General features: G+C 50.5%; 1 protein-coding gene across 1 annotated transcript; it reads left to right on the forward strand.

The window, feature by feature from the left end:
* The first annotated feature begins 18747 nt into the window (after positions 1 to 18747).
* On the forward strand, positions 18748 to 45676 carry LOC140738226 (zinc-binding protein A33-like). Its single transcript, XM_073065349.1, has 6 exons — positions 18748 to 19383; positions 19462 to 19557; positions 25756 to 25989; positions 27049 to 27071; positions 27168 to 27286; positions 45061 to 45676. The coding sequence occupies exons 1-6, from the start codon at positions 18970 to 18972 to the stop codon at positions 45591 to 45593; spliced, it is 1419 nt and encodes a 472-aa protein (XP_072921450.1). The 5' UTR covers positions 18748 to 18969; the 3' UTR covers positions 45594 to 45676.
* The last annotated feature ends 26074 nt before the right edge of the window (positions 45677 to 71750 follow it).

The following is a 71750-nucleotide window of genomic DNA, read 5'->3' on the forward strand; positions in this document are numbered from 1 at the left end:
AAATCCATGCTGACTATTCCTAATCAGACCCTGTCTATCCAGATAATATTGACTAGATTAAAAATTGTGCAAAAGCAATTCTATTAAAAAGTTGAGGTAGTGTTCACAGGGTCAGTGTCCATTTAGGAATCGAATGGGAGAGGGGCAGAAACTGTTCCTGAATCACTGAGTGTGTGCCCTCATGCTTCCGTACCTCCCTCCTGATGGTAACGAGGAGAAGAGGACATGTCCTGGGTGATGGGGGTCCATAATGATGGACGCTGCCTTTCTGAGGCACCGCTCCTTGAAAATGTTTTGAATACCATGGAGGCTAGTAGCCAAGATGGAGCTGACTAATTCTACAACTTTATGTTGCTGCTTTTGATCCCGTGCAGTCACACCGTCCCCAAACCAGACAGTGATGCAGCCCGTCAAAATGCTCTCCATGGTACATCGATAGAAGTTTTCAACTGGTTTAGGTGACAAACCAAATCTCCTCAAAATCCCAATGAAAAATAGCTCCTGTTCTGGTTAGACCAGATTAGATCTTCAGAGATCTCGACACCCAGGAGCCAATTGCTCACTCTCTCCACTTCTGATCCCTCTATGAGGATTGGTTCATGTTCCCTCGTCCTACCCTTCCTGAAGTCCACAATCAGTTCTTTGGTCTTACTGACGTTGAGTGCAAGGTTGTTGCTATAACTCCACTCAACTAGCTGGAATATCTCTCTCCTGTACTCCCTCTCGTCACCACCTGAGATCCTACCAACAATGGTTCTATCATCAGCAAATTCACAGATGGCATTTGAGCTTTACCCAGCCACACAGAGAAAGAAGAGCTGTGGGTGAGCACACGTCCCTGTTGTGTGCCAGCGTTGATCGTCAGCGAGGTGGAGATATTATTACCAATCTGCACATATTGTGGTCTTCCAGTTTGGAAGTCAATGATCCAGATGCAGAGGGAGATACAGAGACTCAGGTTCCATAGCTTATTGATCAGGACCGTAGGAATGATAGTGTTAAACGCTGAGCTACAGTGAATGAACAGCATCCTGACGGAGGTATTTGTATTGTCTGGGTGATCCAAGGCCATGTGGAGAGCCATTGAGATTGTGTCTGCTGTAGACCTATTGTGGCGACAGGCAAATTACAGCAGGTCCAGGTCCTTGCTGAGGCAGGAGTTGAATCTAGCCACGACCAACCACTCAGTCACTGTCGATGTGAGTGCTACTGGACGATAGTCATTAAGGCAGCTCACACTACTCTTCTTGGGCACTGGTATAATTGTTGCCCTTTTGAAGCAGGTGGAAACTTCGCACCATAGCAACGAGAGGTTGAAAATGTACCTGCCAGTTGGTTGGCACAAGTTTTCAGAGCATGACCAGGTAGTCCAACAGGGCCTGCTGCCTGGCGAGGGTCCTCCCTCCGGAAAGCCAGCCTGACATCGGCCTCCGAGACAGAGATCACAGAGTCACCAGGTGCACCATTCAAAGCGGGCATAGAAGGCGTTGAGCTCATCTGGTAGTGAAGCATCGGTGCCAGTCATACTATGGGGTTTCGCTTTGTAGGAAGTAATGTTCTGCGAACCCTGCCAGATTTGCCATGCATCCGATGTTGCCTACAGCTTTGCTCGGAATTGTTTCGTCACTCTTGAAACAGCCCTCCACAAGTCTGACTGGCTTTCTGGTTCAGACCTGGGTTGCCAAGACTCATACCACAGATCTAGCCCTCAGCAGATGACATACATCCTGGTTCATCCACGGCTTTTGGTTTGGAAATGTACGGCAAATTTTAATAGGCACACACTCATCCACACAGGTTTTAATGAAGCCGGCATTAAACAACTGCGGCAGACTCATCTGGATTCGAAGATGGATCCCTGAATACAGTCCAGTCCACCGATTCAAAGCAGTCCTGTAGGCGCTCCTGTGCTTCCCTTGTCCAAACCTTCTTGGTCCTCACTGCTGGTGCTGCAGTCTTCAGTCTCTGCCTGTACTCCGGGAGTAGAAGTACAGACAGGTGATCAGACTTCCCGAAGTGAGGTTCTGCTGTTTCGTGTTTAGCACAGAATTCATTTCCTTCACTTCCACCATTCCCCCCACCCCCCATTAAACTGTTTACTGCCTGGTCTTCTGTTAACTATCCTCTGTAAACCGTTCATGATGGGAAACTCCTCCGTTCACTCTCCCCTCGTCCTTTCTAGCTCACTTCCTTCACTGCTTTGTAAACCTGATGCAGAATTTAGGTTTTCTGCCATTGTCTGTGCCTGTATTGCTGCTGAAAGTGTTTCATTGCAACACATGAGCTGCTGGAGATGGTGGGGTGTCTGATTCCTCAGCGGGGTTAGGGGTCAGGCAGCATCTATGAAGGGAGATGGACAATCAACATTTCCCCTCAAAACCCTTCCTCTGAACAGAACTGGACTGCCTGTTTCCCTCCACAGATACCGCCTGGCCCACTGACACTCCTCCAGCATTTTGTGCGTTGCTCTGGATTCCAGCATCTGCAGCCTGTCGTGCCTCCAGACTGTAACGATGCCTTGTACACAACACAATAAATTCGGCAGGACTTCACCTGATCTCTCTTTGCTTGGAGAACAGCCCTCTTCCCTCCTCCCCAGTCTTTTCGCACAATCAAAATCCCTCACTCAACACATGTCCTGTAGGGAGCATTCATTCCAGTCACATACCGACAGTGTGAGGTACCATTGCACGGGATCGGAAACCATCACAGAGGTTTGAAAACTCAGCCGGCTCCATCGTGGCACTAGCCTCCCCACCATTATGGATATCTTCAAATGAGGCTGCCTCCAGAGTGTGGAGTCCATCATTAAAATCCTCGCCATCCAGGACAGGTTCTCCGATGCCATCAGGGGAAGGTACAGGAGCCTGAAGACACATTTGATGTTTTCGGGACACTTTGTTCTTTCCGCCATCACATTTCTGAATGGACCATCAGCAGTCTCACTACTCTGCACCACGGATTTATTTCTTATTGTAACGTACTGTTAAATTATTTACTGCGCTCTCCTGCTGCCGCGGACCAATAAATTTCACAACATATGTCAGCGATAATAAATCTGATTCTGATTCTAGTTCTTGACCCACACTGGGAAATCCTGTCTTCCTAAAGTGCGGTGAGCAGAATTGGAACCAAGTCTCTATCGCTCAGCTGCGGAGACGTTCCCATTGTTTGTCATTTCCCTGCCAGAGTTTCTGTTCACAGCTTTTGCTCTCAGCTTTCCTGCCTTGCTCACCTGTCATCTCTTTCAGAAGAGATATGACTCACCAGTCTCCCCCACCCCCACGCATAGTGCTGATATATTTTTCTCTTGTCCCCTGTCTCACCCAATAACCTGACATTCCATTTGTTAATCATTACAGCGCCTTGTGTGGGTTAAGTCTGGTAACACACGACTGTAATTCTATCCCGTTGCCTTCTCATTCTGAAACTTGACTTCCTTCAAAACCTGTTGACCTAAATTTGCTCTTCACTCTTTGACAGCCAGTTTCAAGTCAGCTGCTGTTCAAAGTGTCTTACTGTTGTACTCCAGGGACGATCGGTTCCCTTCCCTGGCCCATTTTGTCCCTCATCCTTCACTCCTGGGTCGGGTGGCTTGACGATCAGCGTAGCGGGGGAAACTCTGGGACGGTGATATTGCCAAGAATCTGAAGTCTCGTCCAGTCCAGAGGGGGTAAGGAAGGCAGCTGTCCTCCCTGAACAGCATTTGTGAATTTAAATTGGCTTTGCCTGTCACACTGAAACATACAGTGAAATGGGTCGTTTGTGTCGGTCACCAACACATTCTGAGGCTGTGCTCCGGGCGAGAGTCACCACTCTTCTGGCCCCAACACAGCACGTCCACAACTTACTGACCCCAACCTATAGATCGTTGGAATGTGGGAGGAAACCGGAGCATCCGGAGGAAACACACACGGTCACAGGAAGAATCTACAAACTCCTTACAGACAGCAGCGGGAATTGACCCCGGGCACAGGCTCTGAAATAGTGTTACGTTAACGACTGGGCTACCGTGACACCCGAATTGGGTGGATTTTTACAACAATCCTGTAAAAATGTCACTGTCACCGATGCTAGTGTTTACTTAAGGCAAGATTTAGTTGATATTACATCCTTAGTCAATAGTGATAAGGTTTGAACTCTTGTGAGATGCGTAAGAGTTAACAGGAATCTGAGGGACAGTGTTTTCACCTGGAGGGCAGTCAGCATAAACCATAGGAAGTATTTCCCAGGTCAGCAATGGCTAATACGAGGGGGCATAATTTTAAGAAGAATGGAGGAAGGTCTGGGGGGTTGTCAGCGGTAGATTTTTACACAGAGATTGGTGGGTGCGTGGAACGCTCTGCAAGGGTGGTGGGGGAGGCAGATACATTCGGGGCATTTAAGATACTCAGACAAGCACGAGGATGAAGGAAAAGTGGAGAGCTATGTGGAAGGAAGGGTTATGTTTATGGTAGAGCAGGCTAAAATGTCAGCACTCCATCATTAGCCGAAGCGCCTGTACTGCGTTGTATTTATGGAGAGAAATAAATAGTCGATATTTTGTGCCGAGACCCTTTATCAGTATCTCAAATCATCGCACACTGATGAATGGTCTCGACCTGAAAAGCCGAGTCTTAATTTGTCTCCAAAGACGCTGCGCGACCTGCTGAGTTCCTCCTGTTACGTACCCCGTCACTGGGCTAACAAACCTGCAGAAATGGAATGGTATGTTGGAGTCTGGTGGTACTGTAACTAAAGGTGTTTATTAGTAAACTAAGTAATACAGTATCAAAAATGCAAATGTACATATAAAACAGGTTAGCAATAATAAAAACAGAAGTGTAGGAATAAGAATCAAAACCAAGCTCTATCGTAGTCTAGGGGTAAATGAATAGTCTTAAGCTAATGCGGAGTTCAGTTCAGTTCAGTTTGGGTTGAGGTAGTTGCTGTTGTGACGTGAGCGAGAGAGAGAGAGAGATAGAGAGAGAGAGAGAGAGAGAGAGAGAGAGAGAGAGAGAGAGAGAGAGAGACAGAGCGAGAGAGAGAGAGATAGAGAGAGCGAGAGAGAGAGAGAGGGAGAGAGGGAGAGAGAGAGAGAAAGAGAGAGAGAGAGAGATGTGAGCAGCTGCAGCAGACAAACCTTCCGTTGTCTTCTTGTTCCGTTGTATCGTTGTGGTCATTCGGTTATGACCCCTGCGTTCCAAGCTAGACCGTTCTTCTGTGGTGGACTCGTCACTCTGGCATGAGTGGACACACACACACGTCCCCACCGGTCCTGCCGTCACACTGTGAGCTTTGTGACTGATCTTCCGATTCGGTCCTCCAAGCCCCCACCTTCCTGTGGGTGCACAACACTCTTGCAGGGTCTCGTGGCGTGTCTGCCGGTGTCTCAGCAGACCCATCTTTTTTCTCCCCTGATGGGGTACCAGCCATCCATCAACTCCATGACCATCCAACTGGCCAGTCCCTGCTGTCTTTGCAGGGATGTTAACGAGCAAAGCAGTGTCCTTGCAGCAAAAGGTAAATAATCAGTGAAGAAGCCATAATACTAAATCATGTCTCTGTCTCTCTCTCTCTTATCTGTATCAGATGCCTCTCCCTCTGTTCTTCATCTCTCTCTCTCTTTAACAGCATAGTTCACAGGGGGGTCAACTCTGGACCCTATCTCCATCTGGTTTCCTCATCACACAGAACACTCCATTTTGTGAGTGTTACTCTGGATTTCCAGTATCTGCAGAATCTTGTGTGTTCATACGTAACAAGCTGAAAACATCCAGAATGGCTCTTTAGTTTGGTGTTGTTTGTGTGATTAACACTGGCCAGGGTGTTGGGGTTGGCTCTGTGTTGCCCTCAGTACCAGCACTCAAAGATCAGTAAAATTCATTGTCAAAGTACCTGTATGTTACCGTATACCACCTTGAAATTCATTTTCATGCCGTCATTTACAGAAAAATAAAGAAAACAATAAAATTTCTGTTGTAGTATTTTGTGTGTGAGATGTTCTGAATTCCCAGTGTCTCCAGAATCTCTTGTGTCACTGATTGCCCAAGACCTCTTGGAGAAGAGGTACAGAACCCCGAGGATCCACACTCAATGATTCAGAAACAGCTTCTTCCCCTCCTCCATCAGATCTTTGAACGGTCCTATATGAACACAATGTCCGTGAGCCCATGAACGATTCAGATTCCGATTCTTTTTATCACACCTACATCAAAACGTACAGAGATGTGTGTCCTTTGTTTAAAGACCAACACAGGCCGAGGATTTGCTGAGACAGCTCGAAACTATCACCACACATTCTGCCATAGGGTGCCCAGAACGGTCAGAACAACAACACAACAAAAACAAGACCACAACAGCAAAACAAACCTCTTTCCCACCCTCTCTCACACACACACTTCCAACCACAGGACAGGGCACCTCTAGGCCTTCAGTCCTTGGCTCTGTCAGGCTCCCTCTAGGCCTTCAGTCCTTGGCGTTGGACAGGCTGCCTCTGAGCCAACCACAGGACAGGCCGCCTCTAGGCCTTCAGTCCTTGGCGTTGGACAGGCTGCCTCTGGGCCTGCCACAGGACAGGCCGCCTCTAGGCCTTCAGTCCTTGGCGTTGGACAGGCTGCCTCTGGGCCAAACACAGGACAGGCCGCCTCTAGGCCTTCAGTCCTTGACTACAAACTCACATCCTGGCTCAGACTCGCAGACAACAGACCTCTGACTCCGGACAATCTAACCCATCGGAACTCTGTATTTTCTTCTTTATTCCTTTTTATTACACTGTATTTACTTTTGTAATTTATAGTGTTTCTATGTCATCTCATTTTACCCTTTTCTCGCTGTTGCCATCAGGCAGAAGGTACAAGTGTCACGACTGGCCACTCCACCACATTCAAAACAGCTCCTACTCCTCAACCATCAGTTTCTTTCACAAAAGGGGATAAATACACTCATTCTGCTTCTGGTGTTCCCACAGCCAATTGTCTCACTTTACAAACTCTTTATGTTGTTATTTCATGATCATTATTTATTGCTAGTTATTTATATTTGCGTTGGCACGGTTTGTTGTCCGTTGATCCTGTTTACATACTGTTCTATAGATTTGCTCAGTATGCCCACAGAAGAAGAATCTCGAGGTTGTGTGTGGAGACGTGTCTGTACTCTGATCATAAAGTTTACTTTCACTTTGAACTTTGCTGCTGCAAAACCACACATGCAAGCGGTGATGATGAGTCTGTGACCCTGAGGATTGGATTCAGTCCTGGAGGAGGGCCAGGCTTCAGGGAAAACGTGCAGGATGTAGAGAGAGTGCAGAAATGTTTGACTGGAATTAGTCCGGGGATGAGAGATGGTCGTTCCATGCATAGTCTGGAGACCCTGGGGTTATTCCACATGGAGCAGAAGAGGATCTGATAGGTAAGCCCATGAGGGATCGCGGGAAGGGTTCGGAGAGGATGCGGAAGAGGTTTACCAGGGAACTGCCTGGATTACACAACACGATAACAGGAGGCTGGGTTGTTTTCCCAGGAGCGACGGAGTCTGAAGGGAGATCTGATAGAGATTATGAGAGGAACAGATAGAGTAGACAGACAGTATCTGTTGTCTAGGGTTGAAATCTCTAATACCAGAGGGCATGCAGTTAAGATGAGGGGGGTGTTTTCAAAGGAGATGTGAGGGGCAAGTTTTTTCTTACACAGAGAGTGCTGGGTGCCTGGGGTGGTGTGGGTACATATGGAGCTTTTATAATATGTTCAGATAGGCTAATTTCATTTCATTTCAAGATGGCCGGGGTCCTGTCAGTGATCTACAGTTGCAGTTCAGACTATGGTTCTCCACGGGCAGTGGGTTCTCATCGTGTGGTCCCGCGTTTCAGTATCTCCAGGTGTGGCCTGGAAGACGCGCGCCATTGGACGCGGCCCTGTGGACCACGCGGTTCCTCGCTGATGTCACCGACTGCAGCATTGCAGGAGACTGAAATAGTGGGACGGTGGGCAGTGTGCACTGCTGTCGGAATGAAGAAAAATTACTTGTAAAGAGTTGTTGAAGGTGAGTCTAGGGTGTGGGATCGGTTCAGAGTTGTGGTGAGTGAGTTGTCCGAGCTGGTTCAAGAGCCTGATGGTTGTAGGGTAACAGCTGTCCACGAACTTGGCAGTGTGGGACCTAAGGGTTCTGAACGTCCCGTTCGATGGGAGCGGAGAGAAGAGAGCATGGTGTGGATGGTTGGAGTCCTTGATGACGGTTGCTGCTTTCTTGTGGCAGGGCTCCGTGTAAATGGTCTCATTGCTGAAGATTAGAAAATTTGCAGATAATACCAAGAGTGGGGGTGTAGTGGACAGCAAGGAGGACTAACAGAGCTTGCAGTGGGATCTGGTCCAGCTGGAAATCGGACTGGAAAATGGCAGATGGAATTTAGTGTGGACAACTGCAAAATGTTGCACTTTGGTAGGGCCTACCTGAGTGAGGAGTGCAGCAGAACCAAGAGATCTGGGAATACAGGTCAAGTATTTTCAGTTTATTTTGAGTTATTTGAGCATCTGATTCAAATAAACAAACAAGCAAACAACAACAAATGGATCTGACAGACGAGAGTCTGCAGATGCTGGAAATCCCGAGCAACACAAAATGCTGGAGGAACTCAGCGGGAACGGCTGCATTTATGGAAGGAATAAACAGACGATGTTTCCCTTCATCGGGACTGGGAAGGAGGGGGTTAAAGTCGGAATAAGGCGGAGGAGGGTAAGGAGTACAAATGACATGTGATAGATATACCAGGTGAGTCTGGGGTGGGAAGAGGTGAAGAAGGGCTGAAGAGAATCTGACTTTCTTTTCCCTGCACCCCTTGCAGTACCGGTTCCCAGCAGCAGGTGGGGATGTTCACCGTCAAACTGCTCCTTGGACAGCTCACTATCCCCATCTCCTGGCTGAAAGCGGTACCGCCATGAACTGAACGTCCAAACGTTTATCAGCTGGATTGGCGGAATCCTGAGTTCAGAGCATTAACACGATGTCTGAGTGTGGGTTTCTTTCTGCCCCTCCTTCACTCACTGTTCCATTGCCCCTTTCGGCCCATCCATCACTCAGCCTCGCTCACATGATCATTTGTCACCCAAGCAAGGATTGTGTCACCCACCCGAGTGGGAAGGTTAAACGGTGGGGGGAGGGAGGGAGAAACACAGAGTGAGAGGTCAAACCGGGAACGGGGAGGGGTGAAGTGAAGAGCTGGGAAGTTGATTGGTGAAAGAGATACAGGGCTGGAGAAGGGGAAATCCAATAGGAGAGGACAGAGGGCCGTGGGAAAAAGGAAAGGGGGAGGAGCACCAGAGGGAGGCGATGGGCAGGCAAGGAGATAAATTGAGAGAGGGAGAAGGGGACAGGGAATGGTGAAGGAGGGGGTGAGAAATCGATGTTCATGCCATCAGGTCAGACGATTCCCAAGTAGAATATAAGGTGTTGCTCCTCCAAACTGAGCGTGGCCTCATCGCGACAGTAGAGGAGGCCATGGATTGACGTGTCGGAATGGGAATGGGAAGTGGAATTAAAATGGGTGGCCACTAGGCGATCCTGCTTTCTCTGGCAAATGGAGCATAGGTCCTTGGCGAAGCAGTCTGCCAATCTATGTCAGGTCTCACTGATGTACAGGAGGCCACACCGGGAGCACCGGACACAGTATACGACCCCGACAGACTCACAGGTGAAGTGTCGCCTCACCTGTTTGGGGCCCTGAATGGTAGTGAGGGAGGATGTGTACCAGCTGTTCTGTTTGCCAGGAGGTTGGTCAGTGAGGGTGGCGAATAGACAAGGGAGTCGTGTAGGGGGAGAACCCTGCAGAGAGCAGAAAGTGAGGGGGAGGGAAAATGTGCTTGGTGGTGGGATTGTGTTGGAGATAGTAGAAGTTACGGAGAATTATGTGCTGGACACAGAGGCTGGTGGGGTGGCAGGTGAGGACCAGAGGAACCCTATCCCTGGTGGGGTGGCAGGTGAGGAGAAGAGGAACCCTATCCCTGGTGGGGTGGCAGGTGAGGACCAGAGGAACCCTATCCCTGGTGGGGTGGCAGGTGAGGACCAGAGGAACCCTATCCCTGGTGGGGTGGCAGGTGAGGACCAGAGGAACCCTATCCCTGGTGGGGTGGCAGGTGAGGACCAGAGGAACCCTATCCCTGGTGGGGTGGCAGGTGAGAACCAGAGGAACCCTATCCCTGGTGGGGTGGTAGGTGAGGACGAGGAACCCTATCCCTGGTGGGGTGGTGGGTGAGGACAAGAGGAACCCTATCCCTGGAGGGGTGGCAGGTGAGGACAAGAGGAACCCTTTCCCTGGTGGGGTGGCAGGTGAGGACCAGAGGAACCCTATCCCTGGTGGGGTGGCAGGTGAGGACCAGAGGAACCCTATCCCTGGTGTGGTGGCAGGTGTGGACAAGCGGAACCCTATCCCTGGTGTGGTGACAGGTGTGGACAAGCGGAACCCTATCCCTGGTGGGGTGGTGGGTGAGGACAAGGGGAACCCTATCCCTGGTGGGGTGGCAGGTGAGGACCAGAGGAACCCTATCCCTGGTGGGGTGGCAGGTGAGGACCAGAGGAACCCTATCCCTGGTGTGGTGGCAGGTGTGGACAAGCGGAACCCTATCCCTGGTGGGGTGGCAGGTGAGGACAAGGGGAACCCTATCCCTGGTGGGGTGGTGGGTGAGGAAAAGGGGAACCCTATCCCTGGTGGGGTGGCAGGTGAGGACCAGAGGAACCCTATCCCTGGTGGGGTGGCAGGTGAGGACCAGAGGAACCCTATCCCTGGTGTGGTGGCAGGTGTGGACAAGCAGAACCCTATCCCTGGTGGGGTGGCAGGTGAGGACAAGGGGAACCCTATCCCTGGTGGGGTGGTGGGTGAGGACAAGGGGAACCCTATCCCTGGTGGGGTGGCAGGTGAGGACAAGGGGAACCCTATCCCTGGTGGGGTGGTGGGTGAGGACAAGGGGAACCCTATCCCTGGTGGGGTGGCGGGTGAGGACCAGAGGAACCCTATCCCTGGTGGGGTGGCAGGTGAGGACCAGAGGAACCCTATCCCTGGTGTGGTGGCAGGTGAGGACCAGAGGAACCCTATCCCTGGTGGGGTGGCAGGTGAGGACCAGAGGAACCCTATCCCTGGTGGGGTGGCAGGTGAGAACCAGAGGAACCCTATCCCTGGTGGGGTGGTAGGTGAGGACGAGGAACCCTATCCCTGGTGGGGTGGTGGGTGAGGACAAGAGGAACCCTATCCCTGGTGGGGTGGCAGGTGAGGACAAGAGGAACCCTTTCCCTGGTGGGGTGGCAGGTGAGGACCAGAGGAACCCTATCCCTGGTGGGGTGGCAGGTGAGGACCAGAGGAACCCTATCCCTGGTGTGGTGGCAGGTGTGGACAAGCGGAACCCTATCCCTGGTGGGGTGGCAGGTGAGGACAAGAGGAACCCTTTCCCTGGTGGGTTGGCAGGTGAGGACCAGAGGAACCCTATCCCTGGTGGGGTGGCAGGTGAGGACCAGAGGAACCCTATCCCTGGTGTGGTGGCAGGTGTGGACAAGCGGAACCCTATCCCTGGTGGGGTGGCAGGTGAGGACAAGGGGAACCCTATCCCTGGTGGGGTGGTGGGTGAGGACAAGGGGAACCCTATCCCTGGTGGGGTGGCAGGTGAGGACAAGGGGAACCCTATCCCTGGTGGGGTGGCAGGTGAGGACCAGAGGAACCCTATCCCTGGTGGGGTGGCAGGTGAGGACCAGAGGAACCCTATCCCTGGTGGAGTGGCAGGTGAGGACCAGAGGAACCCTATCCCTGGTGTGGTGGCAGGTGTGGACAAGCGGAACCCTATCCCTGGTGGGGTGGCAGGTGAGGACCAGAGGAACCCTATCCTTGGTGGGGTGGCAGGTGTGGACCAGAGGAACCCTATCCCTGGTGGGGTGGCAGGTGAGGACCAGAGGAACCCTATCCCTGGTGGGGTGACAGGTGAGGACAAGGGGAACCCTATCCCTGGTGGGGTGGCAGGTGAGGACAAGGGGAAACCTATCCCTGGTGGGGTGACAGGTGAGGACAAGAGGAACCCTATCCCTGGTGGGGTGGCAGGTGAGGACCAGAGGAACCCTATCCCTGGTGGGGTGGTGGGTGAGGACCAGAGGAACCCTATCCCTGGTGGGGTGGTGGGTGAGGACCAGAGGAACCCTATCCCTGGTGGGGTGGTGGGTGAGGACCAGAGGAACCCTATCCCTGGTGGGCTGGCGGGAGAATGGGGTGGGAGCAGACATCGGGAACTGGAAGAGATGTGGTTGAGGGCAGCATTGATGGTGGAGGAAGGGAAGCTCCTTTCTTTGAAGAGTTTCCATCTTTCTGGAATGAAAAGCCTCTTCCTGAGAGTAGATGTGGCAGAGACAGAGGAATTGAGAGAAGGGGATGTTGTTTTTACAAGTAACAGGGTGGGAAGAGGTATAATCCAGGTAGCTGTGAGAGTCTGTGGGTTTATAATAGGCATCAGTAAATAAGCTGTCTCCAGAGATAGAGACAGTGAGATCGAGAATGGGGAGGGAGGTGTCAGAAATGGACCAGGTAAATTTGAGGGCGGGGTGAATGTTGGAGGCAAAGTTGATGAAATCGAAGAGCTCAGAATCAGTGCAGGAAACAACACCAATTCAGTCGTCGATGTAGTGTAGGCAAAGTGGGGGACGGACACGAGGGTTGGCTTGTAACATAAACTGTTTCACAAAGCTGACAAAAAGGTACCCGTGACAAAGCTGGGACCCTTGTGAGTGCCCATAGCTACACCTTTGGTTTGAAGGAAGTGGGAGGATCCAAAGGAGAAATGAGTGAGAGTGAGGACCAGTTCTGCCAGACAGAGGAGAGTGGTGGTGGAGGGGAACTGGTTGGGTCTGCTGTTCAGTAGGAAATGGAGAGCTTTGAGGCCTTCCTGGTTGGGGGTGGAGGTGTATAGGCACAGGACATCCAGAGTGAAAATCAGATGATTGGGGCCAGGGATTGTGAAATCATTGAAAAGATCCAGAGAGTGTGAAGTGCCACTGTTGTAGGTAGGAAGGGACTGGACCAGGAGGGATAAAACAGAGTCGAGATATGTCGATATGAGTTCAGGGGCAGGAACAAGCTGAAACAATGGGTCTGCCTGGAGAGGCAGGTTTGTGGATCTTGGGTAGAAAGGGGAGGTACAGGAACTATGAGGTTGGAGGCAGTGGATAGGAGATCCCCAGAGCTTATAAAGTCGGTGATGGTGAGGGAGACAGTGGCCTGGTTCTCCTCTGTGAGGTCCTGTTCGAGGGGTAAGTAAGTAGGAGATGTCTGAGAATTGTCGCTGGGCCTCAGCGGTGGAGGTCAGTACGCCAGACTACTACAGCACCCCACTGATCCGCGGGTTTGACGGTGAGGTGAGGATTAGTGCTGAGGGAGTGGAGAGCAGGGAGTTTGGAAGTAGTGAGGTTGGAATTGGAGGGAGAAGTGGGGAAGTGGAGACGGTCGATGTCTCGTCGGCAGTTTGCAATGAAAAGATCCAGAGCGGGGTGACCAGGGAGAGGAGGAGGGTTGAGGACGGCAGAAAGGGTCATCGGTCCCCGTCCTCCCTCGCCCTTCAGTCTGTCGTATTGCACGGGAGAGAGGTGAGAGCACCAGAGATCCATCAGCAGCTCCGGTCTCCCAGCAGCAGGAGGCGGGTTTCGGAGGCAGCTGCGGACAACAGGCCCCGATCCTCGGCGAGGAAAGGCCGGTCACCCTCAGGCAGCTGCGGACAACAGGCCCCGATCCCCGGCGGGGAAAGGCCGGTCACCCTCAGGCAGCTGCGGACAACAGGCCCCGATCCCCGGCGGGGAAAGGCCGGGCACCCTCAGACAGCTGCGGACAACAGGCCCCGATCCCCGGCGAGGAAAGGCCGGACACCCTCAGGCAGCTGCGGACAACAGGCCCCGATCCCCGGCGAGGAAAAGCCGGTCACCCTCAGGCAGCTGCGGACAACAGGCCCCGATCCCCGGCGGGGAAAGGCCGGGCACCCTCAGACAGCTGCGGACAACAGGCCCCGATCCCCGGCGGGGAAAGGCCGGTCACCCTCAGGCAGCTGCGGACAACAGGCCCCGATCCCCGGTGGGGAAAGGCCGGCCACCCTCAGGCAGCTGCGGACAACAGGCCCCGATCCCCGGCGAGGAAAGGCCGGGCACCCTGAGGCAGCTGCAGACAACAGGCCCCGATCCCCGGCGGGGAAAGGCCGGGCACCCTGAGGCAGCTGCAGACAACAGGCCCCGATCCCCGGCGGGGAAAGGCCATCCACCCTCAGGCAGCTGCGGGCAACAGGCCCCGATCCCCGGCGGGGAAAGGCCATCCACCCTCAGGCAGCTGCGGACAACAGGCCCCGATCCCCGGCGAGGAAAGGCCGGACACCCTCAGGCAGCTGCGGACAACAGGCCCCGATCCCCGGCGAGGAAAAGCCGGTCACCCTCAGGCAGCTGCGGACAACAGGCCCCGATCCCCGGCGAGGAAAGGCCGGTCACCCTCAGGCAGCTGCGGACAACAGGCCCCAATCCCCGGTGAGGAAGCACCCGCCAGTAACTTTGTTTATCGCCTGTGCATGTGAACTTTGCGTTAATGAACTTGGGCAGAGTTCCTGCAGACTAACACCACCGACCACAAGTCACCAGGAAGGACTCGATGTACACGGTGAACACACACAAAATGCTGGAGGAACTCAGCGGGCCAGGCAGCCTCTATGGAAATAAAGTAGAATTGACACTTCGGACCGAAACGCTTCGGCAGGTCTGGTGGGAAAAAGGCTGAGGAGATTTAAAAGGTGGGGAGGGGAGAGAGAAACACTCGGTGAGAGGTGAAACCTGAAGGGGGAGAGGTGAAGTAAAGAGCTGGGAAGTTGGTGAAAGAGGTATAAGGCTGGAGAAGGGGGAGTCTGACAGAAGAGGACAGAAAGCCATGGAAGAAAAAAGAGGGGAGGAGCACCGTAGGGAGGCGATGGGCGGCAAGGAGATAAGGTGGGAGAGGGAAAAGGGGGATGGGGAATGGTGAAGGAGAGGGATTGGGGGCATTACCAGAAGTTCGAGGGATCCAAGGAGACCTTGCTTTTTGGCTTGACCACAGAGGGCAAAGAGTGGTTGTAGATGGTTCCTATCTGTATGGAAGATGGTGACCAGTGGCTTTCCGCAGGGATCTGTTCTGGGATCCCTCCTCTTTGTGGTTTTAATTATTGACCTGGATGAGGAAGCAGTAGGATGGGTTGGTAAATTTGCTGAGGACACAAAGGTTGGGGTGTTGTGGATAGTCTGAAGGGTTGTCAGAGGTTACAGCAGACATCGATAGGATGCAGAACTGGGCTGAGAAGTGGCAGATGGACTTCAACTGAGGTAAGTGTGAGGTGGTTCATTTTGGTAGGTCAAATTTGAAGACAGAATGTAATATTAATGGTAAGAATATTGGCAGTGTGGAGGATCAGCGAGACCTTGTCCAGGGGACATTCATATCTGCTGCACAGGTTGACAGTATGGTTAAGAAGGCGTATGTTGTGTTGGCCTTCATCAACTGTGGGATTGAGTTCAAGAGCCGTGGGGTAATGTTACAGGTATATAAGACCTTGGTCAGACCCCACTTGGAGTACTGTGTTCAGTTCTGGTCACCTCACTACAGGAAGATTGTGGATACTATAGAGAGAGTGCAGAGGAGATTTACAAAGATGTTGCCTGGATTGGAGAGCATATCTTATGAGACAAGTTGAGTAAACTTGGCCTTGAAGTGACGGAGGATGAGAGGAGACGTGATAGAGGTGTATAAGATTATGTGAGGCATTGATCGTGTGGATGGCCAGTGGCTTTTTCCCAGGGCTGAAATGGCTAACATGAGGGGGCATAGTTTTAAGGTGCTTGGAAGGAGGTAGAAGGGGATGTCAGAGGTGAATTTTTCACACAAAGAGTGGTGAGTGCATTGAATGCCAAGTGAAGGTGGTAAAGCCGGGTACAATAAAGGCTTTTTAGAGACTCTTGGATATGTACATGGAGCTTAGGGAAATAGAGGGCTGTGTGGTTGGGAAATTCTCGGCAGCTTCTGGAGCAGGATTCATGGCTGGCTCATCATTGTGGGCGGAAGGGCCTATAATGTGCTGTGGATTTTCTGTGTTCTATGCTGGAGGAACCGGTCAGACAGCATCTATGGAAATGGGATTTCGAGCCGAGATCCTTCTTCACAACTGGAAAGGAAATGGGAAGTCTCCAGAATAGAAAGGTGGGGGATGGGAGGGAGGATAGCTGGAAAGGGATAGGTGAAGCCAGGTAGGTTGGAAAGGTAAAGGGTTGGAGAAGAAGGAATCTGATACGAGAGCAGAATGGCCCATAGGGGAAATGGAAGGAGGAGGGGACGCACGGGGAGATGATAGTCAGGAAGGTGAAGGTAAGGGGCCAGAGTGGGGGATAGAAGGAGAAGGGAGAGGGAGGGAATTTTTTTTCGGGAAGGAGAAATCAATATTCATGCCATCTGTTTGGAGGCGACCCAAACATACTACACGGTGTTTTTCCTTCGGCCTGAGGGTAGCTCCGTCGTGGCACAAGAGAAGGCCGTGGACTGTCAGGTCGGAATGGGAATGAGAATTGGAAGTAAAATGTTCCATCTTTGGCAGATGGAGCAGAGGTGCTTGATGAAGCAGAACCCCAGTTTACAACAGGTCTCACCAGTGTAGAGGAGGCTGCAGTGGGAGCGGCAGACCAAATAAATGACCCAGCAGATGACGTGTTGCCTCGCCTGGAAGGACATTTTGGGTCCTCGAATGGAGGTGAGGGAGGAGGTGAATAGATACTTTGGCCACTTGCAGGGTTAAGTATCAGGAGTGAGACTAGTGGGGGAGAGTGAATGGACAAGGGAGTCATGGAGGGAGTGATCCCTGAGGAAAGTAGAGAAGGGAGGAGGTAAAGATGTGTTCGGTGATCAGATACCATGACTGTGTGGCTAGGAACAGCTCAAATACCATCTATATACCTGCTGATGATACAACTATTGTTGGCAGAATCTCAGGTGGTGACGAGAGGGTGTACAGGAGTGAGATATACCAACTAGTGGAGTGCTGTCGCAGCAACAACCTGGCACTCAACGTCAGTAAGATGAAAGAGCTGATTGTGGACTTCAGGAAGGGTAAGACGAAGGAACACATAGAGTGAGAAGTTTGAAGTTCCTGAGTGTGAAGATCTCTGAGGACCTAACCTGGTCTCAACATATTGATGCATTTATAAAGAAGGCAAGACAGCGATTATACTTCATGTCAACAAAAACACTCAAAGACATCTATAGATGTACTGTGGAGAGCATTCTGACAGGCTGCATCACTGTCTGGTATGGGGTGGGGGGGGGGGGGGAGGGTGCTACTGCACAGGACCGAAAAAAGCTGCAGAGGGTCATAAATTTAGTCGGCTCCATCTTGGGTACCAGCCTTCAAAGTATCCAAGACGTCTTCAAGGAGCGATGTCTCTGAGGCAGTGTCCTTTATTGAGGACCCCCAGCACCTAGGACATGCCCTTTTCTCACTGTTACCATCAGGGAGGAGGTACAGAAGCCTGAAGGCACACACTCTGCAATTCAGGAACAGCTTCTTCCCCTCTGCATCTGATTCCTAAATGCACAGATTGAACCCATTAACACTACCACACGTTGTTAATATATATTTCTGTTTTTGCACAGTTTTTAATCTATTCAACATACATATACTGTAATTGATTTACATATATATATAGATAGATATTGTACTTCTATATCATGTATTGCATTGAACTGTTGCTGCTAAGTTAACAAAATACAGTACATGACACATGACACATGCCGGTGAGAATAAACCTGATTCTGATTCTGAGATGGTGGAGGTTTATGGAGGATGATGTGATGGATGTGGACACTTACGTGCTGGTAGGTTAGGACAAGAGGAACTCTATCACTGTTGAGGCAGAGGGAAGATGAGGTGAGCACAGATGTTTGGGAAATGGAGGAGATGCAGGTAAGGGCAACATCAGTAGCGGAGGAAAGGAAACCCTGTTCTTTACAGAGGAGGACATACCTGATGTTCTGGAAGGGGAAACTGCATTCTGGGAACAGATTCAGTGGAAATGAAGGAGTTTAGAAAAGTTACAGGAGACTGGGTGGGAAGAGGTATAGTCAAGCTACCTGTGGGAATCAGTAGCTTTATAGAGTATGTCAGTTGACAATTTGTTTCCAAAAATATGGGCAAATGGGAGGGACGTGTTTGAAATGGACCAAGTGAATTCAAGTGGAGGGTGGAAGTTAGTGGCAAAGTTGATGAAATTGATAAACTCAGCATGGGTGCATGAAGCAGCACCAATGCAGTCATTAATGTTTCTGAGGAAGATTTGGGGAGCGTTACTGGGGAAGGCCTGGAACATGGGCTGTTCTTCAACAGGCATTGCTGGGGCTCATGCAGATACCCGTGGATAGCCCTCGAGTCTGGAGAAGGTGGGAGGAGCGGAAGGAAAATTGGTGAGGGTGAGCACCAGCCCTTCCAGATGAAGGGGAACTGGTTTGTTCTTTTATTGAGAAAGAAACAGAGAGCGGTAAGGCCTTCTTGATGGGGGATAGAAGTTATAACTGGACATCCATGGTGAAGATGAGGCAGTCAGTGCCTGGGAATTGAAAATTGCTGAGGAGATTGAGGGCATGAGAAGTGTCGCGGATGTGGGTTGGGAGGGATTGACCTGAAGGGTTTAGAATGGAGTCATTGTACGAGGACAAGTTCAGTGGGGCTGGAGCAGGAATTCCCTTTCAGTTCTACTTTACACTGAACCTGGCTCCGCGCTCCGGGTTCATTTATATTCAGACCTCTTTAATGTGTTTCTGATCCCACCCTGACGTGGAAATTGCCGCGATTCCTGCCCAGAGAACACTTGGAGCAACGTTGTTCATTCCCGAGACTGCAGCGCGCCTAGTGGACATTCCCGGTACTGCAGGGTTAAGCAGCTCCCGAACGTGAAAGGACCTTGAACCGGGAAGTACCGGGAGTTAACATGGCTTCGAAAGGACAGGTCGAGAGTTTAACCGAGGAGGTTATTTGTCCCATCTGCCTGGATTTCTTCACCGATCCGGTGTCACTGGAGTGTGGTCACAACTTCTGCCGCTCCTGTATCACACGGTGTTGGGAAAGGCAGGAGAGAAACCTCTGCCCGGAATGTAGAGAGGAGTTTGCAGACCGCACCCTCAGGGCCAGTCGGGTGTTAGCAAGACTGGCTGAAAAAGCTCGAAAACTGCACCACCTGAAGCCGAAAGGGAAGGAAAGTAAACGTTTCTGCGAGGAACATGAGGAAGAACTGAAGCTGTTTTGTGAGACGGACAGGAAACTGATCTGTCTGATCTGCAGAGATGCACTGGAACACAAGTCTCACAACTTCATGCCGATTAAAGAAGCCGTTAACATTTACCAGGTAAAAATAACCCGCTTTCGATCGTCTGTTTATGTTGTGTCTTTTTTTTGTCTAATCCATTCCTCCTTTAATTCCCAGGATCGGGTTAAATCTTCCTTGGACTCTCTCATAAAAAGACAAGCAGACTTCCAGGAAATTAAGCAGGAACAGAAAGAGAAGATTTCTGGAGTTCGGGTGAGGCTCGTGAGCAGAATTTCCAATATCGTTGTGCAGTCTTGATCCCTTTAATGAAGAATAGCAGAGTATCGCAGCTCCAGTAACCTGGGATGATCTTCTTCTCTTCGGCGGTTGTCAACCAGCTTAATGGTGCATTACCGCCACCTTCTGCTCTGGAGTGCGGATCAGACGATAGACTTAACAGTTGAAATGCCTTCTCTCTCTCTCTCTCTCTCTCTCTCTCTCTCTCTCTCTCTCTCTCTCTCTCTCTCTCTCTCTCTCTCTCTCTCTCTCTCTCTCTCTCTCTCTCTCTCTCTCTCTCTCTCTCTCTCGCTCTCTCTCTCTCATACACACACACACACACACACACACACACACACACACACACACTAAACTACACTTTATCCTTCCTTATTTGGCCATCCTAGTACCCTATTCCTGCTCATCCATCATAATCCTATAAAAAAAAACCCTGTATCCCTTAAGAAAGCTAAAAGTACCCAGACCTGTACCCTCTCACCCATGCCCAGTAACCCTTTTAATGTGAATTCCTGCACCCCCAATTCCCTTAGATTAATTGTCATCATCTCTCTCTGTATCCTAAACTTCCTGCAACTCAGAATTACATGTTCTACTGGCTCCTCTTCCTGACATTCCTCACACAAACCTGTCTGGTGTTTCCCTATCATTTACAATGTTTTGTTTAGTGCACAGTGCCCCAACCTTAACCTAGTCCACAGTTTCCTCTCTTCTGTATCCACTGCCTACCCTAGTACTTGTAACACTCTTTTGTATTTGATATAAATGCCTCCCTTTCCCCCTCTGTCTCATCTTCCTTGCCACATTTGGATGATTTTTCCCCCAGATTACACACTTAGCCTCTGCTTTGCTGATACTAATGTGCATTTCTATATTTTCTTTCTTTAATGCTCTCTTTGCCAACTCATCCACCTTCTCATTCCCCTTCACCCCTACATGAGCTGGAACCCGTAGAAATTTAACCTGACCTCCCTGATTTGTAACTCTTGTGACTGACTGAAGGACTTCATAAAGTACATCTTGCCGGCTGTTTGAGTGAGAAGACTTTAAACTTGCTAGAACTGAGGATGAATCTGAGCATATCAGTTTGGGCTTTGGCTTTGGCTCAATCAGGGTTCGACGAGAACAGGCAAAGGGGAGGTTGAACAGGGCACGACTGCGCAAGCACGTGAAGTACGGCCTCTGAGATCAGTGGGAGAATTTAAAAAGCAAGCAGAGGCTGAGTACGAGCTTCACTCCAGGTGAGGTAAGGCCGAGTAAGCTCCTTTAATTAATCTAATTAGCTTAGGAGTAGGTAATGGAGGCAGCAGTTAGGTCAGTTGAGTGCTCCGTTTGCAGTACGTGGGAAGTCAGGGCGAGCTCAGCTGTCCCTGATGACTACACCTGCAAAAGGTGCATCCAGCTGCAGCTCCTGACAAACCGTGTTAGGGAACTGGAGCTGGAGCTGGATGAACTTCCGATCATTTGGCAGAAAAAAAAACAGGAGTTACAGGGAGATAGTCAACCCTAAGAGTCAGGAGACAGGTAGCTGAGTGACTGTCAGGAGAGGGAAGGGGAATAGACAGAATGAACAGAGCACCCCTGTGGCCGTTCCCATCAACAATAAGTATATGTTTTGGATTCTGTTGGTGGGGACGATCTACCAGGGACAAGTTGCAGTGGTTGCATCTCTGGCACCAAGACTGGACCCTCAGCTCAGAAGGGAGGGAGGGAAAAGAGGAGAGCAGTAGTGATAGGGGATTCAATAGTTAGGGGGACAGTTAGGAGGTTCTGTGGAAGAGATCGAGAATCCCGGATGGTCTGTTGCCTCCCTGGTGCCAGGGTCTGCGACATCTTTGATCGATTTCTCAATATTCTCAAGAGGGAGGTTGAACAGCCGGATGTCGTGGTCCATGTAGGGACCAATGACATGGGTAGGAAGAGTGAGTAGGTCCTGAAAGGTGAGTGTAGGGAGTTCAGCGCCAAGTTAAAGGACAGGAACTCCAGGAGAGCAATCTCAGGATTGCTACCAGTGCCACGTGCAAGTGGGTTTGGAAATAGTAAGATAGTGCAGATCAACACGTGGCTGAAGGCATGGTGCAGGAGGGAGGGCTTCAGATTTATAGATAATTGGGCAGTTTTCCAGGCAAGGTGGGACAGTTTACATCTGAACTGGAGGGGAAACAAATATTCTTGCAGGTAGGTTTGCTAGAGAGGCTCCAGTGGATTTAAACTAGATACAAGGACGGGAGGGGAACCAGAATGCAGGAACAGATGTATGGGAGAAGGAAGAAAAAGAAGATAGTAAAGTTGTTTGCACTGTCAGAGATAACTAGAGAGGAAGAGGTGGAGAATTTCTTAAATGCATTTATTTTAATGCTAGGAGCATTGTAAGAAAGGAGGATGAGCTTAGAGCATGGATTGATACCTGGAAATATGATGTTGTAGCTATTAGTGAAACATGGTCGCAGGAGGGGTGTGATTGGAAACTAAATATTCCCAGATTTCGTTGCTTCAGGTGTGATAGAATCGGAGGGACAAGAGGGGGAGGTGTTGCGTTGCTTGTCAGTGAAAATATTACAGCGGTGCTCTGGCAGGATAGATTAGAGGGCTCGTCTAGGGAGACCATTTGGGTGAAATTGAGGAATGGGAAAGGTGTAGTAACACATAGGGGTGTATTATAGACCACCTAATGGGGAGCAAGAATTGGAGGAGCAAATTTGTAAGGAGATAGCAGATATTTGTAGTAAGCACTGGGTTGTGATTGTGGGAGATTTTAATATTCCACACATAGACTGAGATGCCCATACTGTAAAAGGGCTGGATGGTTTGGAGTTTGTAAAATGTGTGCAGGATAGTTTTTTGCAGCAATACATAGAGGTACCAACTAGAGAAGGGGCAGTGTTGGATCTCCTGTTAGGGAATGAGATAGGTGAGGTGACGGAGGTATGTGTTGGGGAGCACTTCGGGTCCAGTGATCACAATGCCATTAGTTTCAATATAATTATGGAGAAGGATAGGACTGGACCCAGGGTTGAGATTTTTAATTGGAGAAAGGCTAACTTTGAGGAGATGCGAAAGGATTTAGAAGGAGTGGATTGGGACAATTTGTTTTATGGGAAGGATGTAATAGAGAAATGGAGGTCATTTAAAGGTGAAATTTTGAGGGTACAGAATCTGTTTGGTTGAAAGGAAAGGTTAGAAGTTTGAGAGAGCCATGGTTTTCAAGGGATATTGGAAACTTGGTTCGGAAAAAGAGAAAGATCTACAATAAATATAGGCAGCATGGAGTAAATGAGGTGCTCGAGGAATATAAAGAATGTAAAAAAAATCTTAAGAAATTAGAAAAGCTAAAAGATATGAGGTTGCTTTGGCAAGTAAGGTGAAAGTAAATCTAAAGGGTTTCTACAGCTATATTAATAGCAAAAGGATAGTGAGGGATAAAATTGGTCCCTTAGAGAATCTGAGTGGACAGCTATGTGTGGAGCCAAAAGAGATGGGGGAGATTTTGAATAATTTCTTTTCTTCGGTATTCACAAAGGAGAAGGATATTGAATTGCATAAGGTAAAGGAAATAAGCAGGGAAGCTATGGAAACTATGACAATTAAAGTGCTGACGCTTTTAAGGAATATAAAAGTGGATAAATCTCCAGGTCCTGACAGGATATTCCCTAGGACCTTGAGGGAAGTTAGTGTAGAAATAGCAGGGGCTCTGACAGAAATATTTTGTCATTAGAAACGGGGATGGTGCTGGAGGATTGGCGTATTGCTCATGTGGTTCCATTGTTTAAAAAGGGTTCTAAGAGTAAATCTAGCAATTATAGGCCTGTAAGTTTGACGTCAGTGGTGGGAAGTATTCTTGGAGATGCTATATATAATTATCTGGATAGACAGGGTCAGATTAGGAACAGTCAACATGAATTTGTGCGTGGAAGGTCATGTTTGACAAATCTTATTAAATTTTTTGAAGAGGTTACTTGGAAAATTGACGAGGGTAAAGCAGACATTGCCTATATGGACTTCAGTAAGGCCTTTGACAAGGTTCCGCACGGAAGGTTAGTTAGGAAGATTCAATCTTTAGGTGTTAATATTGAAGTAGTAAAATGGATTTAACAGTGGCTGAATGGGAGATGCCAGAGAGTAGTGGTGGATAACTGTTTGTCAGGTTGGAGGCCGGTGACTAGTGGTATGCCTCAGGGATCTGTACTAGGTCCAATGTTGTTTGTCATATACATTAATGATCTGGATGATAGGGTGGTAAATTGGATTAGTAAGTGTGCAGATGATATGGTGTTGTGGATAATGAAGTAGATTTTCAAAGGTTGCAGAGAGATTTAGGCCAGTTAAAAGAGTGGGCTGAACGATGGCAGATGGAGTTTAATGCTGATAAGTGTGAGGTGCTACATTTTGGTAGGAATAATCAAAATAGGACATACATGGTAAATGGTAGGGCATTGAGGAATGCAGTAGAACAGAGTGAACTAGGAATAATGGTGCATAGTTCCCTGAAGGTGGAATCTCATGTGGATAGGGTGGTGAAGAAAGTTTTTGGTATGCTGGCCTTTATAAATCAGAGCATTGAGTATAGGAGTTGGGATGTAATGTTAAAATTGTACAAGGGATTGGTGAGGCCAAATTTGGAGTATTGTGTACAGTTCTGGTCACCGAATTATAGGAAAGATATCAACTAAATAGAGAGAGTACAGAGGAGATTTACTAGAATGTTACCTGGGTTTCAACACCTATGTTGCAGAGAAAGGTTGACCAAGTTAGGACTTTATTCTTTGGAATGTAGAAGGTTGAGGGGGGACTTGATAGAGGTATTTAAAATTATGAGGGGGCTAGATAGAGTTGATGTTGATAGGCTTTTTCCATTGAGAATAGGGGAGATTCATACAAGAGGACGTGAGTTGAGAGTTAGGGGGCAACCCCAATCATAACTCCACTCCACCACGTCATCAATTGTTCCTTGTAGCTTCCTGATTATATGCTCCATGTTCCTAACTCTTTTCCACAAGGCCCCATCATCCGCAAACAGTGACCTACCTATATCCACTGGTACCTATGAAGACATGATGATGAAAAGTATCAGACTAATCACACTACCCTGAGGTGTACCTATGTTATGCTAAAAAAAGATCTAGGCTAAGGAGCGCTCTTGAAGTTGCTGCATCTTTACAACAGATTGTGGGAGGAGGTAAGATTACCAAGTGCGTGGAAAGAAGCAGTAGTAATTCCAATAAGGAAACCTGGCAAAGATCCGTCAAAACACACTAGCTACAGGCCAACAGCATTAACGTCAAATATATGCAAGATAATGGAAAATATGATAACAGAAAAGTTATCATATGATCTTGAGAAGAGAGGAATGCTGGCAAGTTATCAGAGTGGTTTTAGGAAAGGAAGGAATTCCATAGACTCAGTGATAAGGTTAGAGACTGAAATAAGAAAGGCTCGGGCAAATAGAGTCAGTAGTTGCAGTGTTTTTTGACATAGAAAAAGCCCATGACATGATGCACAAACTGCACGAGATGGGGGGTTGGTGGAAGAGTTTTTAATTGGATAAAAGATTTTTTGTTCGGTAGGAAAATTCAAGTTCAGATTGGGTCAGAATGATCAAATCAGTAACCTGGGATCGATCCTGACCTCCAGTGCTGTCTGCGGGAGTTTGCACGTTCTCTCAGTAACCGGTACCTTCTTTTAGCCGACAATCCACTGGTGTTTGGAACAGCAATGAAGGTCCTCCATCTCCGGCAGTGTTCATGTCTTCATTCAACATGTCAGTAGCTACTTCTCGGTTTTCACTACTGTCAGTCATGCAGGTCCTGAGTGGAGACTCAGGAATAACATGGCACTCAGATGTAGAAAGACTCTTCATTGTTTCCGTAACAGTTTTGTTTCACCAGTCAGTATTGTTAGCCCTGAGCTGAACCCATGAACCTGGAGGACCAGTGGACCACTCTTACTCTGGCCTCTACCCTTTGACCTGTTTGGCATGGGTGACCCTACCAAGGGTCAAAGCATAAAGCCCACATTCCAGCCAACAGAGTTCTTTGGGTCATTGAGGCACACAAGCCTCCAAACCCAACGGCAAGGTTGTGGTCCTCTTGGATGATAATGGGCTGGACGGACCCTTCCATATCATAAGGAAATACATCAGGGCCAAATAATAAACCAGCCTCTCCTTTCATTCGACAGGAACAGTCACAAAGCGTTCAGTCCCACATCACATCCCAGTTTGATGAACTGCGCCGGATTATCACCGAGAAAGAGCAATGTGCACTCCGAGATGTCAGGGAAGAAGAGGAGAGAATTCTAAATCCAATGGAGAAAAATCTTCAGGAGATTCAAGAGAATTTAAATTCCATCTACGAAGAAATCTCAAAGTTACGGGAACAGATGGATCAACAAGACAATATCATATTCCTCATGGTGAGAGATTTCAGTTTGGTCCTGTAAAAGTACATAGGCACAAAATGATGTATTTTAACTCAGTGTGGGATTTACAGATACTGGAGTTGTAAACTGATTGAAACCAGTCAGATGTTTTGACTGTTCAGAGTTGTTGTCTCCAAACTGGCCTCTCACAACATCTGTACATCACAGGACTGTCTGCACCCTTCTGGGGAATGAGTTACTGTAATCATAGCACTGAGCCAGTAATCGCTTCTGTGATTCCCACGTATAATATCCCCTGAGACTCAGAGTAACATCCCATTGCAGTCACAGACTGTGAGTATGTCTGGTGCAGTGGGTGTGAGGGTCTCTCTGTTGATCGCTGGGAACTGAGGTTGAATTCCAGAATGTGACCTACACATCGGATTTACCATCTATATCTGGTTTGAATCAGGTTCAGTGTTTTGGAGAATTTTGCACTGTCTTTTGTTATTCAGAAATATTCTTCATCAGATTATATCCCATTTTCATCAGAGACAGGACTTTCAGTCCATTCTCTCCTATCAGTCTCCCTGGTGCACAAGCCTCCTCCCACCTACTCACCACACCCAGTAACAGTGTCCCCAACTCCATGGTCCCTCATGTGTTTATCCAGCTTCCCCATTACATTCAATCTCTGCTGTTCCACTTCAGCCACTCCCGTAGCAGTGAGTTCCACATTCTCTTCACTACATTTCTTGTGGGATTTATTAACAACCAACTGATGTTTTATCTTTGACTTATGGTCTCCACACAAGCAGAAATATTTTTGATCAAATTCATTCAGAATCTTAAATTCTCCATCTGATCCTCCTTGACATCATATCCAGATAAAAACAGACAACCTGTCCAATCTCTCCTGTAAGTTCCTTCTCTCAGTTATGGTATAATTCTCATAATCATTCCTTGTACTGTCTCCCATGGTTTTATGTCCCTCTTCTCTGTTTCTGTCAGGGGGAATTTTCAGCAGTTTTTAATAACTTGTCTCAGATTCCTGCTGTCGGGATGCCAACAGTCAGTCTCAGTCAATTGAGATCTGTGTTTGATTTCTTTCAGGAGGAAGCTCGTCGGAAGAGGAGGTAGGATGTGGTCCTTATGAAAACTTTGTATGGATTTGTAAAATAGTTCAAATATTACTGATGCTTACTTTATAACCAACTGTATAATATTTACAGGATTAGTGCGGATACCCACACATTGTCAGTGACAGATGGTGCCCTACTGGTTGAAAAATTCGATCACCCCTATTTGCTCAACATAGCATCGGAAGAAGTGATTAGCGGCATTAAACAAGGTAAGACATAAGATTCATTTGTCCTTGTTTATGAGACACAACAAATTTATAATCAGATGCAAAATATGGCTGTAATTATAGGCTGAAGGGAAACTATAGACAATAAGACACAGGAGTAGAATTAGTCTCTTTGGGCCATTGAGTTTCTCTGCCATTTAATCATGGCTGTTCCTTTCTTCCCCTCCTCAGCCCCTCTCCCCGGCCTGCTCCCTGTAACCTTTGATGCCATGTCCAATCAGAAATCTATCAAGCTCTGCCTGAAGTACACCCAATGACCTGGCCTCCACTGCTGCCTGTGGTGATAAATTCCCTAAATTCACCAACATCTGGCTAAAGAAGTTTCTCTGCATCTCTGTTTAAATGGATTTCCCTCTATCCTGAGGCTGTGCCCTCTTGTCCTAGATTCCCCACCATGAGGAACATCCTTTCTACATCTACTCTGTCTAGGCATTTCAGCATTCGAAAGGTTTCAATGACATTCCCCCTCATCCTTCTGAATTCCAGAGAGTACAGACACAGAAATGTCAAATATTCCTTGTATGACAAACATTTCATTCCCAGAATCGTCATTGTGAACCTCCTTTGAACCCTCTCCAATCCCAGCACATCTTTTCTTAGATGAGGAGCCCAAAGCTGTTCACAACACTCAAGGTGAAGCCTCACCAGTGCCTTATAAAGTGTCAGCATCACATCCCTGCTCTTGTCTTCTAGACCTCTTAAATCAAATGCTAACATTACATTTGCCCTCCTCACCACTGACTCAGTCTGCAACTTAACCTTTAGGGTGTTCTGCACAAAGACTCCCAAGGCTCATTGCATCTCAGATTTTTGAATTTTCTCCCCTCTTAGAATACAGTCTGCAGATCTATTTCTACTACCAAAGTGCATGATCATGCATTTTCCAACATGGTGTTTCATTTGCTGCTTTCTTGCCCATTCTCCTAATCTGTCTAAGTCCTTCTGAAGCCTATCTGTTTTCTCAACACTACCTGCCCCTCCACCAATCTTTGCATCAGCTGCAAACTTAGCAACAAAGCCATCCATTGCATCATCTAAGTCATTTATATACAGCATAAATTGAAGTGGTCCCAACACCAACCCCTGCATACACCACCAATTACTGACAACTAACCAGGATGTGATAATTTTATTCTCACTCACTGCCTCCTACCAATCAGCCAAGGCTCTAAACATGCCAGTAACTTTCCTGTAATACCATGGGCTCTTAACTTGTTAAGTAGCCTCATGTGGCAACTTGTCAAAGGCCTTCTGAAAATCCATATATACAACATCCCCTTTATCTTACGCCGAATCTTCACAAAGAATTCCAATAGGTTCATCGGTCAAGATTTTTGCTTAAGGAAACCATGCTGAATTTGTCATAGCTTGTCCTGTGTCACCAAGTACTCCATCACCTCATCTTTAACAATTGACTCAACATCTTCCCAACCACTGAAGTTAGGCTAACTGGTCATAATTCCCTCTCTGCTGCCTCCCTCCTTTCTTAAAGAGTGGAGTGACATTTTCAATATTCCAGTCGTCTGGCACCATGCAAGAGTCAAATGATTTTTGAAAGATCATTACTAATGGCTGCACAATCTCTTTCAGACCCCGAGTGTAGTTCATCTGGTCTGAGTGATTTATGTAACCTTAGGTCTTTCAGTTATTTGAGCACCTTCTCCCTTGGAAAATTAACTGCACTCACTTAGTTCATCTGCCACCTCCTTGTCCCTTGTTATTATTTCTCCGGCATCATTTTCTAGCTATCCTACATCCATTCTCATCTCTCTTTTATTTTCACATATTTGGAAAAGCTTTTACTATCCACTTTGATATCGTCTGCTGGATTGCTTTCATATTTCATCTTTTCCCTGCTAATGATTCTTTCAGTTGCTCTCTGTAGAGTTTTAAAAACTTCTCAATCATCTCTTCCCACTATTTTTTGCTTTGTTGTATGCCCTCTCTTTTGGTTTTACATTAGTTTTGACTTCCTTTGTGCTATTTTACTATTTGAGTATTCCTTTGTTTTTGGAGTACATCCATCCTGCACCTTCTCATTTTTCCCCGAAACTCACTCCATTGCTGCTCTGCTGTCATCCCCGCCAGCATCTCCTTCCAAATTATTTTGGCAACTCCTTTCTCGTACCACTGTAATTTCCTTTACTCCACTGTAATACTTCTGTCAGACTTTACTTTCTCCCTATTGAATTTCAAGTTGAACTCAATCATTTTGTGATCTCTGCGTCCTCGGGTTTCTTTTACCTTAAGCACCCTAATTGCCTCTGGTTCATTACATAACACCAAATCCAGTATAGCTGATCTCCTAGTAAGCTCAACGACAAACTGCTCTAAAAAGCCATCGCTTAGGCATTCAACACTCACTCTCTTGAGATCCATTTCCGACCTGATTTTCCCAATGGATCTGTATGTTAAAATCTCCCATGACTATCATAACATTACCCTTTTGACACGCCTTTTCCATATTAGACCAAATGATATAGGAGCAGAAGTAGGCCATTTGGGCCTTCGAGTCTGTTCCGCTATTCAATCATGGGCTGATCCAATTCTTCCAGTCATCCCCACTCCCCTGCTTTCACCCCATACCCTTTGATGCCCTGGGTAATCAAGAACCTATCTATCTTTGTCCTAAATACACCCAAATCCTGAAACGGCAAGAGAGGGTCGATGTGGAGAGGATGTTCTCTATGGTGAGAGTATTCAGAACTATAGAGCATAGCTTCAAAATTGAGGGGCGACACGATAGAAGAGAGGTAAGTAGGAATTCTTTTGGGCTGAGAGTGGCAAATCTGTGGAATGCTCTGCCACAGACTGTGGTGGAGGCCAAGTCCATGTGTATATTTAAGGTGGAAGTTGATAGTTTCCTGATCGGTCAGGGCATCGAAGGGTCTGGCGAGAAGGCACGTGTTTGTCATGGAGTGAGATCCAGGATCAGCCATGATGGAACGGTGGAGCAGACACGCTGGGCTGAACAGCATAACTCTGCTCCTATGCTTTATGGTCACAGAACCAGACTCAGTGCCAGAGTCCCACCACCATGGCTCTCCTCTGTTCGGTCAACACCCCCAAAAGTATCCAAAATGATATAACTGTTGTTGAGGGGGATGGCCACAGGGGCACTCTACAATGGTTCCTTAACCATTTTCCATAAGATGTAGGAGCAGAAGTAGGCCATTCGGCCCATCGAGTCTTCTCTGCTATTCAATCATGGGCTGATCCAATTCTTCCAGTCATCCCCACTCCCCTGCCTTCACCCCATACCCTTTGATGTCCTGGCTGATAAAGAACCTATCTATCTCTGCCTTAAACACACCCAATGACTTGGCTTCCACTGCCACTCGTGACAACAAATTCCACAGATTTACCACCATCCCATGAAAGTAATTTCTCTGCATCTCTGTTGTAAAAGGACGTCCTTTAATCCTGAAGTTGTGCCCTCTTGTCCTAGAATCCCCCACCATGGGAAATAACTTTGCCATATCTAATCTGTTCAGAATTTTAACATTTGAAATATTTCTATGAGATCTTCCCTCTCCTGAACTCCAGGGAATACAGCTGAAGAACTGCCAGATGTTCCTCATACGGTAACCCTTTCATTTCTGGAATCATACTCATGAATCTTCTCTTAACCCTTTCTAAAATAAGGAGCCCAAAATTGCTCACTATATTCCAAGTGTGGTCTCATGAATGCTCAACATCACATCCCTGTTCTTATATTCTATACCTCCAGAAATGCATGCCAATATTGCATTTGCCTTCTTCACAACCGACTCAACCTAGTGGTTAACCTTTAGGGTATTCTGCACAAGGACTCCCAAGTCCCTTTGCATCTCTGCATTTTGAATTCTCTCCTATGCTCTTGGAGTCTGTGGTCCACATCTCAGCTACTATTGGAAGGCCTGTATATACCGTTGCATTTTCTGCTTCTGCTTGGTACTGCGCAAGCACTGCCGGACGGCTGTTATAACGCGCAGTCGGTGTGAACGGCATGGGAGTTAAGTTGTAAAGTGACCTTTTTTGACTAGATCCCCTAAATTGATTTGATTGAGTCTATCTTTAAAAATATTAATGCCAGAAATATTGAGCAGGTCTGGCAGCAGAAGATTCCACTCTCTTGTTGATCTTGGGTAGAGGGAGTACTGGTAGCAAATCTTGTTGAATGAAGGGGTTTCCAGTATGTCAGGTCCAGTTTGGTGTCGAGTTGAACTGACCCTGTGACGAATTTGGATGTTTGATGGAGTGATGTTGTGAACTTCTTTGAAAATGAAAATTAACCGTAGTTTAATATGTTGGTTTTCAAGTGGTTCCCATTGAAGGTTAGACAGCATGTTGGTGACACTGGATTTCCTGCTGTAATCGTTTAACACAAAGCGAGCAGTACGGCGTTGGATTTTTTCGATGGACTTCTTATTGTTAGCTTGATGGGGATCCCATTTGGCCGCGCAATACTCAAGCTTTGGACGGACGAGTGTGTTGTATGCCATGTCCTCGATGGATTCACTACATGGGTGGAGGTTTCATCACAGGATACCCAGCATTTTGTTTGCTTTGGCTGTAATCTGATTGATGTGGCATGTCCAGTTAAGATCCTTGCTAATTTCAACACCAAGATATGGGTGGTGGGTGACTGTTTCAAGAATCTCTCCACTGATGTCATGTTGATTGGTTTAACTTTGTGACTGACATGCATAGTTGAAGGACATTTGCCATGGAGACTCCCATTGACATAATGAATCAACATCGTTTTGCAGCAGCTGAGCATCTTGGTCATTTTTTAATCTCACGGTAGATTATGCAGTCATCTGCAAAGAGTCTGATTTTGGACTTGACTATATTTGACAAGTCGTTGATGTAAATGAGAAAAAGTAAGGGTGCCAAAATTGTCCCCTAGGGCACTCCAGGTGTTACTGGAGATTCAGGGGACTCTGCCCCCTCGAGAAGCACACTTTGCTGTCTGTTGGTAAGGAACATGTTTAACCAATGTAGAAGGCTGTTGTTAATGTCCACGTGTTCAAGCTTACTTAGCAATCTCTGGTGGGGGACCGTGTCTGATGCCTTACTGAAGTCGAGTATGATCAAGTCTTCTTGGCTTCTATTGACAAGGATCTTTGCTAAGTCATTAACATACTCATTAACATACTGATGGTTTTCTTAACTCAACCCACAAGGATTCAACATCTGACATTTCTAATGTCACATCCTTCTACTGATTTGATGTCATTCTTTACCAGTAGAGCCACACCACCACCTCTGTCTACCTTCCTATCACTCCGATATAATGTGTAACCCTGGACATTCAGCTCCCAACTACAACCATCCTTCAGCCACAATTCAGTGACGGCCACAACTTCATACTTGACAATCTATAATAGTGCAACAAGATCATCCACCTTATTTCTTATCCTCCATGCATTGAGAGATAACACTTTGAGTACTGCATTTCTACCCTTTTTGATCTGCATCCCTAATTCACTGATATTCACCCTGCTGGCTGCAATTTTGTCCTGTCATCTGCCTGCCCTTCCTGACAGTCTGACTACAGGCTATCTTTGCTTTTTTTTACCATCCTGAGTCCCTTCACTCCAGTTCCCAACCCCCTGCCTAATTAGTTTAAACCTTCCCCAACAGCTCTAACAAACCTGCCTGCGAGAATATTGGTCCCCTTCTGGTCCAGGTGTAACTTGTCACTTTTGAACAGGTCATACCTCCCCAGAAGAGATCCCAATGATCCAAGAACCTGAAGCCCCCCTTGCACCAGCTTCTCAGCCATGCATTAATTTGCCAAATCATCCTGTTTCTACCCTCACTGGTTCGTGGCACAGGCAACAATCCAGAAACTACTTCCCGGGAGGTCCTGCTTCTCAGCTTTCTTCCTAGCTCTCTAAATTCTCTTTTCAGGACCTCTTTTCACTGCGCTAACTGCCTATTCACATTTCCATTTCTCCTGACAGACTCCCAGATACTGACCTCCTGCTACTTTGGGGTGACTACTTTCCTGTAACTCTGATTGATTATCTCTTCACTCCTCTCTGCAATCCGGTCATCCAGCTGCTGCTCCAGATCCCTAATATAATCTTCAAGCAGCTGCAGCCCGATACACTTCACACAGACGGTGTTCACTGGGAGACTCTGGGTCTCCCAGGACTCCAACATGAAGAACACACAACAGCCATTTACTACACTAGGTGTAGTAAGAGGAAAAATGGGAAGTTTAACAGAAGCTTACCCAGAGCCAACGCCTCTTTGGAGCTGAAGCCTCCTTCGAGCCGAAGCTTGACACTCCTACTCTCACCACTGACCGAATCCCAACAATGGCCGCTCCGTTTGTCCCTTCTGTACTTTTAAACAAGTGTCGCCAACCTGCGAGGAACCTCGTTGCTGTGGCCTGCTCGTGTCTCTGATTGTTGTCGGAATTGAAGTTAATTCCAGCACCAACCCCACCTGTTGGGATGCATCACAATCACATGGTCAGCTGGAGATATCAAATCCCTGAACAGACCAACACAGGGGGCAACATACAACCCATACACAGCACTGTTATGTGAAGCACTGCCACTGATCCCATTCGCACTGGACAAATACGCCAATGCATGAGTTTGAATCTGAATACAGTAGCTCTGGAATTAACATTCAATGACTGACATTAAAGGGGTTAAAATTGGGATTGTCAGAAAAATACACCAGTCCTTCGAGCCACTCCCCCTGTCTGACCTGTCCGTGACCGCAGTCTGATTGACTCAGCTCTGCCCCCTGCTGGACTCGCCAGTCTCACTGTTGTGATCAAACCACCACATTGAGACTGAGCCCGGACACACCAATCAGCATTGATCTCGGTGAACGACGGGAGAAGCCCACACAGCATAACTGGTCTGGCAAATCTCCCTCACACTCATTCACAAGGATGATTGATAGAGTGTAGTCAGAGCCTCAACATTGCACATTGTTAGTTACACACACACACACACTGTTAGTTACACACACACACACACACACACACACACACACACACACACACACACACACACACACACACACACACACACACACACACACACACACACACACACACACACACACACCACAACAACAACAGTGAACAGTGATAAAGACAGTCAGAGACACAGACACAAATTTACATTTAAGAATTAAATCTGCCACCTTTATCCAATCTGCCTGTTTCTGTGGCACTGAACTGACGTCACACCAACAGTTCACAGACAGACTCCAGGGTGAGATTCCTCAGGAGGATGATCTGGGAAGGGGTTTGGTAGATGTTGAACCCATGGCCCATCTCATCCCTCTGGGCTAAGATGTCTTCTTGAGTAAGTCCCATCACCGTGTGTTTGTCCAATATCCCTCTAAACATTTTCTATCCGTGTACTTGTCTAAATTTATTTTAAAACATTTTAATTATACCATAGACCATAAGAGTAAGATATAGGAGCAGGATTAGGCCATTTGGCCCATTGAGTCTGCTCCACCACTTCATCGTAGCTGATCCAATTTTCCTCTTAGCTCGAATCTCCTGCCAGCTCCCCATATCCCTTCATGCCCTGACCAATCAAGAATCTATCAACCTGCCTTAAATGTACATAAAGACTTGGCCTCTACAGCAGTTTGTGGCAAAGAATTCCACAGATTCACCACTCTCTGGCCAAAGAAATTGCTCCACATCTCCTTCCGAAAAGGATGCTTTCCCCATTTTGAGACTGTCCCCTCTGGTCTTAGACTCTCCCACCACAGGAAACATCCTCTCCATATCCACTCTATCAAAGCCTTTCACCATTCAATAGGTTTCAATGAGATCACCCCTCATTCTTCTGAATTCCAGTGAATACGGACCCAGAACCATCAAACGCTCTTCATACGACAAGCCATTCAACCCTGGAATCATTTTCACGAACCTCTTTTGAACTCTGTCCAGTTTCAGCTCATCCTTTCTAAGATAAAGGGTCCAAACCTGCTCACAATACTCCAAATGAGGCCTGACCAGTGCTTTATAAAGCTTCAACATTACAACCTTGCTTTTATGTTCTAGTCTTCTTGAAATGAATCCTAAAATCACATTTACCTTCCCCACCACAGACTCAATCTGCAAATTAACATTTAGGGAACCCTGCACAAGGACTCCCAAGTCCCTTTGCACCTCAGTTTTTCTATATTTTCTCTCCATTTGGAAAATAGTCAAGCCTTACATTTCTTCTACCAAAGTGCATGACCATACACTTCCCGACACTGTATTCCTCTGCCATTTCTTTGTCCATTCTCCAAAACTGTCTAAATCCTTCTGTAGCTTCGCTACTTCCTCAAAAGTACCTGCCCTTCCACCTATCTTCATATCGTCTGCACACTTTTTAACAAAGCCATTAATTCCATCATCCATATCATTGATAGATAATGTAAAAAGAATTGGTCCCAACACAGACCCCTGTGGAACACCACTAGTCACGGGCAACCAGCCAGTAAAGGCTCCCTTTGTTCCCACTCTTTGCCTCCTGCCAATCAGCCGCTGCATTGTCCATGCTGGGATCCTTCCAGTAATACCGTGGGCTCGTAGCTTGTCAAGTAGCCTCATGTGTGGCACCTTGTCAAAAGCCTCCTGAAAATCCAAGTACACAACATCAACTGATTCTCCTTTGTTTATCTGGCTTGTTATTTCTTCAAAGAATTCGAACTGATTTGTCAGGCAAGATTTTCCCTTGAGGAAACCATGGCCTATTTTACCATGTGCCTCCAAGTTCCCTGACAACTCCTCCTTAATAATCAACTTCACCATCTTCCCAGTCACTGAGGTCAGACTAACTGGCCGAGAGTTTCCTTTATTGTCTCTTTCTTCTTGAACAGTGGAGTGACATTTTCAACTTTCCAGTCTTCCAGAACCATTGAAGAATCTAGTGATTCTTGAAGGATCGTTACAAATGCCTCCATGATCTCTTCAGCCACCTCTTTCTGAATCCTGGCATGTACACTATCTAGTCCAGGTGACAGCTACCTAAAGATCTTTCCGTTTCCCAAGAACCTGTTCTCTAGTAATGCTAACTTCACGCCCGGCACGTCGCCTGACACTTGGAACTTCCACCATACTGCTAGTGTCTTCCACAGTGAAGACTGATGCAAAATATGTCTTCAGTTCATCCACCCTTTCGTTGTCCCCCATTACTACCTGTCCAGCATTGTTTTCCAGCAGTCCGATATCCACTCTCGCCTCTCTCTAATCCGGAGATTAGGACCTCCTGGGTACTAATTTCTGGATTGCTGCCTGTGCCACGTGCCAGTGAGGGTAGAAACACGATGATCTGGCAGGTAAATGTGTGGCTGAGAAGCTGGTGCGGGGGGCAGGCTTCAGGTTCTTGGATCATTGGGATCCCCCTGGGGGAGGTATGACCTGTTCAGAAGTGATGGGTTGCACCTGAACCCGAGGGGGATCAATATTCTTGCAGGCAGGTTTGTTAGAGCTATTGGGGAGGGTTTAAACTAATTTGGTAGGGGGGTGGGAACTGGAGTGAAGGGACTCAGGATAGGACGGATGGTAAAAATGGTAATGATAGCCTGCAGTCAGACTGTCAGGAAGGACAGGCAGGTGATGGAACTCAGTTGCAGCCAACAGGCTGAGTATCAAAACTTTAGGGATGCAGAATCAGAAAGGACAGCAAATACAGTATTCAAGCTGTTGTATCTAAATGCACGTAGTGTAAGAAATAAAGTGGATGATCTTGTTACACGATTACAGATTGCCAGGTATGATGTTGTGGCCATCACTGAATTGTGGCTGAAGGATGGTTGTAGTTGGGAGCTGAATGTCCAATGTTACACATTATATTGGAGTGATAGGAAGGTAGGCAGAGGGGGTGGTGTGGCTCTACTGGTAAAGAATGGCATCAAATCAGTAGAAGGATGTGACATAGGATCGGAAGATATTGAATCCTTGTGGGTTGAGTTCAGAAACAGCAAGGTTAAAAAGACCTTGATGGCAGTTATACACAGGCCTCCAACAGAGCTGGGCAGTGGACCACAGATTACAACAGGAAATAGAAAAGCTGTGTCAAAAGGGCAATGTTCTGGTAGTCATGGGAGATTTTAACATGCAGGTTGATTGGGAAAATCAGGTTGATAATGGATCTCAAGAGTGAGTCTGTTGAATCCCTAAGAGATGGCATTTAAAGCAGTTTGTCATTGAGCCTACTAGGGGATCAGCTATACTGGATTGGCTGTTACGTAATGAACCAGAGGCGATTAGGGAGCTGAAGGTAAAAAACCCTGAGGAACCAGGGATCACAGTATGATTGAGTTTAACTTGAAATTTGATAGAGAGAAAGTAAAGTAGCAGTCGCCAACCCGTTAATCACAATCGACTGGTCGATCTTTGAGACTTTCCCAGTAGATCCCGGAAAAAATTCAAAAATAAATACACAAATACTGTTGAAAGATTGATTCCGGGTTGCGGGGTTTTGGTCCGTTCTTTCTGCCCAGTGCGCGTGTGTGTAGCTCCCCCGCATTACACAGTGTAATTCAACACGTACAAACACACTGGATGAACTCAGCAGGTCGGGCAGCGTCCGTTGAAATGAGCAGTCAACCTGCTGACTGCTGAGTTCATCCAGCTTGTTTGTACGTGTTGATGTGACCACAGCATCTGCAGTGTACTTTGTGTTTACACAGTGTAAGTCAGTGGTCCCCAACCACCGGGCCGTGAGGAAACGATATGAGTCAGCTGCACCTTTCCTCACTCACTGTCTTGCCCACTGTTCAACTTGAACCCATGCGAGGTCATCAGTCGCCTAAACGCAGTGATACCCTCGCGCCAGGAATCACTGGTTCGCCTCACGCGGCCGGCGAGAAGTGCCGTTGGTACTGGCCTGGAGCGCGGAGAGGTGGGCGCCGCCTCTAAACCTGTTCACCACACCGAATGTTCGTTGGGAACCCGGTGCTAAAATATTCGCAGACGATCTAATTCGGGCTCAGGGTTCCGTAAGTAGCAGAGCAGCTACCTCGCTGTGATCTGTTGATACAAACTTTTGTCGGCCGATAGATCCTACAAGGTGGGTGGGCACCCTGTCACTCTCCCCGCTCTGTCGCTTTCTCCGGACTGGAACCGGCACGGGGACCTCCGGCCCTGACCTTGACCTCTCACCCCACCCACAACCAGCCACATTTGGCCAGGGTGTCTGGCGGAGGGCGGGCGGGCGGGCGGAGGCTGCAGTTTGGGCCTGGAGGCTGTCTAATGAGGCAGTGAAATCCTCAAAACTGCTTCGGTACCTTGATTCCAAGCACCCCGCACTTAAAGACAAACCCGCTGAGTTTTTTGAGCGGAGAAAACGTGAGCAAGTGGGACAAAAGCTAAGTGCTGAGAGCCGCAAAAACTAAATTGTGCAATAGACTGGACATAAGGAACCTGCTTCGAGTATCGCTGTATTCTGGTCGTGTTTAATCCCCCCCCCCCCCCCCACCCCCGCCGGCGGCCGGTCGGCAAGAATATTGTCAATATTAAACCGGTCCGCGGTGCAAAAAAGGGTGTGTACCCCTGGAGTTTATACATTATTTCTACTTCCGGGTTGCAGGGTTTACTTCCGGTCTTTCCTGCCCCAGTGCGCATGTGTGTAACTAATCAATCTGGGGGTCGATGTCTTCTTTGACTGTGGCCGAGGTAGGGTATCTTGGGCTTAAAAAGGTTGGTGACCACTAAAGTAAAGGCTGATGTAGCAGTATTTCAGTGGAGTAAGGCAAATGACAGTGGTATGAGAGAGGAGTTGGCCAAAGTAGATTGGAAGGAGCTGCTGGCAGGGATGTCAGCAGAGCAGCAATGGTGTGTGTTTCTGGGGAAATGAGGAAGCTGCAGGACGTGAGTATGTTTTCATTTCTTCCAAAAACGAAGAAATACACAAACTGTAAAATAGTACAACCATGACTGACAAGGGATGTCAAAACTATTGTAAAAGCAAAAGAAAGGACATACAACAAAGCAAAAATTTGTGGGATGATAGTGGATTGGGAAGTTTTTAAAAACCTAAACAGAGCAACTAAAACAATCATTGGAAAGGAAAAGATGAAATGTGAAAGCAAGCTAGCAAATAATATCAAAGTGGATGGTAAAAGTTTTTTCACGTATGTTAAAAATAAAAGAGAAATGAGAGTGGATATGGGACCGCCAGAAAATGAGGCAGGAAAATTAATAACAGGGGACAAGGAGATGGCGGATGAACTAAATGACTATTTTGCATCAGTCTTCACTGTGGAAGACACTAACAGTATGCCTGATGTAATGTGTGAAGGAAGAGAAGTGGGTGCAGTTACTATTACAAGAGAGAAGGTGCTCAAAAAGCTGAAAGACCTAAAGGTACATAAGTCACCTGGACCACAAGAACTGCACCCTAGGGTTCTGAAAGATGTAGCATTAAAGATTATGGTGGCATTAGAAATGACCTTTCAAAAATGATTGGAGTCTGGCATGGTGTCAGAGGAGTGGAAAATTCTTTAAGAAAGGAGGAAGGCAGAAGAAAGGAAATTATAGACCAGTTAGCCTGACCTCAGTGGTTGAGAAGAAGTTTGAGTCAGTTGTTAAGGATGAGGTGATGGAGCACATGGTGACACAGGACGTCCTGATACAGGACAAGATGGTATAAAATCAGCATGGTTTCCTTCAGGGAAAATCCTGCCTGACAAACCTTTTGGAATTCTTTGAGCAGATTACAAGTAGGATAGATAAAGGGGATGTAGTGGATGTTGTATATTTGGACATTCAGAAGGCCTTTGATAAGGTGCCACACATGAGGCTGCTTCCCAAGTTAAGAGCCCGTGGTATTATAGAGAAGTTGCTGACATGGTTAGACATTGGTCCCTCCCAACTAATCAATGCACACCTAAATTATTGGTCACCTTAATTGGATTATCTCGCCCAGCCCCATGCTTTAAAAGGTGAGACTTGCCCTTAGCTCGCCCTCTCTTACAGGCAACCACATTGGAGGTAAGTGCATTGATTTATGCTTGGTAAGGTCTATCGTTTGTCCTGATAAGGGAGCCACAACTATCCAAGGTCAAGGGGGATAGCTGTTGTAGTGCCTTTCCCTTGTTCTTTGTTTGTGTAACCGTACCCTGTCCCCACACCGCTTCCTGTGTATTGTAGTTGCTTGTGTTGACCCGACTTGCCCTTGTAAATAAATTCCTTAGTATTAAAACTGTGTGTGTCCAGGCCTCTACTGTTGAGACTCAAAGAACCAGTTATTTTCCGTCACAACAGCATATAAAACACTTAAGAACCAATGTTTCAGCGCCGGGTTCGATACAGTGACAGACCACTCCCAAGTGTGCTCTTCACCGTGCCGGTTTGATGTGGAGGATCAAAAACCCAAAACCCAATAATTAAACCACTGCGTTGCTTAGTAATCATTGTAGCTTTCATCGGGGCAGAGCCTTTCTCACTTTATCCTTTAAAATTGTTCCGATCGTTGACCGACTGCAGCTTAACGCTTTACAATGACCGATGGCATTTCACCACTTTCTGGGTAAACATGCCCACCTGCAAGGTCATTTCCGAGTAAGAGATCAACATTGTCTATCGGTAGTTCAGATCGCACCCCTATTGTGACTGGTCCAGATACCAAGTCGCATTTCAGAATTATCTTATGCAAAGGCACGGTTTCAGTCCCCTTTCCAATACCTTTGATAATATTCACCACCATATGACCATATAACAATTACAGCACGGAAACAGGCCTTCTCGGCCCTTCTAGTCCATGCTGAACACTTACTCTCACCTAGTCCCACTGACCCGCACTCAGCCAATAACCCTCCGTTCCTTTCCTGTCCATATACCTATCCAATTTTACTTTAAATGACAATACCGAACCTCAAATTACCAAACCTGCCCCCGACTCTCAAATCTCCATCTCAGCACCGAACTCCAAAACACTCTTTCATATCAGTGACTGAAAAGCTCCAGTATCGCTCCAGATTCTCACTGGAACCGGAGTTGATCCCTCCTTCACAGACACAAACCCATTTGAAATAAATCTCTCAAATCCCTCTTGAACTCGGTCAGACCCCTCCTTCTTCAGCGGTGTTTCAACCGTCTGAACGCAGGCATTTGGGGTTCTCTCTCTCTCTGTCCTGTTTTCCCTTTTCATAGCAAAACAATTGGATGCCGCATGACCAGGCTTCCCACAAAAGTAACACTTGAAACTGGGAAATTTTTCTTTTGACTGCTTCCCTTCCTCCTGACTTTTATCACTAGTCCCCGGTTTACTCTCTGGTTTAGCCGGTGGGTTATCTTTGTTATCCCTGCTACTCCTTTGGTAGCTCTTGCTCGGGAAAAACTTTACCTTGTGGGTTAAAGCAGACTCGTCTGCTAACTTAGCAGACCCTGACAGGGTCTCAGCCTCTCTCTCATTCAGGTACGTCCTTATGTTGTCAGCGACCCGGGTTCATGTCCCGTTACTGCCTGTCAGGAGTTTGTACGTTCTCCCATGACCACGTGGGTTTCTTCCAGGTGCTCTAGTTGCACAGTCCAAACCTGTACTGGTTGGCAGGTTAATTGGTCATTGTAACTTGTCCCATGGTCAGGCTGGGATTAAATCAGGGGTTGCTGGGTGGTGGGGGTCATTGTAACTTGTCCCATGGTCAGGCTCGGATTAAATCAGGGGTTGCTGGGTGGTGGGGGTCATTGTAACTTGTCCCATGGTCAGGCTGGGATTAAATCAGGGGTTGCTGGGTGGTGGGGGTCATTGTAACTTGTCCCATGGTCAGGCTCGGATTAAATCAGGGGTTGCTGGGTGGTGGGGGTCATTGTAACTTGTCCCATGGTCAGGCTGGGATTAAATCAGGGGTTGCTGGGTGGTGGGGGTCATTGTAACTTGTCCCATGGTCAGGCTCGGATTAAATCAGGGGTTGCTGGGTGGTGGGGGTCATTGTAACTTGTTCCATGGTCAGGCTCCGATTAAATTGGGTTGCTGGGTGGTGGGGGTCAAAGGGTCGGAAGGGCCTATTCCGTACTGTATCTCAATAAATAAATTACAGCTGATGAAAGTGCAGTAGACATCGTCTCCATGGAGTTTAGCGAGGGATTGGACAAGGTAGCAGAGAGTTAGATCACATGGGATACGGTACGATCTGGAATAGGATACAGAGTTGTCTGGGTGGAGTCCTGTGACCAGTGGTTGTTCTGCAGGGATCGGTGCTGGGTCCACTGTTTTTCATCATTCATATGAATGATTTGGAGAGAATGTAGGTGAAGTGTTTAGTAGGTTTGTGAAGGACTCTAAATTTGGTGGTTTCATGGACAGTGAAGAGGTTATTTATTTATTTAGAGACAGTGTGAAACAGGCCGTCCCAGACCAACGACCCGCTCCACCCAGCACCCCAACTATTTAAAACCAGCCTAATCACGGGGCAATGTACAGTGACCATTTAACCTACAAACCGTTATGTCTTTGTATGAGCGTCACAGAGTGATAGGAACTAACAGCACAGGCCCTTCAGCCCATCTGGTCTATACTGAAGCATTTAAACTACCTGCTCCCATCGACCTGCACCGAGACCATGGTCCTCCAAATCCGACCATCCATGTACCGTCCAAACTTCTCTTAAATGTTTAAATTGAGCTTGCACGTACCACTTGGGCTGGCAGCTGGTTCCACACTCTCACAACCCTCTGAATGAAGCAGTTTCCCCTCATGTTCCCCTTAAACTTTTCATCTTTCACCTTTAACCCATGACCTCTGGTTGTAATCCCACACACCCTCTGTGGAAAAAGCCTGCTTGCATTTACCCTATCTATACCCCCTCATTATTTTGTATACCTCTATCAAATCTCCCCTCAGTCTTCTATGTTACAGGAATAAAGTCCTAAACTATTCAATCTTTCCTCATGACTCAGGTCCTCCAGTCCCAGCTACATCCCTGGAAATTTTCTCTGTACTCTTGCAAACTTATTTACATCCTTCCTGTAGGTAGGTGACCAAAACTGTACACAATATCCCAAATTAGGCGGCCCCAGGTCTCAGACAACTTCAACGTAACATCCATCTACCTGTAACACCACTTTCGGTGTATTCTGGACCTGTGTTCCCAGATCTGCTGTAGAACAGAGTCCTCAGTGCCCGACCATTCATTGTGAAAGACCGACACTGGGGTCCTACCGAAGAGCAACAGCTCACACTTGTCTGCATTAAATTCCAGCTGACACTTTTCAGCCCATTTTCCCAGCTGCTCCAGATCCCATTGCAAGTAATGATGGTCTTCCTCGCTGTCCACTCCTCCCCAATCTGAGGGATGAATCCGGAGAACCCGGAGGAAATGCACGAGGTCCCGGGGAGAAAGTACAAACTCCTTACAGATGGTGTTGGAATTGAACTCTGAACTCTGGAATGCCCCAAGGTGCAACAGTATTGTGTTATCCACTACATAACCCTCTTGCTCATGGTTTATCCAAGATTACAACGAGATCTTGATTAATTGGGTCTCTGGGCCATTGGATGGAATTTGATTTTAATTCAGAGAGATGAGGGTGTTGCATTTTGGAAGGTAAACCAGGACAGGATTTACACATCAATCGGGGGCCCTGGAGAGTGTTGTGGAACAGAGAGACCAGGAGGTGATTGCCTTCATCAGACAGAATACTGAGTACAGGAACTGGGACGTCACGTTATGAGTGTACAAGACATTGGGAAGGCCACATTTGGAGCAGAGTAACATACAAACTGCTGGAGGAACTCAGCAGGTCAGGCAGCATCTATGGATATGAATAAACAGTTGATGATTTGGGCCAAGGTTTTGTGTGTGTTGCTTTGGATTTCCAGCATCTACAGACTTTCTTGTCTTTATGATTTTGATCACCCTGTACAGTTCTGGTTATCTTTCTACAGGAAGGATGTCATTAAACTGAGAGGGTATAAAACAGATTTACAAGGATGTTACTGGGACTGGAGAGTTTGGGTTATAAGGAGAGGCTGAATATTCTGGGTCTCTCTCATACCCGGTTCCACTGCTATCTCCCGTCTTTCTTTCCAATCGAGGAAAGGTCTCGGCTTGAAACAGCGACTGTACATCTCCCTTATCACACGCTGCTTGACCCGCTGAGATTCTCCAGAATTTTGTGTTTGTTGATCGAGGAAAATCCGCTCTCCATGTCGAGGAAAAACCTCGGGACGATGCCGGTTGTCCATCCGCTGTGTTTGGGTAAAACCCCGGGAAAGGGTCCTGTCGCCCATCCAACTGCGCCTGAGGCCCAGCGGCCTCTCCCCACGGTCCCGGGGCCGCGCTGCCCGAGTCTCCCCCCCGATCCCCGGGGCCGCGCTGCCCGAGTCTCCCCCCGATCCCCGGGGCCGCGCTGCCCGAGTCTCCCCCTGATCCCGGGGCCGCGCTGCCCGAGTCTCCCCCCGATCCCCGGGGCCGCGCTGCCCGAGTCTCCCCCCACAACCCCGATCCCGGGGCCGCGCTGCCCGAGTCTCCCCCCGATCCCGGGGCCGCGCTGCCCGAGTCTCCCCCCGATCCCCGGGGCCGCGCTGCCCGAGTCTCCCCCCGATCCCCGGGGCCGCGCTGCCCGAGTCTCCCCCCGATCCCCGGGGACGCGCTGCCCGAGTCTCCCCCCGATCCCCGGGGACGCGCTGCCCGAGTCTCCCCCCGATCCCCGGGGACGCGCTGCCCGAGTCTCCCCCCGGTCCCGGGGCCGCGCTGCCCGAGTCTCCCCCACGGTCCCGGGGCCGCGCTGCCCGAGTCTCCCCCCGATCCCCGGGGACTCTCTAATTCTCTGCTTCTCCCCCCAGTCTCTGTCACCCTGGATGTGGAAACGGCGACTCCGAAGCTCGAGGTGTCCGAGGATCGGAAGAGTGTGAGACAGACCGGGACCCGGAGGAATCTCCCTGACACCGGGAAGAGGTTCACATACTGGCTTTGTGTGCTGGGATCGGAGGGATTCACATCGGGGAGACATTACTGGGAGGTGGAGGTGACGGGGAATCGGAACTGGAGGCTGGGAGTCGCCGCAGAGTCTGTGGAGAGGAAGGGATGGGTCACACTGAGTCCGGAGACCGGATTCTGGATCATCGCGCGGGTTGATGACACGATGTGGGTTCTCACCTCCCCTTTGTCCCGTCTCCCTGCCGGTCCCATCCCCGGGAGGGTGGGAGTTTATCTCAGTTACGAGTCTGGGACAGTTTCATTTTACAACGCGGAGACCAAGTCCCATCTCCACGCCTTCACTGGGAATAAATTCACGGAGAAACTTTATCCTTTCTTCGGTTTTGGATATAAAAACGAGTGGCTGAGAATCTGCTCCGGTTCCGCTCCGGGTCTGTAAACGGGTCGGGTCCGGGACCGGCGTCAGGAGTAAGTCAGTGTAAATATAAATGTGCGGAGAGTGAAATAAACACGATGTGAGAATTATCGATCCATTAATTTTAACTCGTTCACCACATCCGTCAACGGAACAGAAACACTGCGGATTCAGCAGCAGCCGCGGGCGGCGGGTCCTGAGCTCCCCGGCTCCCCCGGGTGCTAAAGTCTACCGGGACTGACAGGGTAACTGGGGCAAGTGGTGGTGGTGCTGACTGGGAGAGGGAGGTCAGGGTTAATCTTGGTAACACGGGACATGTTGTGGTGGTAACACACAAAGCGCCTGGGTCTCCCACCGTGTCAGGCAACATCTATGGAGGGAAATGGGCAGGTGAGGGGTGGATCCAGGTGAGGGGTAATACCTGAGGGAGGGGTGATAGATGAGGGACGGGTGGAAATGTGTCAGAAATTGGGAGGTGAGAGCTGTCAGTGACAAAGGGCTGAAGATTTTGGAATCTGACAGGAGGGGAAAGTGACCCCGGAGTAAAGGGAGGGAGGTGGGGAGGAGTGTGTGGGAGATGGGCAGATGGAGAGGGTCAGGAGGAGAGTGGGTGATCGGCAGATGGAGAGGGTGGGGAGGAGAGTGGGGGATGGGTAGATGGAGAGGTGGGGAGGAGTGTGAGGGTGATGAGCAGATGGAGAGGGTGGGGAGGAGGGTGTGGGTGATTGGCAGATGGAGAGGGTGGGGAGGAATGTGTGGGTGATGGGCAGATGGAGAGGTGGGGAGGAGTGTGAGGGTGATGAGCAGATGGAGAGGGTGGGGAGGAGTGTGGGGGATGGGTAGATGGAGAGGGTGGGGGAGGAGTGTGTGGTTGATGGGTAGATGGAGAGGGTGGGGAGGAGTGTGTGGGTGATGGGCAGATGGAGAGGGTGGAGGGGAGTGTGTGGGTGATGGACAGATGGAGAGGGTGGGGAAGGAGGGGAAAGAGAGAGGGTGATGGGGCTGGTGGAGCAGGAGGAGAGAGACAATTAAACAGGAAAAGTGACAGGGAACGACTTCCAGAAGTTTGAAAGTTCGATGTTGATGCTGCCAGGTTGCCAATCACCCTGACGGAAAATGGGGAGCTGTTCCTCTAATTTACGAGGCAAATAGAGTCCGGATCTCTACTTTGAATCAGATATTCAGTTTTGGACCCAGTTTATATGCAGGAAATGCTGGAAAAACACACAGGTTGGTCAGGATCTGTGGAGAGAGGAACAGGTTTCACGTTCCACGTCGGTGACCTCTCCCGGAATTGATTCAAACACTGCCTGCTCTGTTGTGGGTTTCAAGTAATTTCTGTTTTGTTTTAGTTCTTCCAGCATCTGATTGAAGAAAAAATGGGAGTGCAGTGTAATTTCATCTGGAAGGGGGATAAAGAAGGAGGAATGTGATAGGAGAGGGGAGTGGACCATTAGAGACATCGATGCTCAGGTTGGAACTACCCAGAGAGGTACGGTGAAGGGGAGAGAGACGTGGACATGATATTTTGGAGCCGGAAGTGTGGCAACACATGCAGGCTGATCCCAGCACAATCCTCGGGCAGACTGTGTTGGTCATTGACGCAATGGAGAAATGTAAATGGTGAAGCCCCCTGTGTGTATTTGTGTATGATGGAGACAGAGAGAGAGTCTGAGATTTACTCCAGGCTCCCCAGGTTGATGCAGGGATGATGTTTCTGGTAACGGGGGTGTCAGGATGAGGAGACACAGTGAGGGGACGACCATTCAGAGGTGAATAAATGTATTTACACAGCTCACAATCTAACAGGGCTCTGCACATTTACACATTAACTATGTTGAGGAGAGACGTGGATAGAGTTTTGGATACAAAGTGAATCAGTAGAAACAGCATGAGCACAGGGAAGTGGTATTGATCATGTCTAATGGGAGAGCAGGTGTGAGGGGCTGAATGGCCTCCTTGCTTCTGTTTCTGATGTTCTTCAGAGCAGTGTACAGACTGACCAGAGGGAGGATAGAAGGGTCCGGGGAATAAATAGAGGTGTAAAGCAGGAGGGTGGAAAGGTGATTAAATATCGATTATTTAAATTGTCAGGCAAATATCTTCGACACTGAAATGGGGGATCTTGATGCAGCAGAAGATTGTGAGGTGTTGGATACACTGGGATTACTCAAACACGGATGCAGGAAAACTTCCTGACTTCCCCCCTGTACAGCCCTGCTCTGATGTGAGGTCCCACTCTTCCTAATGAGACTAATGGAGGTGACAGCACACACACCGGCCCTTCGACGTAACATGTCCCTGACAACCAAGGTGGCTTCTTCAGCACGTCCCACTTGACAGCATTTGGCCAGCATTCCTCTAAACGTTTTCAATCCAAATGTCCTAAAAATGTTTCAATTCTATCGGCCTCTACCATTTCCTCCGGCAGCTCATCCCATTTACCGACCACTGACTGTGTGGAAAATTTGCCACTCAGGTCCCCTGCTAATCTTTACCCTCTGAGCTTAACTCTATATCCTCTAGTTTTAGACTCCCCTCCCCTGGGGAAAGACTGTGACCATCGACCTCATCACTGCCCTGCAGGATTTCATCAATCACAATAATGTCAACCCTCAGTCTCCTTTGCATCAGGAAAACAGTCCAGGTCGATCCAGATTCTCCTGAAGCCCTTGAGCCCCGGTAACATTCCAGTGAATCTTGTCTGCACACATTCCAGCTGAATGTCATCCTTTGTACAGCTCGGTGACCAGAACTGCACCCAGTACTCTGAGTGTGGTCTCCCCAATGTCTTGTACAGCTGTAACACGACAAACCATCTCATGTACTTAATCCCCGATCGATGAAGGCCAGTGTACCAGACCCCTTCTTCACTACACCATCTACCTGTGTCTCTACTCTCAGGAACTATGTACTTGTTCCCCTGGGTGTTTCTATTCTACAACACTCCCCAGGGCCCTGACATTCACTGTGTATATTCCGAAAATTTCAGTTTCTGTGCCTGTTCCTGTGCTGTAATGTACTGTTGTCACTTTGCCCATTTCTATTTTGAATTCTTTCTGCCATTCCTTTGCCCATATTCCCAGTTGATTGAGGTCCTGTTGTAACTTTAGACAAACTTCACAGTCCACATCAGAAATTTCAGTTTCTGTGCCTGTGCTGTACTGTTGTATGTTCTCAGAGAACATAACATTCTCCTGTTTAGAAGAATGAGAGGAGATCTCGGGGAAGTGCAAAATCGTTCAGGGCTCAACAGACAGGATGCAGGGAGGATGTTTCCCCTGTCTGAGGAGTTGAGGGTCAGGGGTCACTGTCACAGGATGGAGTGAACCCTCAGTGACTTTGCACACTCTGGATCTTTCAATGATTTCACGTTCCCTGGCCCCGAGCATCTTATTTTCACTGTGGATGTCCAGTCCCTGTACACCTTCATCCACCAGCAGGAAGGTCTCAGAGCTCTCTCTTTCTTTCTGGACACCCGTCCCAACCAGTTCCCTTCCACCACCACTCTCCTCCGTCTAACGGAACTTGTCCTCACTCTTAATAATTTCTGTAATTTCCACCGTCTCCAACAGGATCCCACCACCAAGCACATCTTTCCCTCTCCCCCACTTTCTGCTTTCAGCAGGGATCACTCCCTACACGACTCACGTCCATTCGTCCCTTCCCACTGAACTCCCTCCTGGCACTTCCAGGTGGGGCGACACTTCACCTGTGTGTCAGGTGGGGTCATACACTGTGTTTGGTGCCTCTGGTGTGGCCTGTACATCGGTGAGACCCGACATAGATTAGGAGTCTGCTTCACCAGAAAAAGCAGGATCTCCCAGTAGCCGCCCATTTAAATTCCACTGCCTATTCCCATATGTCCATCGAGGGCCTCCTCTACTGTCGCGATGAGGCCACACTCAGTTGGAGGAGCAATATCTTATATTCCGTCTGGGTAGCCTCCAACCTGATGGCATGAACATCGATTTATCGAACTTCCAGTAATGGCCACCCCTCCTTCACCATTCCCCGTGCCCATTTTCCCTCCCTCACTTCATCTCCTCGCCTGCCCATCGCCTCCCTCTGGTGCTCCTCCCACTTTTCTTCCATGGCCTCCCGTTCTCTCCTATAGAACTCACCCTTCTCCAGTCCTGTATCTCTTTCACCCAATCAACTTCCCAGCTTCCGGTTTCACCCATCACCTCGTGTTTCTCCCCCCGACCCCCCACCACCTTTTGACTGATTCCTCATGTTTTTTTCTCCAGTCCTGCTGAAGAGTCTCGGCCCGAAATGTCGACTGTACTTTTTTTCGTAGATGCTGCCTGTCCTGCTGAGTTTCTCCAGCATTTTGTGTGTGTTGCTCGGATTGAATTGAAATGACTTTATTTCTTACATCCTTCACATACATGTGGAGTAAAAATCTCCGTCTCAATGTGCAATCATAGTAATTTATAATGAACAGAACAGTCAGTGTGATGTTTGATGGCCCGATGGGAGAAGCTGCACTGGAGCCTGTTGGTCCTGGGGTTTATGCTGTGGTACCGCTTCCCGGATGGTGGCAGCTGGATTAGATTGTGGTCAGGGTGACTTGTGTCCCCAGTGATCCTACGGGCCCTTTTTACACACCTGTCCTTGTAAATGTCCTGAATCATGGGAAGTTCACAAGTACGGATGTGCTGGGCTGTCGGCACCACTCTCTGCCGAATCCTCAACCGTCTGCTCCTTTGTTTTTGTGACATTGAGGGAGAGGTTGTTTTCTTGACACCACTGTGTCAGAGAGATGACTCCTACCCTGTAGGCCACCTCGCTATTGTTTGAGATAAGGCCAATCAATGTCGTGTCGTCAGCAAATTTAATCAGCAGATTGGAGCTGTGGGTGTCGACACAGCCCTGAGGAGCTCGTGTGTTGAGAGTCGGAGGGGTGGAGGTGAGGGAACTGCTGGCGATCTGACAGGAAGTCCAGGATCCAGATGCACAAGGCAGAGGTTTCTGAGCTGCCTGTCGAGCCTGGAGGGAATTGTGTTGAATGCTGTAGTCCAAGAACAGCATTCTCACATAAGCATCATTCTTCTCCAGATATGTAAGGACGGTATGTCGAGCAGTGGCTATTGCATCATCTGTTGATCGGTTGTGAATTGTAGGGGGTCCGGTGTGGGTGGTAGCAAGCTGCAGATGTAGTCCTTGACCAAACTCTCAAAGCATTTGCTTATCATGAGGTGAGTGCAACAGGACGTTAGTCGTTCGGGCTTGTTACCTTGGTCTCATTTGGTACAGGGACGATGGAGGATAATTTGAAGCAGGAAGGTGCTCCACACTGGGACAGGGAGAGGTTAACAATTTCCAGCACTGCGGATTTCCCCTTGTTTCTCGTTTCACGGTGCAGGATCCCCACCTGCTGCCGGGAACCGGTACTGCAGGAAGAGCAGAACACAATGCTGTAACTCGGCTGGAATGTGGGCATTGGTAGCTGGGCCAACATTAACTGCCCACCGACTGCCCAGAAGAAAGTCGAAATGAGGTACTTGTGGCCCACTCATACACAGACAGATCGCTAAACCGAGGAAGGAATCAGAATCAAATCAGGTTTATTATCACCGGCATGTGTTGTGAAATTGTTAACTTAGCAGCAGCAGTTCAATGCAATAGATCATACAGAAGAACAAAAACTAATAAGTAAATAAATAAGTAAATCAATTACAGTATACGTATAACCAAAAAACCGTATAACAATTATAGCACGGGAACAGGTCATCTCGGCCCTTCTAGTCCACGCTGAACGCTTACTTTCACCTAATCCCACCGACCTGCACTCATGCCATAACCCTCCATTCCTTTCCTGTCCATATTCCTATCCAATTTTACTTTAAATGACAATACCGAACCTGCCTCTACCATTTCTACTGGAAGCTCGTTCCACACAGCTACCACTCTCTGAGTAAAGAAATTCCCCCTCGTGTTACCCTTAAACTTTTGTCCCCTAATTCTCAGATCATGTCCTCTTGTTTCAATCTCCCCTACTCTCAGTGGAAAATGCCTAACCACATCAACTCTATCTAACCCCCTCATAATTTTAAATTCCTCTATCAAGTCCCCCCTCAACCTTCTACACTCCAAAGAATAAAGAACTAACTTGTTCAGCCTTTCCCTGTAACTTAGGTGCTGAAGCCCAGGTAACATTCTAGTAAATCTTCTCTGTACTCTCTCTATTTTGTTGATATCTTTCCTATAATTCGGTGACCAGAACTGTACACAACACTCCAAATTTGGCCTTACCACTGCCTTGTACAATTTTAACATTACATCCCAACTCCTATACTCAATGCTCTGATTCATAAAGGCCAGCATACCAAAAGCTTTCGTCACCACCCTATCCACATGAGATTCCACCTTCAGGGAACTATGCACCATTATTCCTAGATCACTCTGTTCTACTGCATTCTTCAATGCCCTACCATTTACAATGTATGTCCTATTTGGATTATTCCTACCAAAATGTAGGACCTCACACTTATCAGCATTAAACTCCATCTGCCATCGTTCAGCCCACTCTTGTAACTGGCCTAAATCTCTCTGCAAGCTTTGAAAACCTACTTCATTATCCACAACACCACCTACCTTAGTATCATCTGCATACTTACTAATCCAATTTACCACCCCATCATCCAGATCATTAATGTATATGACAAACAACATTGGACCCAGTACAGATCCCTGAGGCACACCACTAGTCACCGGCCTCCAACCTGACAAACAGTTATCCACCATTACTCTCTGGTATCTCCCATCCAGCCACTGTTGAATCCATTTTACTACTTCAATATCAATACCTAACGATTGAATCTTCCTAAATAACCTTCTGTGCGGAACCTTGTCAAAGGCTTTACTGAAGTCCATATAGACAACATCCACTGCTTTACCCTCGTCAACTTTCTTCGTAACCTCTTCAAAAAATTCAATAAGATTAGTCAAACATGACCTTCCGCACACAAATCCATGCTGACTATTCCTAATCAGACCCTGTCTATCCAGATAATATTGACGAGATTAAAAATTGTGCAAAAGCAATTATATTAAAAAGTTGAGGTGGTGTTCACAGGGTCAGTGTCCATTTAGGAATCGAATGGGAGAGGGGCAGAAACTGTTCCTGAATCACTGAGTGTGTGCCCTCATGCTTCTGTACCTCCTTCCTGATGGTAACAAGGAGAAGAGGACATGTCCTGGGTGATGGGGGTCCATAATGATGGACGCTGCCTTTCTGAGACACCGCTCCTTGAAAATGTTTTGAATACCATGGAGGCTAGTAGCCAAGATGGAGCTGACTAATTCTACAACTTTATGTAGCTGCTTTTGATCCCATGCAGTCATACCGTCCCCAAACCAGACAGTGATGCAGCCCGTCAGAATGCTCTCCATGGTACATCTATAGAAGTTTTCAACTGGTTTAGATGACAAACCAAATCTCCTCAAAATCCCAATGAAAAATAGCTCCTGTTCTGGTTAGACCAGATTAAATCTTCTGAGATCTCGACACCCAGGAACCAATTGCTCACTCTCTCCACTTCTGATCCCTCTATGAGGATTGGTTCATGTTCCCTCGTCCTACCCTTTCTGAAGTCCACAATCAGCTCTTTGGTCTTACTGACGTTGAGTGCAAGGTTGTTGCTATAACTCCACTCAACTAGCTGGAATATCTCTCTCCTGTACTCCCTCTCGTCACCACCTGAGATCCTACCAACAATGGTTCTATCATCAGCAAATTCACAGATGGCATTTGAGCTTTACCCAGCCACACAGAGAAAGTAGAGCTGTGGGTGAGCACACGTCCCTGTTGTGTGCCAGCATTGATCGTCAGCGAGGTGGAGATATTATTACCAATCCGCACATATTGTGATCTTCCAGTTTGGAAGTCAATGATCCAGATGCAGAGGGAGATACAGAGACTCAGGTTCCGTAGCTTATTGATCAGGACCGTAGGAATGATGGTGTTAAACGCTGAGCTACAGTGAATGAACAGCATTCTGACAGAGGTATTTGTATTGTCCGGGTGATCCAAGGCCATGTGGAGAGCCATTGAGATTGTGGGTGCTGTAGACCTATTGTGGCGACAGGCAAATTACAGCAGGTCCAGGTCCTTGCTGAGATAGGAGTTGAATCTAGCCACGACCAACCACTCAGTCACTGTCGATGTGAGTGCTACTGGACGATAGTCATTAAGGCAGCTCACACTACTCTTCTTGGGCACTGGTATAATTGTTGCCCTTTTGAAGCAGGTGGAAACTTCGCACCATAGCAACGAGAGGTTGAGAATGTACCTGCCAGTTGGTTGGCACAAGTTTTCAGAGCATGACCAGTTAGTGCAACAGGGCCTGCTGCCTGGCGAGGGTCCTCCCTCCGGAAAGCCAGCCTGACATCGGCCTTCGAGACAGAGATCACAGAGTCACCAGGTGCACCTTTCAAAGCGGGCATAGAAGGCGTTGAGCTCATCTGGTAGTGAAGCATCGGTGCCAGTCATACTATGGGGTTTCACTTTGTAGGAAGTAATGTCCTGCGAACCCTGCCAGAGTTGCCATGCATCCGATGTTGCCTACAACTTTGCTCGGAATTGTTTCGTCACTCTTGAAACAGCCCTCCACAAGTCTGACTGGCTTTCTGGTTCAGACCTGGGTTGCCAAGACTCATACCACAGATCTAGCCCTCAGCAGACGACATACCTCCTGGTTCATCCACGGCTTTTGGTTTGGAAATGTACGGCAAATTTTAATAGGCACACACTCATCCACACAGGTTTTAATGAAGCCGGCATTAAACAACTGCGGCAGACTCATCTGGATTCGAAGATGGATCCCTGAATACAGTCCAGTCCACCAATTCAAAGCAGTCCTGTAGACGCACCTGTGCTTCCCTTGTCCAAACCTTCTTGGTCCTCACTGCTGGTGCTGCAGTCTTCAGTCTCGGCCTGTACTCAGGGAGTAGAAGTACAGACAGGTGATCAGACTTCCCGAAGTGAGGTTCTGCTGTTTCGTGTTTAGCACAGAATTCATTTCCTTCACTTCCACCATTCCCCCCACCCCCATTAAACTGTTTACTGCCTGGTCTTCTGTTAACTATCCTCTGTTAAACCGTTCATGATGGGAAACTCCTCCGTTCACTCTCCCCTTGTCCTTTCTAGCTCACTTCCTTCACTGCTTTGTAAACCTGATGCAGAATTTAGGTTTTCTGCCATTGTCTGTGCCTGTATTGCTGCTGAAAGTGTTTCATTGCAACACATGAGCTGCTGGAGATGGTGGGGTGTCTGATTCCTCAGCGGGGTTAGGGGTCAGGCAGCATCTATGAAGGGAGATGGACAGTCATCATTTCCCCTCAAAACCCTTCCTCTGAACAGAACTGGACTGCCTGTTTCCCTCCACAGATACCGCCTGGCCCACTGACACTCCTCCAGCATTTTGTGTGTTGCTCTGGATTCCAGCATCTGCAGCCTGTCGTGCCTCCAGACTGTAACGATGCCTTGTACACACCACAATAAATTCGGCAGGACTTCACCTGATCTCTCTTTGCTTGGAGGACAGCCCTCTTCCCTCCTCCCCAGTCTTTTTGCACAATCAAAATCCCTCACTCCACACATGTCCTGTAGGGAGCATTCATTCCAGTCACATACCGACAGTGTGAGGTACCATTGCACGGGATCGGAAACCATCACAGAGGTTTGAAAGCTCAGCCGGCTCCATCGTGGCACTAGCCTCCCCACCATTATGGATATCTTCAAATGAGGCTGCCTCCAGAGTGTGGAGTCCATCATTAAAATCCTCGCCATCCAGGACAAGTTCTCCGATGCCATCAGGGGAAGGTACAGGAGCCTGAAGACACATTTGATGTTTTCGGGACACTTTGTTCTTTCCACCATCACATTTCTGAATGGACCATCAGCAGTCTCACTACTCTGCACCACGGATTTATTTCTTATTGTAACGTACAGTTAAATTATTTACTGCGCTCTCCTGCTGCTGCAGACCAATAAATTTCACAACATATGTCAGCGATAATAAACCTGATTCTGATTCTAGTTCTTGACCCACACTGGGAAATCCTGTCTTCCTAAAGTGCAGTGAGCAGAATTGGAACCAAGTCTCTATCGCTCAGCTGCGGAGACGTTCCCATTGTTTGTCATTTCCCTGCCAGAGTTTCTGTTCACAGCTTTTGCTCTCAGCTTTCCTGCCTTGCTCACCTGTCATCTCTTTCGGAAGAGATATGACTCACCAGTCTCCCCCACCCCCACGCATAGTGCTGATATATTTTTCTCTTGTCCCCTGTCTCACCCAATAACCTGGCATTCCATTTGTTAATCATTACAGCGCCTTGTGTGGGTTAAGTCTGGTAACACACGACTGTAATTCTATCCCGTTGCCTTCTCATTCTGAAACTTGACTTCCTTCAAAACCTGTTGACCTAAATTTGCTCTTCACTCTTTGACAGCCAGTTTCCAGTCAGCTGCTTTTCAAAGTGTCTTACTGTTGTACTCCAGGGACGATCGGTTCCCTTCCCTGGCCCATTTTGTCCCTCATCCTTCACTCCTGGGTCGGGTGGCTTGACGATCAGCGTAGCGGGGGAAACTCTGGGACGGTGATATTGCCAAGAATCTGAAGTCTCGTCCAGTCCAGAGGGGGTAAGGAAGGCAGCTGTCCTCCCTGAACAGCATTTGTGAATTTAAATTGGCTTTGCCTGTCACACTGAAACATACAGTGAAATGGGTCGTTTGTGTCAGTCACCAACACATTCTGAGGCTGTGCTCCGGGCGAGAGTCACCACTCTTCTGGCCCCAACACAGCACGTCCACAACTTACTGACCCCAACCTATACATCGTTGGAATGTGGGAGGAAACCGGAGCATCCGGAGGAAACACACACGGTCACAGGAAGAATCTACAAACTCCTTACAGACAGCAGCGGGAATTGACCCCGGGCACAGGCTCTGAAATAGTGTTACGTTAACTACTGGGCTACTGTGACACCCGAATTGGGTGGATTTTTACAACAATCCTGTAAAAATGTCACTGTCACCAATGCTAGTGTTTACTTAAGGCAAGATTTAGTTGATATTACATCCTTAGTCAATAGTGATAAGGTTTGAATCCTTGAGAGATGGGTAAGAGTTAACAGGAATCTGAGGGACAGTGTTTTCACCTGGAGGGCAATCAGCATAAACCATAGGAAGTATTTCCCAGGTCAGCAATGGCTAATACGAGGGGGCATCATTTTAAGAAGAATGGAGGAAGGTCTGGGGGGTTGTCAGCGGTAGATTTTTACACAGAGAGTGGTGGGTGCGTGGAACGCTCTGCAAGGGTGGTGGGGGAGGCAGATACATTCGGGGCATTTAAGATACTCAGACAAGCATGAGGATGAAAGAAAAGTGGAGAGCTATGTGGAAGGAAGGGTTCTGTTTATGGTAGAGCAGACTAAAATGTCAGCACTCCATCATTAGCTGAAGCACCTGTACTGTGTTGTATTTATGGAGAGAAATAAATAGTCGATATTTTGAAAAATAAAGAAAACAATAAAATTTCTGTTGCAGTATTTTGTGTGTGAGTTGTTCTGAATTTCCAGTGTCTCCAGAATCTCTTGTGTCACTGATTGCCCAAGACCTTTTGGAGAAGAGATACAGAACCCCAAGGATCCACACTCAATGATTCAGAAACAGCTTCTTCCCCTCCTCCATCAGATCTTTGAACGGCCCTATATGGACACAATGTCCGTGAGCCCATGAACGATTCAGATTCCGATTCTTTTTATCACACCTACATCAAAACGTACAGAGACATGTGTCCTTTGTTTAAAGACCAACACAGCCGAGGATTTGCTGAGGCAGCTCGAAAGTATCACCACACATTCCGCCATAGGGTGCCCAGAATGGTCAGAACAACAACACAACAAAAACAAGACCACAACAGCAAAACAACCTCTTTCCCACCCTCTCTCTCTCTCACACACTTCCAAACACAGGACAGGGCACCTCTAGGCCTTCAGTCCTTGGTGTTGGACAGGCTGCCTCTAGGCCTGCCACAGGACAGGCCGCCTCTACGCCTTCAGTCCTTGGCTCTGTCAAGCTCCCTCTAGGCCTTTGGTCCTTGGTGTTGGACAGGCTTCCTCTGGGCCAAACACAGGACAGGCCGCCTCTAGGCCTTCAGTCCTTGACTGCAACCCCACATCCTGGCTCAGACTCGCAGACAACTGACCTCTGACCCCGGACAATCTAACCCATCGGACCTCTATATTTTCTTCTTTATTCCTTTTTATTACACTGTATTTACTTTTGTAGTTTATAGTGTTTCTATGTCATCACATTTAACCCTTTTCTCACCGTTGCCATCAGGCAGAAGGTACAAGTGTCACGACTGGCCACTCCACCATATTCAAAACAGCTCCTACCCCTCAACCATCAGTTTCTTTCACAAAAGGGGATAAATACACTCATTCTGCTTCCGGTGTTCCCACAGCCAATTGTCTCACTTTACAAACCCTTTATGTTGTTATTTCATGATCATTATTTATTGCTAGTTATTTATATTTGCGTTGGCACGGTTTGTTGTCCGTTGATCCTGTTTACATACTGTTCTATAGATTTGCTCAGTGTGCCCACAGAAGAAGAATCTCGGGGTTGTGTGTGGAGACGTGTCTGTACTCTGATCATAAAGTTTACTTTCACTTTGAACTTTGCTCCTGCAAAACCACACATGTAAGCGGTGATGATGAATCTGTGACCCTGAGGATTGGATTCAGTCCTGGGGAGGAGGGCCGCGCTTCAGGGAAAATGTGCAGGATGTAGAGAGAGTGCAGAAATGTTTGACTGGAATTAGTCCGGGGATGAGAGATGGTCGTTCCATGCATAGTCTGGAGACCCTGGGGTTATTCCACATGGAGCAGAAGAGGATCTGATAGGTAAGACCATGAGGGATTGCAGGAAGGGTTCGGAGAGGACACGGAAGAGGTTTACCAGGGAACTGCCTAGATTACACAACACGATAATAGGAGGCTGGGTTGTTTTCCCAGGAGCGACGGAGTCTGAGGGGAGATCTGATAGAGATTATGAGAGGAACAGATAGAGTAGACAGACAGTATCTGTTGTCTAGGGTTGAAATCTCTAATACCAGAGGGCATGCAGTTAAGATGAGGGGGGTATTTTCAAAGGAGATGTGAGGGGCAAGTTTTTTCTTACACAGAGAGTGCTGGGTACCTGGGGTGGTGTGGGTACATATGGAGCTTTTATAATATGTTCAGATAGCCTAATTTCTTTTCATTTCAAGATGGCTGGGGTCCTGTCAGTGGTCTACAGTTGAAGTTCAGACTATGGTTCTCCACGGGCAGTGGGTTCTCATCGTGTGGTCCCGCGTTTCAGTATCTCCAGGTGTGGCCTGCAAGACGCGCGCCATTAGACGCGGCCCTGTGGACCACACGGTTCCTCGCTGATGTCACCGACTGCAGCGTTGCAGGGGACTGAAACTGTGGGACGGTGGGCAGTGTGCACTGCTGTCGGAATGAAGAAAAATTACTTGTAAAGAGTTGTTGAAGGTGAGTCTAGGGTGTGGGATCGGTTCAGAGTTGTGGTGAGTGAGTTGTCCACGCCGGTTCAAGAGCCTGATGGTTGTAGGGTAACAGCTGTCCACGAACTTGGCAGTGTGGGACCTAAGGGTTCTGAACGTCCCGTTCGATGGGAGCGGAGAGAAGAGAGCATGGTGTGGATGGTTGGAGTCCTTGATGACGGTTGCTACTTTCTTGTGGCAGGGCTCCGTGTAAATGGCTCATTGCTGAAGATTAGAAAATTTGCAGATGATACCAAGATTGGGGGTGTAGTGGACAGCAAGGAGGACTAACAGAGATTGCAGTGGGATCTGGTCCAGCTGGAAATCGGACTGGAAAATGGCAGATGGAATTTAGTGTGGACAACTGCAAAATGTTGCACTTTGGTAGGGCCTACCTGAGTGAGGAGTGCAGCAGAACCAAGAGATCTGGGAATACAGGTCGTATTTTCAGTTTATTTTGAGTTATTTGAGCATCTGATTCAAATAAACAAACAAGCAAGCAACAACAAATGGATCTGACAGACGAGAGTCTGCAGACGCTTGAAATCCCGAGCAACACAAAATGCTGGAAGAACTCAGCGGAACGGCTGCATTTATGGAAGGAATAAACAGACGATGTTTCCCTTCATCGGGACTGGGAAGGAGGGGGTTAAAGTCGGAATAAGGCAGAGGAGGGTAAGGAGTACAAATGACATGTGATAGATACACCAGGTGAGTCTGGGGTGGGAAGAGGTGAAGGGCTGAAGAGAATCTGATTTTCTTTTTCCCGGCACCCCTTGCAGTACCGGTTCCCAGCAGCAGGTGGGGATGTTCACCGTCAAACTGATCCTTGGACAGCTCACTATCCCCAGCTCCTGGCTGAAAGCGGTACCGCCATGAACTGAACGTCCAAACGTTTATCAGCTGGATTGGCGGAATCCTGAGTTCAGAGCATTAACACGATGTCTGAGTGTGGGTTTCTTTCTGCCCCTCCTTCACTCACTGTTCCATTGCCCCTCTCGGCCCATCCATCACTCAGCCTCGCTCACATGATCATTTGTCACCCAAGCAAGGATTGTGTCACCCACCCGAGTGGGAAGGTTAAACGGTGGGGTGAGGGAGGGAGAAACACAGGGTGAGAGGTCAAACCGGGAAGGGGGAGGGGTGAAGTGAAGAGCTGGGAAGTTGATTGGTGAAAGAGGTACAGGGCTGAGAAGGGGAAATCCAATAGGAGAGGACAGAGGGCCGTGGGAAAAAGGAAAGGGGGAGGAGCACCAGAGGGAGGCGATGGGCAGGCAAGGAGATAAATTGAGAGAGGGAGAAGGGGACAGGGAATGGTGAAGGAGGGGGTGAGAAATTGATGTTCATGCCATCAGGTCAGACGATTCCCAAGTAGAATATAAGGTGTTGCTCCTCCAAACTGAGCGTGGCCTCATCGCGACAGTAGAGGAGGCCATGGATTAACGTGTCGGAATGGGAATGGGAAGTGGAATTAAAATGGGTGGCCACTAGGCGATCCTGCTTTCTCTGGCAAATGGAGCATAGGTGCTTGGCGAAGCAGTCTGCCGATCTATGTCAGGTCTCACTGATGTACAGGAGGCCACACCGGGAGCACCGGACACAGTATACGACCCCGACAGACTCACAGGTGAAGTGTCACCTCACCTGTTTGGGGCCCTGAATGGTAGTGAGGGAGGATGTGTACCAGATGTTCTGTTTGCCAGGAGGGAGATCAATGAGGAGGGGCGAATAGACAAGGGAGTCGTGTAGGGGGAGAAACCTGCAGGGAGCAGAAAGTGAGGGGCAGGGAAAGATGTGCTTGGTGGTGGGATTGTGTTGGAGATAGTGGAAGATACGGAGAATTATATGCTGGACACAGAGGCTGGTGGGGTGGCAGCTGAGGACCAGAGGAACCCTATCCCTGGTGGTGTGGCAGGTGAGGACAAGGGGAACCCTATCCCTGGTGGGGTGGCAGGTGAGGACCAGAGGAACCCTATCCCTGGTGGAGTGGCAGGTGAGGACAAGGGGAACCCTATCCCTGGTGGGGTGGCAGGTGAGGACCAGAGGAACCCTATCCCTGGTGGAGTGGCAGGTGAGGACCAGAGGAACCCTATCCCTGGTGGGGTGGCAGGTGAGGACAAGAGGAACCCTATCCCTGGTGGGGTGGCAGGTGAGGACCAGAGGAACCCTATCCCTGGTGGGGTGGTAGGTGAGGACAAGGGGAACCCTATCCCTGGTGGGGTGGCAGGTGAGGACCAGAGCAACCCTATCCCTGGTGGGGTGGTAGGTGAGGACAAGGGGAACCCTATCCCTGGTTGGGTGGCAGGTGAGGACAAGGGGAACCCTATCCCTGGTGCGGTGGCAGGTGCGGACAAGGGGAACCCTATCCCTGGTGGTGTGGCAGGTGAGGACAAGGGGAACCCTATCCCTGGTGGGGTGGCAGGTGAGGACCAGAGGAACCCTATCCCTGGTGGAGTGGCAGGTGAGGACCAGAGGAACCCTATCCCTGGTGGGGTGGCAGGTGAGGACCAGGGGAACCCTATCCATGGTGGGGTGGCAGGTGAGGACCAGAGGAACCCTATCCCTGGTGGGGTGGTAGGTGAGGACAAGGGGAACCCTATCCCTGGTTGGGTGGCAGGTGAGGACAGGGGGAACCCTATCCCTGGTGGGGTGGCAGGTGCGGACAAGGGGAACCCTATCCCTGGTGGGGTGGCAGGTGAGGACAATGGGAACCCTATCCCTGGTGGGGTGGCAGGTGAGGACCAGAGGAACCCTATCCCTGGTGGAGTGGCAGGTGAGGACCAGAGGAACCCTATCCCTGGTGGGGTGGCAGGTGAGGACCAGGGGAACCCTATCCCTGGTGGGGTGGCAGGTGAGGACCAGAGGAACCCTATCCCTGGTGGGGTGGCAGGTGAGGACAAGGGGAACCCTATCCCTGGTGGGGTGGCAGGTGAGGAACAGAGGAACCCTATCCCTGGTAGGGTGGCAGGTGAGGACCAGTGGAACGCTCTCCCTGGTGGGGTGGCTGGTGAGGACAAGGGGAACCCTATCCCTGGTGGGGTGGCAGGTGAGGACCAGGGGAACCCTATCCCTGGTGGGGTGGCAGGTGAGGACAAGGGAAACCCTATCCCTGGTGGGGTCGCAGGTGAGGATCAGGGGAACCATATCCCTGGTGGGGTGGCAGGTGAGGACAAGGGGAACCCTATCCCTGGTGGGGTGGCAGGTGAGGACCAGAGGAACCCTATCCCTGGTGGGGTGGCAGGTGAGGACAAGGGGAACCCTATCCCTGGTGGGGTGGCAGGTGAGGACAAGGGGAACCCTATCCCTGGTGGGGTGGCAGGTGAGGACCAGGGGAACCCTATCCCTGGTGGGGTGGCAGGTGAGGACAAGGGGAACCCTATCCCTGGTGGGGTGGCAGGTGAGGACCAGGGGAACCCTATCCCTGGTGGGGTGGCAGGTGAGGACAAGGGGAACCCTATCCCTGGTGGGGTGGCAGGTGAGGACCAGAGGAACCCTATCCCTGGTGGGGTGGCAGGTGAGGACAAGGGGAACCCTATCCCTGGTGGGGTGGCAGGTGAGGACAAGGGGAACCCTATCCCTGGTGGGGTGGCAGGTGAGGACAAGGGGAACCCTATCCCTGGTGGGGTGGCAGGTGAGGACCAGAGGAACCCTATCCCTGGTGGGGTGGCAGGTGAGGACCAGAGGAACCCTATCCCTGGTGGGGTGGCAGGTGAGGACCAGAGGAACCCTATCCCGGGTGGGGTGGCAGGTGAGGACAAGGGGAACCCTATCCCTGGTGGGGTGGTAGGTGAGGACAAGAGGAACCCTATCCCTGGTGGGGTGGCAGGTGAGGACCAGAAGAACCCTATCCCTGGTGGAGTGGCAGGTGAGGACCAGAGGAACCCTATCCCTGGTGGGGTGGCAGGTGAGGACAAGAGGAACCCTATCCCTGGTGGGGTGGCAGGTGAGGACCAGAGGAACCCTATCCCTGGTGGGGTGGTAGGTGAGGACAAGGGGAACCCTATCCCTGGTGGGGTGGCAGGTGAGGACCAGAGGAACCCTATCCCTGGTGGGGTGGTAGGTGAGGACAAGGGGAACCCTATCCCTGGTTGGGTGGCAGGTGAGGACAAGGAGAACCCTATCCCTGGTGCGGTGGCAGGTGCGGACAAGGGGAACACTATCCCTGGTGGTGTGGCAGGTGAGGACAAGGGGAACCCTATCCCTGGTGGGGTGGCAGGTGAGGACCAGAGGAACCCTATCCCTGGTGGAGTGGCAGGTGAGGACCAGAGGAACCCTATCCCTGGTGTGGTGGCAGGTGAGGACCAGGGGAACCCTATCCATGGTGGGGTGGCAGGTGAGGACCAGAGGACCCCTATCCCTGGTGGGGTGGTAGGTGAGGACAAGGGGAACCCTATCCCTGGTTGGGTGGCAGGTGAGGACAGGGGGAACCCTATCCCTGGTGGGGTGGCAGGTGCGGACAAGGGGAACCCTATCCCTGGTGGGGTGGCAGGTGAGGACAATGGGAACCCTATCCCTGGTGGGGTGGCAGGTGAGGACCAGAGGAACCCTATCCCTGGTGGAGTGGCAGGTGAGGACCAGAGGAACCCTATCCCTGGTGGGGTGGCAGGTGAGGACCAGGGGAACCCTATCCCTGGTGGGGTGGCAGGTGAGGACCAGAGGAACCCTATCCCTGGTGGGGTGGCAGGTGAGGACAAGGGGATCCATATCCCTGGTGGGGTGGCAGGTAGGGAACAGAGGAACCCTATCCCTGGTAGGGTGGCAGGTGAGGACCAGTGGAACGCTCTCCCTGGTGGGGTGGCTGGTGAGGACAAGGGAAACCCTATCCCTGGTGGGGTGGCAGGTGAGGACCAGGGGAACCCTATCCCTGGTGGGCTGGCAGGTGAGGACAAGGGAAACCCTATCCCTGGTGGGGTCGCAGGTGAGGACCAGGGGAACCCTATCCCTGGTGGGGTGGCAGGTGAGGACAAGGGGAACCCTATCCCTGGTGGGGTGGCAGGTGAGGACCAGAGGATCCCTATCCCTGGTGGGGTGGCAGGTGAGGACAAGGGGAACCCTATCCCTGGTGGGGTGGCAGGTGAGGACAAGGGGAACCCTATCCCTGGTGGGGTGGCAGGTGAGGACCAGGGGAACCCTATCCCTGGTGGGGTGGCAGGTGAGGACAAGGGGAACCCTATCCCTGGTGGGGTGGCAGGTGAGGACCAGGGGAACCCTATCCCTGGTGGGGTGGCAGGTGAGGACAAGGGGAACCCTATCCCTGGTGGGGTGGCAGGTGAGGATCAGAGGAACCCTATCCCTGGTGGGGTGGCAGGTGAGGACAAGGGGAACCCTATCCCTGGTGGGGTGGCAGGTGAGGACAAGGGGAATCCTATCCCTGGTGGGGTGGCAGGTGAGGACCAGAGGAACCCTATCCCTGGTGGGGTGGCAGGTGAGGACAAGGGGAGCCCTATCCCTGGTGGGGTGGCAGGTGAGGACCAGGGGAACACTATCTCTGGTGGGGTGGCAGGTGAGGACAAGGGGAACCCTATCCCTGGTGGGGTGGCAGGTGAGGACCAGGGGAACCCTATCCCTGGTGGGGTGGCAGGTGAGGACAAGGGGAACCCTATCCCTGGTGGGGTGGCAGGTGAGGACCAGGGGAACCCTATCCCTGGTGGGGTGGCAGGTGAGGACCAGGGGAACCCTATCCCTGGTGGGATGGCAGGTGAGGACCAGAGGAACCCTATCCCTGGTGGGGTGGCGGGTGAGGACAAGGGGAACCCTATCCCTGGTGGGGTGGCAGGTGAGGACAAGGGGAACCCTATCCCTGGTGGGGTGGCAGGTGAGGACAAGGGGAACCCTATCCCTGGTGGGGTGGCAGGTGAGGACCAGAGGAAACATATCCCTGGTGGAGTGGCAGGTGAGGACCAGAGGAACCCTATCCCTGGTGGGGTGGCAGGTGAGGACCAGGGGAACCCTATCCATGGTGGGGTGGCAGGTGAGGACCAGAGGAACCCTATCCCTGGTGGGGTGGTAGGTGAGGACAAGGGGAACCCTATCCCTGGTTGGGTGGCAGGTGAGGACAGGGGGAACCCTATCCCTGGTGGGGTGGCAGGTGCGGACAAGGGGAACCCTATCCCTGGTGGGGTGGCAGGTGAGGACAATGGGAACCCTATCCCTGGTGGGGTGGCAGGTGAGGACCAGAGGAACCCTATCCCTGGTGGAGTGGCAGGTGAGGACCAGAGGAACCCTATCCCTGGTGGGGTGGCAGGTGAGGACCAGGGGAACCCTATCCCTGGTGGGGTGGCAGGTGAGGACCAGAGGAACCCTATCCATGGTGGGGTGGCAGGTGAGGACAGGGGGAACCCTATCCCTGGTGGGGTGGCAGGTGAGGAACAGAGGAACCCTATCCCTGGTAGGGTGGCAGGTGAGGACCAGTGGAACGCTCTCCCTGGTGGGGTGGCTGGTGAGGACTAGGGGAACCCTATCCCTGGTGGGGTGGCAGGTGAGGACCAGGGGAACCCTATCCCTGGTGGGGTGGCAGGTGAGGACAAGGGAAACCCTATCCCTGGTGGGGTCGCAGGTGAGGACCAGGGGAACACTATCCCTGGTGGGGTGGCAGGTGAGGACAAGGGGAACCCTATCCCTGGTGGGGTGGCAGGTGAGGACCAGAGGAACCCTCTCCCTGGTGGGGTGGCAGGTGAGGACAAGGGGAACCCTATCCCTGGTGGGGTGGCAGGTGAGGACAAGGGGAACCCTATCCCTGGTGGGGTGGCAGGTGAGGACCAGGGGAACCCTATCCCTGGTGGGGTGGCAGGTGAGGACAAGGGGAACACTATCCCTGGTGGGGTGGCAGGTGAGGACCAGGGGAACCCTATCCCTGGTGGGGTGGCAGGTGAGGACAAGGGGAACCCTATCCCTGGTGGGGTGGCAGGTGAGGACCAGAGGAACCCTATCCCTGGTGGGGTGGCAGGTGAGGACAAGGGGAACCCTATCCCAGGTGGGGTGGCAGGTGAGGACAAGGGGAATCCTATCCCTGGTGGGGTGGCAGGTGAGGACCAGAGGAACCCTATCCCTGGTGGGGTGGCAGGTGAGGACAAGGGGAGCCCTATCCCTGGTGGGGTGGCAGGTGAGGACCAGGGGAACACTATCTCTGGTGGGGTGGCAGGTGAGGACAAGGGGAACCCTATCCCTGGTGGGGTGGCAGGTGAGGACCAGGGGAACCCTATCCCTGGTGGGGTGGCAGGTGAGGACAAGGGGAACCCTATCCCTGGTGGGGTGGCAGGTGAGGACCAGGGGAACCCTATCCCTGGTGGGGTGGCAGGTGAGGACCAGGGGAACCCTATCCCTGGTGGGATGGCAGGTGAGGACCAGAGGAACCCTATCCCTGGTGGGGTGGCGGGTGAGGACAAGGGGAACCCTATCCCTGGTTTGGTGGCAGGTGAGGACAAGGGGAACCCTATCCCTAGTGGGGTGGCAGGTGAGGACAAGGGGAACCCTATCCCTGGTGGGGTGGCAGGTGAGGACCAGAGGAACCCTATCCCTGGTGGGGTGGCAGGTGAGGACAAGGGGAGCCCTATCCCTGGTGGGGTGGCAGGTGAGGACCAGGGGAACACTATCTCTGGTGGGGTGGCAGGTGAGGACAAGGGGAACCCTATCCCTGGTGGGGTGGCAGGTGAGGACCAGGGGAACCCTATCCCTGGTGGAGTGGCAGGTGAGGACAAGGGGAACCCTATCCCTGGTGGGGTGGCAGGTGAGGACCAGGGGAACCCTATCCCTGGTGGGGTGGCAGGTGAGGACAACGGGAACCCTATCCCTGGTGGGATGGCAGGTGAGGACCAGAGGAACCCTATCCCTGGTGGGGTGGCGGGTGAGGACAAAGGGAACCCTATCCCTGGTGGGGTGGCAGGTGAGGACAAGGGGAACCCTATCCCTGGTGGGGTGGCTGGTGAGGACAAGGGGAACCCTATCCCTGGTGAGGTGGCAGGTGAGGACCAGAGGAACCCTATCCCTGGTGGGGTGGCAGGTGAGGACCAGGGGAACCCTATCCCTGGTGGGGAGGCAGGTGAGGACCAGAGGAACCCTATCCCTGGTGGGGTGGCAGGTGAGGACCAGAGGAACCCTATCCCTGGTGGGGTGGCAGGTGAGGACCAGAGGAACCCTATCCCTGGTGGGGTGGCAGGTGAGGACCAGGGGAACCCTATCCCTGGTGGGGTGGCAGGTGAGGACAAGGGGAACCCTATCCCTGGTGGGGTGGCAGGTGAGGATCAGAGGAACCCTATCCCTGGTGGGGTGGCAGGTGAGGACAAGGGGAACCCTATCCCTGGTGGGGTGGCAGGTGAGGACAAGGGGAATCCTATCCCTGGTGGGGTGGCAGGTGAGGACCAGAGGAACCCTATCCCTGGTGGGGTGGCAGGTGAGGACAAGGGGAGCCCTATCCCTGGTGGGGTGGCAGGTGAGGACCAGGGGAACACTATCTCTGGTGGGGTGGCAGGTGAGGACAAGGGGAACCCTATCCCTGGTGGGGTGGCAGGTGAGGACCAGGGGAACCCTATCCCTGGTGGGGTGGCAGGTGAGGACAAGGGGAACCCTATCCCTGGTGGGGTGGCAGGTGAGGACCAGGGGAACCCTATCCCTGGTGGGGTGGCAGGTGAGGACCAGGGGAACCCTATCCCTGGTGGGATGGCAGGTGAGGACCAGAGGAACCCTATCCCTGGTGGGGTGGCGGGTGAGGACAAGGGGAACCCTATCCCTGGTGGGGTGGCAGGTGAGGACAAGGGGAACCCTATCCCTGGTGGGGTGGCAGGTGAGGACAAGGGGAACCCTATCCCTGGTGGGGTGGCAGGTGAGGACCAGAGGAAACATATCCCTGGTGGAGTGGCAGGTGAGGACCAGAGGAACCCTATCCCTGGTGGGGTGGCAGGTGAGGACCAGGGGAACCCTATCCATGGTGGGGTGGCAGGTGAGGACCAGAGGAACCCTATCCCTGGTGGGGTGGTAGGTGAGGACAAGGGGAACCCTATCCCTGGTTGGGTGGCAGGTGAGGACAGGGGGAACCCTATCCCTGGTGGGGTGGCAGGTGCGGACAAGGGGAACCCTATCCCTGGTGGGGTGGCAGGTGAGGACAATGGGAACCCTATCCCTGGTGGGGTGGCAGGTGAGGACCAGAGGAACCCTATCCCTGGTGGAGTGGCAGGTGAGGACCAGAGGAACCCTATCCCTGGTGGGGTGGCAGGTGAGGACCAGGGGAACCCTATCCCTGGTGGGGTGGCAGGTGAGGACCAGAGGAACCCTATCCATGGTGGGGTGGCAGGTGAGGACAGGGGGAACCCTATCCCTGGTGGGGTGGCAGGTGAGGAACAGAGGAACCCTATCCCTGGTAGGGTGGCAGGTGAGGACCAGTGGAACGCTCTCCCTGGTGGGGTGGCTGGTGAGGACTAGGGGAACCCTATCCCTGGTGGGGTGGCAGGTGAGGACCAGGGGAACCCTATCCCTGGTGGGGTGGCAGGTGAGGACAAGGGAAACCCTATCCCTGGTGGGGTCGCAGGTGAGGACCAGGGGAACACTATCCCTGGTGGGGTGGCAGGTGAGGACAAGGGGAACCCTATCCCTGGTGGGGTGGCAGGTGAGGACCAGAGGAACCCTCTCCCTGGTGGGGTGGCAGGTGAGGACAAGGGGAACCCTATCCCTGGTGGGGTGGCAGGTGAGGACAAGGGGAACCCTATCCCTGGTGGGGTGGCAGGTGAGGACCAGGGGAACCCTATCCCTGGTGGGGTGGCAGGTGAGGACAAGGGGAACACTATCCCTGGTGGGGTGGCAGGTGAGGACCAGGGGAACCCTATCCCTGGTGGGGTGGCAGGTGAGGACAAGGGGAACCCTATCCCTGGTGGGGTGGCAGGTGAGGACCAGAGGAACCCTATCCCTGGTGGGGTGGCAGGTGAGGACAAGGGGAACCCTATCCCAGGTGGGGTGGCAGGTGAGGACAAGGGGAATCCTATCCCTGGTGGGGTGGCAGGTGAGGACCAGAGGAACCCTATCCCTGGTGGGGTGGCAGGTGAGGACAAGGGGAGCCCTATCCCTGGTGGGGTGGCAGGTGAGGACCAGGGGAACACTATCTCTGGTGGGGTGGCAGGTGAGGACAAGGGGAACCCTATCCCTGGTGGGGTGGCAGGTGAGGACCAGGGGAACCCTATCCCTGGTGGGGTGGCAGGTGAGGACAAGGGGAACCCTATCCCTGGTGGGGTGGCAGGTGAGGACCAGGGGAACCCTATCCCTGGTGGGGTGGCAGGTGAGGACCAGGGGAACCCTATCCCTGGTGGGATGGCAGGTGAGGACCAGAGGAACCCTATCCCTGGTGGGGTGGCGGGTGAGGACAAGGGGAACCCTATCCCTGGTTTGGTGGCAGGTGAGGACAAGGGGAACCCTATCCCTAGTGGGGTGGCAGGTGAGGACAAGGGGAACCCTATCCCTGGTGGGGTGGCAGGTGAGGACCAGAGGAACCCTATCCCTGGTGGGGTGGCAGGTGAGGACAAGGGGAGCCCTATCCCTGGTGGGGTGGCAGGTGAGGACCAGGGGAACACTATCTCTGGTGGGGTGGCAGGTGAGGACAAGGGGAACCCTATCCCTGGTGGGGTGGCAGGTGAGGACCAGGGGAACCCTATCCCTGGTGGAGTGGCAGGTGAGGACAAGGGGAACCCTATCCCTGGTGGGGTGGCAGGTGAGGACCAGGGGAACCCTATCCCTGGTGGGGTGGCAGGTGAGGACAACGGGAACCCTATCCCTGGTGGGATGGCAGGTGAGGACCAGAGGAACCCTATCCCTGGTGGGGTGGCGGGTGAGGACAAAGGGAACCCTATCCCTGGTGGGGTGGCAGGTGAGGACAAGGGGAACCCTATCCCTGGTGGGGTGGCTGGTGAGGACAAGGGGAACCCTATCCCTGGTGAGGTGGCAGGTGAGGACCAGAGGAACCCTATCCCTGGTGGGGTGGCAGGTGAGGACCAGGGGAACCCTATCCCTGGTGGGGAGGCAGGTGAGGACCAGAGGAACCCTATCCCTGGTGGGGTGGCAGGTGAGGACCAGAGGAACCCTATCCCTGGTGGGGTGGCAGGTGAGGACCAGAGGAACCCTATCCCTGGTGGGGTGGCAGGTGAGGACCAGGGGAACCCTATCCCTGGTGGGGTGGCAGGTGAGGACCAGAGGAACCCTATCCCTGGTGGGCTGGCAGGTGAGGACAAGGGGAACCCTATCCCTGGTGGGGTGGCAGGTGAGGACAAGGGGAACCCTATCCCTGGTGCGGTGGCAGGTGCGGACAAGGGGAACCCTATCCCTGGTGGTGTGGCAGGTGAGGACAATGGGAACCCTATCCCTGGTGGGTGGCAGGTGAGGACCAGAGGAACCCTGTCCCTGGTGGAGTGGCAGGTGAGGACCAGAGGAACCCTATCCCTGGTGGGGTGGCAGGTGAGGACCAGGGGAACCCTATCCATGGTGGGGTGGCAGGTGAGGACCAGAGGAACCCTATCCCTGGTGGGGTGGCAGGTGAGGACAAGGGGAACCCTATCCCTGGTTGGGTGGCAGGTGAGGACAGGGGGATCCCTATCCCTGGTGGGGTGGCAGGTGCGGACAAGGGGAACCCTATCCCTGGTGGGGTGGCAGGTGAGGACAATGGGAACCCTATCCCTGGTGGGGTGGCAGGTGAGGACCAGAGGAACCCTATCCCTGGTGGAGTGGCAGGTGAGGACCAGAGGAACCCTATCCCTGGTGGGGTGGCAGGTGAGGACCAGGGGAACCCTATCCCTGGTGGGGTGGCAGGTGAGGACCAGAGGAACCCTATCCCTGGTGGGGTGGCAGGTGAGGACCAGGGGAACCCTATCCCTGGTGGGGTGGCAGGTGAGGACAAGGGGAACCCTATCCCTGGTGGGGTGGCAGGTGAGGACCAGGGGAACCCTATCCCTGGTGGGGTGGCAGGTGAGGACAAGGGGAACCCTATCCCTGGTGGGGTGGCAGGTGAGGACCAGGGGAACCCTATCCCTGGTGGGGTGGCAGGTGAGGACAAGGGGAACCCTATCCCTGGTGGGGTGGCAGGTGAGGACCAGAGTAACCCTATCCCTGGTTGGGTGGCAGGTGAGGACAAGGGGAACCCTATCCCTGGTGGGGTGGCAGGTGAGGACAAGGGGAACCCTATCCCTGGTGGGGTGGCAGGTGAGGACCAGGGGAACCCTATCCCTGGTGGGGTGGCAGGTGAGGACAAGGGGAACCCTATCCCTGGTGGGGTGGCAGGTGAGGACCAGGGGAACCCTATCCCTGGTGGGGTGGCAGGTGAGGACAAGGGGAACCCTATCCCTGGTGGGGTGGCAGGTGAGGACCAGAGGAACCCTATCCCTGGTGGGGTGGCAGGTGAGGACAAGGGGAACCCTATCCCTGGTGGGGTGGCAGGTGAGGACAAGGGGAACCCTATCCCTGGTGGGGTGGCAGGTGAGGACCAGAGGAACCCTATCCCTGGTGGGGTGGCAGGTGAGGACAAGGGGAACCCTATCCCTGGTGGGGTGGCAGGTGAGGACCAGGGGAACCCTATCCCTGGTGGGGTGGCAGGTGAGGACAAGGGGAACCTTATCCCTGGTGGGGTGGCAGGTGAGGACCAGGGGAACCCTATCCC

Source organism: Hemitrygon akajei, chromosome 2 (assembly GCF_048418815.1).
Source record: "Hemitrygon akajei chromosome 2, sHemAka1.3, whole genome shotgun sequence".
Classification (NCBI taxonomy): domain Eukaryota; kingdom Metazoa; phylum Chordata; class Chondrichthyes; order Myliobatiformes; family Dasyatidae; genus Hemitrygon; species Hemitrygon akajei.

What these genes read in the sequence shown, in the direction of transcription:
- LOC140738226 (XM_073065349.1), top strand. Translation starts at nt 18,970, where the DNA reads ATGGCTTCGAAAGGACAGGTCGAGAGTTTAACCGAGGAGGTTATTTGT. An exon ending in AAGCCGTTAACATTTACCAG is followed by an intron (nt 19,384 to 19,461) that starts GTAAAAATAACC and finishes TTTAATTCCCAG; the next exon opens with GATCGGGTTAAATCTTCCTT. An exon ending in GATTAGCGGCATTAAACAAG is followed by an intron (nt 27,287 to 45,060) that starts GTAAGACATAAG and finishes TTCTCCCCCCAG; the next exon opens with TCTCTGTCACCCTGGATGTG.